The sequence below is a fragment of the Ruditapes philippinarum genome, unplaced genomic scaffold, assembly GCF_026571515.1.
Source record: "Ruditapes philippinarum isolate M1 unplaced genomic scaffold, ASM2657151v2 ctg419_1_1_1_1, whole genome shotgun sequence".
NCBI lineage: Eukaryota > Metazoa > Mollusca > Bivalvia > Venerida > Veneridae > Ruditapes > Ruditapes philippinarum.
In genome coordinates, this window is record NW_026865421.1 from 260 (window position 1) to 72348 (window position 72089).

Sequence of the window (72089 nt, forward strand, 5' to 3'; positions counted from 1 at the left end):
GTAGGGGCATATTTTGTTCTGAAACTTGTTATTCTAGTTCATATGCAATATTCATGTTTGTTAAATAACAGACATTTTATATATTAAAACTTCTATTTGAGAAATTATAATCAGCTTATGAATCAATGTAATTGTATCAACTTTAAATTTTTAATGAAGTTTTCATTTGATATAGCTGTTTTGACTCTTTGAATATCTTAAATATTTGTATATTACAGCTATTATATGATATCATTAAAAACAAATAAAGTTTAAATTTTATATAGAATCTTTATATATTAAGTAAAATATACCTTACCTTTTATGAATCTGTAAATCTTCTTTGACATCAAAATAAGTTGTTGTTTTTGGGCATGATTAACATAAATACCGATTAAAATAAGAAATAAATAAATGTATTTATTTATTTACTCATCTTCATACATTGTGACTGTAAAACATAAAGTTTTATAAAATTGATGACATCACTCATGATGTAATCACATGTAAAGTAGTGAGTACACTTACACTAAATTTATATTTAAACCTCTTTGAAAACTTGAATTGTGAATATGAAAACAGTGTAAGTGACATATGCTTTATAACCTTCATATTTTTTCAATAAAATGTTGTCTATCTTGCTTACAATCACTAATATTGTGTCATATTCTTTTTAATATTAAATAATTTAAAACATTTTTGCATACTTTCATCACTTAAACCTTTTGCTTATAAATGGATAGGGGGAAAATTTGAATGTGAAACTGATGTAAGTGCCCGTGTCACTTAGTCTAGTTTCACATTTAAAAAAAATGGAGCATTTTCACTTACATCATTTGTCATAATATGTATTATGAGATAATCTTATTTAATGTTGGAAATTATAGAAAATACTTATACATGGGACAGATATGTTATTTCTAAACATGATTATAGAAAAAAGTGATTTTTGTTAAAAATGTCACTTACACTAGTTTCGCGTTAAGCCCTCGATTTAGTTTCTTATGGTAGGTTACATTCATTCTGTGTATTCTTACTCAAGTTTATAAATTACTTATTTACAACGTTTGCCACGACAAACATTTTCTTTAATTAAAATAACTGTTGAAAACTATTTTTTCTCCTATTCAAATCTACTAGCCAATCACATTAAACATTATATATATACGAAACAAAACCATACGTAATGTTAAAAATTGTACAATCCTTACTTTATTATTCCGGACTTCTGTACTGGTCCTAAAGTGGTCCGTTTAGTGATTGTATTTTACTACCTTTTGTGAAAACTATGAATAATACTTAAAAGGAAAAGAAGGTAAAGTAGCAATTAAAAAGGCGTATTAACTACGTTCTTTCAATTCTTTCATTACATTATTTGGGCATCAAGTTTCAAGAGGTAATTATATTCTTTTGATTCTCTCAGTTTATTTATTTACACATGGTAAGATGAAAAAAAAAATTCTCAATAGATATGGCTTTATACCATTAAAGTAAAAAAAAAATAACACAATATTTAAACAATACAAATAAAATAAAAGCAGTTTTCTTTGAATGCATTTAACAAAAGACTTAAGATGAACAAAAACGTTGCATGATTAATTTGTATTTGTATTTGTGATAATTCGAATTGAAAGATGCCTTAAAAACAAGCTGGTACAAAACACGTAGTGCCTCTGTCTTTCTTAGAGCATTTGGTTTTAGTTCATAGGATATGTTTTTTTTCCAAAGCATCTATGTCTTGTTATTCCTACTGATAAAGTACTATTTCTTAACTTCCCATCACTGTTCATATCCGTTGCGCATAAATAGCATTTCCTGTATCGGCAATTACATGTAGTCTTTTTCGGTTGCGCAAGACGTTCGTGCACCGTTTTGGGTTGTACAGTTTTCATTTCTTTATCAACTATATCATTCTTTATCTCACAGGCATCTTTGGAACTTGTCTGAAACTCATCAACAGTTACAATGACATTCAAAGGTTTGCTTCGCGGAGGACCAATACGTTGCTTCATGCGCTCTAAAATTTTTATTTCTCTGTCTATGAAATTAACATCGTCTTCAATTCTTCTGAAAGCACTTAATTGCTTATTCTTAATTTCTGAACTTGAGAAATTGTCAAAATTTACAACAATAATGTTCTTAGAAGCGTTCGAATAGAACTGTTTCCATAATATTTCAAATTCTTGAACAGAGCTTTCATCGCAAAGATATTTGCTACAGAGAAATACCACATAGTTTCTGCTCTTATTTATGCCCTCAGTAAGATGGTCCTCTTTTTTACTGCCAAACGAGATATCGTAAAACGGAACAAAAACCGAGTACCCTTCTCTGCGAAGTGCAGGCATGATCCCACGTTCAATCCAGCGGAAAACCTCCATATTGTCTTCAGAAAATGAGAACATTGCATCGTATTCAAAGTCGTCAGGTTTTGCTTTTTTATCGAAAAGTTTTCGTTTCAAGAGCAGAATCTCATATCTAAAATAATACGATAACACAATAAATGTAAACAATAAAAGAAATACCAAACCAAGAAGAACCGGAACAAAATAAGGAACTGTCACCGTTGCAAGACAATCTAGAAAGTCTGAGGAAATATCTTCAGCTGGAACCAAACCTTTACTTGTGGAACATTTCAGATTTCCATGTGCACGGTTATTTCTGACCCAATCTCCTATCCATACATTGTCGCAGTTACATTCCACTGGATTTGTACCAAATATTATTCTATTTGGATTCAATTTACGGAAAGAGTCAGGTAAATACTTCAATAATTGACCACTTATATCAATGTGAACACCTTCACCAATATTTTCTGCAGCACTATTATCAATTGTCCGTATATCATTTCCATTCAAGTTCATGCTAACTAGTCTGCTCATGTACTCCTTGTTAGGAAAATGGGATATTTCATTACTAGGATCACTGCAATCTAAGTTAACTCTATCATTATTCCAATATCCCACTGGTGTAAAATCCGGCATACTTGTTAAACCCTTGCACACAACTTTGATTTCGTCATCTATTGGTGTATCGGTACAAGTACAACCTTTCGGACAGTTCGGAAGGTCACATGTCAAGTCCCCAAATGATTGTGTTTTATAAATGCTGTTCAGATTTCTACCTTTCATGTGTTCTGGAGTTCTGCATGTTATATTATCAATATCTAATCTTGGCCAATATCTAGCTGCATCTTTACCCAAATCAGCTAAAACCGGATATATTTTGCAATCACAGGCAATGTCACTGTCGTCGAAATCAAATTGACCTTTGAAATAAAATCCAAGCTTTGAAAAGTCATGCACACCAAGGGAACTAAAGTTAAGAAACGAGTCAGTTGATGTGTTGCGTAAAATGATATTTCCTGGACCGTGAATATTGTTTTCGTGCATAACGTAATTTAGTACGTTTGTCTCTGTTGCAATTTCGCATCCCTCATAGTTAATCTCGCAAAATGGACCCGGTCTTACAATATTTGTGATATCTATAGATTCTAAGATATTGAAGGAAAAGTTTGCCACTAAAATGTTCCCATTCTTCTTTTGAATAGTATTAGGATCAAGTGTTTCAATATAATTTCTGGACATTGACACAATCCTCAGATACTTCATGTCCGAGAATGTTTCATTGCTGAGTTCCGTTATTTTATTGGAGTCAAGTCTGAGAGTATCCAACTTTTTCAAACATGTAATGGAACTTATGTCCTTGATTCTGTTAAAGCTAAGATCCAATGTTACAAGACTGTCAGCAAAGTCACATAGATTATCAGGAAATTTTGTTAGTCTACCATTTCTGTGAACAGCTTCGTATAAGGTATGATTTCCTGAAGGAATGAACAATGCTGATCCATAAATATCCTTATATTCAACATACAGCTGTCCAATTGTTACATTGCATGCAGTCGGATCAAGTTGCCAGCACGTGACAGCTTCACAACAACAACAGCGTTCGTCTTCATCAGGATTGTTGTAACAGTGATCAGGGCAATACATGTCATCCCTTGAGTTGTTTACAGGTGCCCATTTCCTGTATCCATTAAATGTTGCATTTGTAGAAATGATCGCGAACACTGAACAATATTCTATGGAAAACAAAAATACAAAACTCAAATATACTGTTTTGAATTGCATTATTTACCACTGAATATCGCTTACGCTATATAATTAAAAGAATCAGTCCTCTTTCGCCTTGAGGTAAAGTTTAACGAACGTAAACTAGAGGTGATTTAGAATGAATTGACAAAGCCCGTCTCGAATTTCGAAAAATCAATTTGATGTTTAACACGTTTAAGAAACCATTATATTTCCAGTCACTGATAATGTAAATGAATAATACCGTATATTTTAGCGCTTCTTTAAATAAGGCTTAATTGGTGAAATTATAAGTTGTCCAATGAAAAATCGTTTCATTTTTCAAGTTTTTTTTATAAATTCTATCCAAGTATTCAGCACCAACTTGTCGTTACTTATTTAGGGGTCGATCAGTTAAAAATAAAACATGTAAACGTCAGCATTATTGTTATCCAATTAAATCAGCTGTATAAAGCTACAAAACATAATTACAACCACTAAATAGTTGTTTCACAGATTTCATTTAACAATCACTTACGTATATATAGATACTCGATAGGATAATGTTACATGTATTACGACGTTCCTTTGTTTGGTTTTGCTTTACGGCATCGCATTAATATGTAAATTAGTTAATTTAAAATAACTTTACAAAATAACATCACTGGGTAGTGCATTAATTATATATTAATGTAATTTAGTTTATTAATTTATTTTCAAAAGAATATAAATATTCAACTGTAATAGAGAACGATTTTCAATGCTGATTGACTGTTCACATCATTTGGCGGCGTCTTTGGTGTGCAGCATCAACATTTGAGCCGTGTCACGACAAAACCAACATAATGGGTTTGCGACCAGCATGGATCCAGACCAGCCTGCGCATCCGCGCAGTCTGATCAGGATCCATGCTGTTCGCTATCAGTTTCTCTACATGTAATAGGGTTTGTAAGCGAACAGCATGGATCCTGATCAGACTGCGCGGATGCGCAGGCTGGTCTGGATCCATGCTGGTCGCAAACCCATTATGTTGGTTTTGTTGTGACACGGCTCATTTAACATGTACAGTTCTGTCGTATATCATCGATGTATCCCATGCAGTTAGAAATGATTCATGATTTTGAGGGTTTACGGTAGTGTTAGTCTAGTAGTAAGACATAATACCGTTAGGGAAGCAGTTTATAAAAGTCAAATTATGACTTAGAAATGACTATTAGATTATTTATCATAATTTAAAAGTAGCAAAATTTGTACAAAGTACTATTTTGACTTCCATACATTATACTTAATCTCTATAGATGTACTATTACCACAAAAAAAGAAACTCAAGGCAAAGATGGTTCAACAATTAAAAAAAAACTTTTGAAAAAGTAGAGTTTATGAGGTCAAATAGGACTTTAGCAAACAAAATCTAAAATTAATACGAGGTGTGTTCAAATATGAATGCAACTGGGTCAACTTTTTTAACAGTGCTGAAATAATTATCTCAATTCTTCAAAATACTCACAACCATGTCATATACAAAGATTTAGTCTTTTAATCCAATTTTTAAATGCGTGTTCATAATCTTTTCTAGGTATACTCTTCAGAGACAGTCCATGGGGGTCATCTTCTGGTCATGAACAATCATCATACCAAGGTTGAAGTGCCTAGGCTTAAACGTAGTTAAGTTATTGTTCGGAAATCGTTTTTACTGTCAAGGTCAATGAGACCTTAACCTTTGACCCCTTGACCCAAAATCAACAGAGATCATCTACTGGTCATGATCAATGATCAAACCAAGTTTGAAGTTCCTTGGCCCAAGCATTCTTTAATTATTGATTAGAAATATTTTTTTCCTACAAGGCCAATGTGACCTTGACCTTTAACCCCTTGACCCAAAATCAAAAGGGGTCATCAACTGGTCACGAACAATCATCCTATCAAGTTTGAAGTTCCTAGGCCTAAAGCACTTTGTAGTTATTGATCGAAAACAATTTTTACCTACAAAGTCAATTTGACCCATAGACCCCAAAATGTATAGGGGACATCTATTGTTCATAAACTATCATCATACCAAGTTTGAAGTTCCTAGGCCTAAGCATTTTTTATTTATTGATCGGAAACCATTTGACCTACAAGATCAATGTGACCTTGACCATAGACCCATTGACTCCAAAAGGGGTCATCTACTGGTCATGAATGATATTCATATTAAGTTTAAAGTTTCTAAGCCTAAGCGTTCTTTGGTTATTGGTCGGAAACCATTTGCCTACGGACCGACAGACCGACCGACAGACAAATGCAAAGCAATATACCCCCCCCCCCCCACTTCTTCAAAGGGGGCATAATAATCCCTTTCAGACACCAACGCGGAAGTTTTGAATTTTACCCTTATCCATATTATTTTTATGTAATTACAACTAGGACATACCGCTTTCGTGATCAATTCCTATGCATCAAAACTGAAAACCGTAGTTAGATAGCCGATAAACACCACTGAGACCGATATTATATCTTGTTAATTATTTTTTTTATTCATAACAAAACAAAAATACTTAAATACGTCAATATATATCAATAAGCTTAAATGCGAACAGAATAACCCCTGATCCATTTCAAAATTTCATTGGAAAAGGCTGTTTTAGTTTTATATATAGCTGCTGTGCCCAAGCTCAAATCGTACAGAATCCATACTTAACGTGTTGCTATTGCCCAGCTTTGAAACTTGAATAGTCTGTTCAAATTTTGTGGATTTCAATATCAAAATGCAAACTTTAAGCTATCAAAAATATAGAGCCTGGCCAGACAGCACTGATGTGAAGACAGGACTAACTCTATGATTGTGACGAGTTTAATGTTTAATATAATAAACATGTCCAAATAAAGCATGGGAGAAATGTAGTTGTTGCTTAACAATGTTTGTATTTTCTGACATCATCAGATTCGTTCCGCATTGCAGTTTCAATATAAATATTTTGTCATTGCTTAATAACTATCCAAATTAATTCTCAAGAACAATGAACATAATTTACGTCAAAAAGTATTTCTGCTACATAACTTGATTATTCTACCTATAACACTGTGCAAAACTGTAATAGAAAATGCAAGTTTTGGAGAAAAATAAATATAAAGGACGGACAAAGGATGAAGGTTAACTCAGATCGATATTTTCCCATGTTTCCCCTTTATCACTGTATATCAATAACGGCAAAAGTACTTCTTATACGCATTGAACTGTGGAATGACCTTTTGCTTCACAACTGCTTTATACACTTTATACACAATTGGTCAATCATTATAACGAGTACGCGATTCTTATTGTACGTAAGGTTTGTTGAAAATTAAATGTCGCGTTTTATTTACATATCTTCACTGTGTTCACAAACACTGCACTAGAAAATATAGTGCATATAAATAGTCACGCGCGTAGTTCATAATATAGAAGACGCACATAATAACTGATATCGGAATTAGCGTCTTTAATTGCAACATAATAATGTTAAAAACAAGTTACTTGTTTTTCGTTGTCTTTTTTGTAATTTTGAAATACTATTCAGTGTTCGCGATCATTTCTACAAATGCAACATTTAATGGATACAGGAAATGGGCACCTGTTAACAACTCAAGGGATGACATGTATTGTCCAGATCACTGTTACAACAATCCTGATGAAGACGAACGCTGTTGTTGTTGTGAAGCTGTCACGTGCTGGCAACTTGATCCGACTGCATGCAATGTAACAATTGGACAGCTGTATGTTGAATATAAGGATATTTATGGATCAGCATTGTTCATTCCTTCAGGAAATCATACCTTATACGAAGCTGTTCACAGAAATGGTAGACTTACAAAATTTCCTGATAATCTATGTGACTTTGCTGACAGTCTTGTAACATTGGATCTTAGCTTTAACAGAATCAAGGACATAAGTTCCATTACATGTTTGAAAAAGTTGGATACTCTCAGACTTGACTCCAATAAAATAACGGAACTCAGCAATGTAACTTTCTGGGACATGAATTATTTGAGGATTGTGTCAATGTCCAGAAATTATATTGAAACACTTGATCCTAATACTATTCAAAAGAAGAATGGGAACATTTTAGTGGCAAACTTTTCCTTCAATATCGTAGAATCTATAGATATCACAAATATTGTAAGACCAGGTCCATTTTGCGAGATTAACTATGAGGGATGCGAAATTGCAACAGAGACTAACGTACTAAATTACGTTATGCACGAAAACAATATTCACGGACCAGGAAATATCATTTTACGCAACACATCAACTGACTCGTTTCTTAACTTTAGTACCCTTGGTGTGGATGACTTTTCAATGCTTGGATTTTATTTCAAAGGTCAATTTGACCTTGACGACAGTGACATTGCCTGTGATTGCAAAATATATCCGGTTTTAGCTGATTTGGGTAAAGATGCAGCTAGATATTGGCCAAGATTAGATATTGATAATACAACATGCAGAACTCCAGAACACATGAAAGGCAGAAATCTGAACAGCATTTATAAAACACAATCATTTGAGGACTTGACATGTGACCTTCCGAACTGCCCGAAAGGTTGTACTTGTACCGATACACCAATAGATGACGAAATCAAAGTTGTGTGCAAGGGTTTAACAAGTATGCCGGATTTTACACCAGTGGGATATTGGAATAATGATAGAGTTAACTTAGATTGCAGTGATCCTAGCAATGAAATATCCCATTTTACTAACAAAGAGTACATGAGCAGACTAGTTAGCATGAACTTGAATGGAAATGATATACGAACAATTGATAATAGTGCTGTAGAAAATATTGGTGAAGGTGTTCGTATTGATATAAGTGGTCAATTATTGAAGTATTTACCTGACTCTTTCCGTAAATTGAATCCAAACAGAATAATATTTGGTACAAATCCAGTGGAATGTAACTGCGACAATGTATGGATAGGAGATTGGGTCAGAAATAACCGTGCACATGAAAATCTGAATTGTTCCACAAGTAAAGGTTTGGTTCCAGCTGAAGATATTTCCTCAGACTTTCTAGATTGTCTTGCAACGGTGACAGTTCCTGATTTTATTCCGGTACTTTTAGTCTTAATACTAGTTTTATTGTTAACATTTTGTGTGTTATCGTATTACTTTAGATACGAGATTCTGCTCTTGAAACGAAAACTTTTTAATAAAAAAGCAAAAGTTGACGACTTTGAATACGATGCAATGTTCACATTTGCTGAAAATAATATGGACGTTTTCCGCTGGATTGAACGTAAAGTTGTTCCTGTATTGAAAGAAGACGGATATTCACTTTTTATCCCCTTTTACGACGTAGGGTTTGGCTCGCACAGAGCTGATGCAATAGCAGAGGGTATTAGTAAAAGCAGGACATACGTTGTGTTTCTCTGCAATATGTATCTCTGTGATGATAACTCTGTGCAAGAATTTGATTTAGTTTGGAAGCACTTCACGATGGACACGAAGAAGAATATAGTTGTTGTAAATTACGACAATTCTGAAACGTCCGAAGTACGTAGTCGACGTTTAAAAGCCTTCATTAGAATAAGGGATGACATTAACTTTACAAACAGGGAATCTAGATTGATTGATCGTCTTAAAAAACGCCTTTGTCCGCCGAAGAAAAAAGTTGATCATGATTTCAAATCCTATAAAAACAGCTGTTTGAAAGAGGAATTAGATAACGAAGATGACTTAGAAAAGAATAAAGTGATCTTTTCTTCAGACGAAAATTATATATTGAACGCGCTAACCTTTGAGGGAAAACGTGAAAACGATCGTGAACACGATAATGTTATTCCCGAACATGAACATGAAAACTTAAACAATGGTTGCAAAAAACGAAAGAATGGAACTCGACAAAGAAGAAAAAGATGGTACAATCGATTATCAGTCAGAAATAAGTCTTGCAACTGTAAATACAGAAAATGTTATTTGGAACCGGACTCGATTGATGCAAGACCGTGCACAAAACATTCAAAACGTTACAAGGTATTAGCCAAAATAAGAAACTCTGACAAGAATTAAAAAGAAAACAATAATAAGGTTAAATCGGATGCGAAGCAGGCGAGTCATATATGAATTTGAGTCACTGAATAGTTTACTTCGGAATGCCACGGTTTTATTTTGCGAGTCGGCGGTAAAAATACCAGTACATAAAAAACATTCACATACATCAGCTTTACACTTCGGAACCCATTCGAAATTTCTTGCTTTGTTTGAAAAATATTTTTATTTACATTTTCTTCAAATGTATTTGCAGGACAATGTTTTCTTATCTCCGTATACAAATATTGGACTGTACAACTGTCTAGGGTAGTTTACAAAGACTTATAATATCGTGGAACCCGGCTAAAATTTAATCATGCTTAAACACGTTGCTTCCATTTAATGAGGAAACAAAACGCATAAGTTTAAGATCTGTTGCTTTGCATTGTTATAAAACATCTGAATTTTCATTCTATCTAGAAATAGAAAACAGGTTCGTTTTGAAGAAATCTAAATATATATTATTTGTTTTAAGACAGAATGACATGCATTGAAACTTATCTGTTAGAATTTTAGTTATTTTTTTGGTTTTATTATTCACATACATGCGTACATGCATTCTTATTCAAGATATTTTATAGTGCATGTACTTTATAAATAGTTCAACTCATCATTTCGCCAGGTTATCTGAGGTTTTGGAACTTACTTTCTTATTCAAGTTTTTTTTAATTTTTTTTATCTTTTTTCTTTTTCTTTGGCTTTCTTTATTCGACACTTCCTTTATTTTCATGACTTGCATTTTCGGGACTTTCATTCTTGGTATTCGTGACTTCCTTTTATCGCAGTATTCGTATATTCATTTATCCCTGCTATTGATGACATTCTTAAACTTTGCTATTGGTGATTCTCTCTTAAGTAATTGGTGAATTTCTTATTCACGATATTCTTAACATTTTAAAGGTATCACTGAGTTCCTTTAGTCGTGTTTTTCTGTATTTATGTGGTTCATGACTTTTTAAAAATATATGACTTACTTACTCGTGCCATTCGTCACTTCCTTTATTCATGACATTTGTTATTTATCGTAACTCTATATTCTATATAGACTGAAAACCACCTGTAACGCACAACTTCTCAGATCCGTTTCTCATAGAATGGTTCAAGAGATCATTATCAAGTTTCATCAGAATTGTTTTGGTTACTATCTGCAAATGATATTGATAAACTCGTTCATCCGTGACGGATGACCAGATATGCATGAATTCAACTGTCTGCACGGGGAAAGTGTTGTGATTTTAAACATTTATCTTAAATTATAATTAATTTTAACAATAACCTAATGTTTCCCATCCTGAGAAAGATGTTTGATGTGTAAAATGATTCGCATATGATGCGGGAAGTCCGTGTGCCATTTGCCTGTGTCAGACGAGCCATTCAAAATCAGAAACGTTATTCCCGCCAACTTTCTTAAACAATAGTAATGAAGTTTTGATAATGCTTTAAAAGATTATAATTCAATCGGGAAGCATATACTTTATTGAAATAAAACATTAATTGAGCCGCGTCACGACAAAACAAACATTATGGGTTTGCGATCAGTATCCGCGCAGTCTGATCAGGATCTATGCTGTTCGCTTTCAGTTTCTCTACTTGTTATAGGGTTTGTAAGCGAACAGCATGGATCCTGATCAGACTGCGCGGATGTGCAGGCTGGTCTGGATTCATGCTGGTCGCAAACCCATTATGTTGGTTTTGTCGTGACGCGGCTCAATTGATTATTAAATTGGTATGTGCGCGATGTCAGGAGTTATCGTCATGGTATCGAAATGAATGAAAATTTATCACAGATATTTTCACAACTATGTGGCGCCTATAACACAGAGATGTATGAAATTATAAGTCGCTACATTTAAGAATGTATTCGGTTATAATCGCTGTAATAAAATAATTGTAAGAAGTCGTTAATTATACGTTTTGTATTGATTATTTTTACAATTTTACCTATAAATAGACATGTTAAATTTATTTAAGATTTTGTACTGATTTATAACCTTAAATGAAATAAACAAGCAACAAGTATGGGGTGTCGATCAATTTATATTGTATATTTCAATGCACGAACATTACGTTAAAAGAATCTTTCAGTGTATGCGTCACTCTTTCTTCTTTCTTTGCTGGAGGTATTTAACGTGACAGATTTACAAAGATAAACAGACTCTGTTAATGCTTTATTGTACATATTGTGCCCATTTATTGGTTGTTTGTATTTATAATCGTTATTTGCATTTTAGCATAATATCTGAGCATATAAATCACATTTTAAAGGAACTCCACTGAGGTCTATGTAATTTGAATTTCTGACAAAGATCAGCTTGGGCACTGAAATAGAAAGATGGGCAAAAGATAATTAAGAAATATACTCAGATCGTATTTTTGTTTTTATTCTTAGCTCGATTTTAATGAAAAGCGTTGCATCGTTTTTCAGTTTCACAATAAGAATAATATTATTATTATGGAAAAACGGAGTGAGCGAGTGATCTGAAATTTGCCCACAAGTTATTGGTCCAGACAAACATCAAATCGAAACAATATTTGAGCCGCGTCACGACAAAACCAACGTAATGCGTTTGCGACCAGCATGGATCCAGACCAGCCTGCGCATCCGTTCAGTCTGATCAGGATCCATGCTGTTCGCTTACAAACTCTATAACAAGAAGAGAAACTGATAGCGAACAGCATGGATCCTGATCAGACTGCGCGACTGCGCAGGCTGGTCTGGATCAATGCTGGTCGCAAACCCACTATGTTGGTTTTGTCGTGACGCGGCTCATATTATTACGGAAAAATGGAGTGAGCGAGTGATCTGAAATTTTACACACATGTTATTGGTCTAGACAAACCTCGAATGGAACATTTATTTTGAAAAAATATTTCCATCCCGCTATGTCAAAAAAGTTAGTGGAGTCCCTTTAAATCATTTTATTATTATTGTAGTAGTTTAAGTTATATAACAGCTGAAAGCTAATGAAATTATTTCTATACATTATTCTATTTGTAAATACATGTGTAATTTAATATCGCATATCTATTTTAACATGAATAACCTTATCCATGATTGAATGATTTCTTTTGTATACGAATATTAATGGTTTAACTTCGGGTAAATGGAGATCGATTTTAATTTTCTTTTATCCTGGCTTCCTGGTAAAATATCCAATGAAAATTGAATTTATAGGGATTTCCCACAATAGTTTTACATTGTTCAATTTTTCAATGACTGGGTCAAATATCGGATAGAAAAGCGGTAATTCCCCTCCACAGACCCGAAACGTCACAGAGAGGGATAATCTTAATATGCTATTGTGTTGAATTACAAATATACTTGGTATTTATTGGCAACAAAGGGAGTCTCTTTTGAATAGAAAATATGCTATTGTGTTTGAATTAAATATATACGTGGTATTTATTGGTAACAAAGGGAGTCTCTCCTCAATCAATCAATTTTTTAAAATTGTATTTGATCTTTCTGAATAATAGGTAGACGCTATTAAAACTTGCATTACCATTGGCTAGTGTAACTTCCCGCTTAATTCCACGTATTATTTAATATGAAATGCAAAAACGTGACAACGCTGAAGATCCGCATCCACTATGAAATATTTTAAAGTGCAGTATCTACTATTATACGGTCGAAAGTTCAATGTAACCAAATTAGCTACAGTATATTGTTTATGACAGTTGGCACGCACACTAAAGACTAGAAAAACAGAGATAAATATTACTCTCAAACCCCTTTAAAAATTAATACTACGGGCCATATTTTTCTTTTGCATTAAGTACAGTTTACAGTGATTTAGTATTATGTTTAAGGCACGTGATTTCATTTGCTACTTCGGTGACAAATAATTTCACATACGGCGCTACTTTCTCATGTTTCTATCAACAGTATAAAACACATTTGCTTTAATGATACAAAAATATATTATTATAAAAGAACTGTCGGAGGACAGCAACGCTCGACAATTCGAAACAGTTGTCACAAGGGTGTTTCATTGAGTATTACATGTATAATGCTAACCTATATGAATACATAAAATTGTCCCGAAAAGGTACTTATATAGGCTTGTTATGAAGATATTTTATCAAGTAAATCACTACTTGATTATTATTAATGCATAAAATTGTCACAAAAAGGCACAAACTCTTCAATAGTTACGGAGATACCAGCTTACACGCAAAAACTTAACCAATAATTTCTAAGTCGAAAAATGGGCATAAATATGAAAAAAAAAGGCAAAACAAAGTTCTGGGACTTGTGCCAATTATGTTAGATAATCACAGAGAACAAGCGTTTGAAGTTTCAATCCATTCCCTTCAGTAGGTATGGAGATACCAGCTTACACGTAGGGACGCCGAGCCCGACAAATGAGTAACTTATTAGTATTGTGGGAATAGTCGAGCTAAAAACTAAATGAAGGTGAATTGACTACGCCTATTTTTCCCTTTAAAAATACTCTGGTAATGTATAGAAAAACTACAAACATAAAGGAGTAATGTATAAAATCTGGCAATCGGCAACATAATTATGGAAAACTGTGCAGAATTTACCAGCTACAATCTGAGACATTTTGTGTTTTATTTGAATTGAATAAAGTCCCTGGGCTATTTTAACGTGGCTAGTATATCGTAAATAACTAAATATGCTAATGAACTTCGCGCTTTTGTTGTTGTTGGTTTTTTCTGACAACTTAGTCTATTTGGAGCGATTCAGGACAAAACGAACTCGGCAGTATGCGATGCTGATCGCCATTTGACAAGTCTTAAGGTTAGACGTGATGCCTATCTAATATCCCTCATATCAGTAGCAAATCACAAACCGAATCGTCAACTTCAAACTACAAGCCCCTCACTTCTGTGGGTTCGAATCCCGCTAGGGACTTCGGAATCTTTCATGTGAGTAAACTATCTAGCTAGCTTACGGAACGTCAGTGGTTCTACTCAAGTGCCTGAAATAAGACACAGAGAGGTACTGTAGGTCTCCTGAGATCTCCATCCATCAGTTAAACTTCAAAGTCGCCATACCTTTACAGCGTTGGTGCGACGTAAAAACAAACCAAAAAAGTATCATAAATTAGACATGTTCCTGTCATAATAATTATGGTATCTGCTGAGGACCAGATAGTATAGAACAAATGAGCCGTGTCACGACAAAACCAACATAATGAGTTTGCGACCAGCATGGATCCAGACCAGCCTGCGCATCCGCGCAGTCTGATCAGGATCCATGCTGTTCGCTAACAAACCCTATTACAAGTAGAGAAATTGATAGCGAATAGCATGGATACTGATCAGACTGCACATCCGCGCAGGCTGGTCTGGATCCATGCTGGTCGCAAACGCACTATGTTGGTTTTGTCGTGACGCGGCTCAAATGTCTTGTCTTAACATGGTTAAAATTTTAGATCCAAGTATACCTTTTCAGCCATTATTAGATAACACTCAAGTCTTCTGAGTACAATTATCTGATTGAGAAAATAATACATTCACAAATAACACATGAAAAAAAGCTCTTACGATACGCAACTTCTTATACATATATTGCCGATGCTAGTATACATATAAATATATAGCTAAATGACTGTTTAAAACAACTGCAATGATAAATTTTAAGGCTCTAATGCTTGAGGCAAGTAAAAACTTGCCTGTATTAGCAACAGTATGCAACCAGGCCAGTTTGTCTTGCTGGGTTCTACCACTGCTGGCTGCTATAGACCACTGTAATACCAAGATTAACCTGCTGAATTTATGTTATAATTTTGCCCTGCTTTGAATGTAGACCAGTCCATTAAAATAAAGGTATTCCTTACAAGCCTAGTCAGATATGTTCACTGATGTGCAGGCTGGCCTGGCTATATATATATTGGTGGCAAAGCCTAATTATTTCCAGCAAGTAGAGTTACACATAAAGTGAATTATCCCAAAACTAAAATCCATGGCGATTCTCGATACCAAGTTTAAGACAACAGATTGATGCCAAGTTAAAGATAAAAGATTGATGCCAAGTTAAAGATGAGAGATTGATGCCAAGTTAATAATAATATATTGATGCCAAGGTCAAGATAATAGATTGATGCCAAGTTAAAGATAATATATTGATGTCAAGGTCAAGATAATAGATTGATGCCAAGTTAAAGATAATATATTGATGTCAAGTTAAAGATAATATATTGATGCCAAGGTCAAGATAATTTATTGATGCCAAGTTCAAGATATATGCATTGATGCCAAGTTCAAGATGATAAATTGATGCCAAGTCAAAGATAATAGATTTATGCCAAGTTAAAGATAATAGATCAATGCCAAGTTAAAGATAATAGATTGATGCCAAGTTGAAGATAATAGGTTGATGTCAAGTAAAAGATGATAGATTGGTGTCAAGTTTAAAATAATAGATTGATACCAAGTTAACGACAACAATGCCAAGCTAAAGATAATAGACTAATGCCATACTGAATACAAAAGATTGATGCCAAGTTAAAGATAATTGCTTGATGCCAAGTATAAGTTAATCAATTTAACCTATTGTTACATTGCTGTTATGATGCTTTTTTTTCAAGTATCTACCATAGTACTTTTTTAAACATCTATTAGAATGGATCATTTTATGACTGTCACAAAAAGCATTCCTATGATAAATAGAAAAACAATACGATTATCAAAGCAATTTATTCTAGTAGTTCAAAGCATGAATACAGTTGAACTTCTGTAATAACAAATTTTAACAAAAACTCTTCACATACAGTAACAATCTTATAACACAAAGGGTCAAAGTATGGTGTCTTAATGTGGTTAACAATCAAGGAAAATGCATTTTGTATATAGCAATAATGATGAAATACAGGAACAAGACTTAATGAATGTATGATGTCCTTTTAAGGACAACAACGCAACTTTCTGACAATACAAAACCTTAAAAATAAGGGAGCATTTTGAGGTCAATAATCAGAATATTTGATCTTATCCTGAAGTAAGATATGTGTCTTTTTTTTATAAATATTGCATAATTATAAGTTGTTTGATAAAATATCTTAATTTTCTCTTTGCCATAACTAAAGAAATATGTGGTAATCAAAAATAACTCTGAGAATAATATACAAATTATATGTCAAAATCAAATTGCAAGACATCGAGCCATATCAAACTATCAAGATATACTCGTATGTTGCAATCTAATTATCTAAATATAAAATTCTAAAGCATATTATGATAAAAAATACCTTTTAAACATTAATGAGAGAAAATTGCAAAGTTTGTTTTTATCAATTAACCTCTAATTTGCTCAATTTCTTACATGGGCTTGCCTGACATTAAACTTGGAACTACAAGGGGTCAATATACAAAATCATTGAGCTACCAACATACCGGTATAAGGGCTTAGTCAGACTCAACTCTGGCTGACTTAACCTTTGCATGTACCAGTGAACAAAGATAATGAGTTGCCAGTGTCAACAGTAAAGAGCCAGGTCAGTGTACAAATCCTAGTGGTCTAACAAGTAAAGAGCCAGACCAGTCTACACATCCTAGTGGTCTGACCAGTAAAGAGTCAAGCCTGTCTACACATCCTAGTGGTCTGACCAGTAAAAAGCCAAGCCTGTCTACACATCCTAGTGGTCTAACCAGTAAATAGCCAAGCCTGTCTACACATTCTAGTGGTCTAACCAGTAAATAGTCAAGCCTGTCTACACATCCTAGTGGTCTAACCAGTAAATAGCCAAGCATGTCTGCACATCCTCGTGGTCTGACCAGTAAATAGCCAAGCCTGTCTACACATCCTAGTGGTCTAACCAGTAAATAGCCAAGCCTGTCTACACATCCTAGTGGTCTGTCCAGTAAATAGCCAAGCCTGTCTACACATCCTAGTGGTCTAACCAGTAAATAGCCAGACCAGTCTAAACATCCTAGTGATCTAACCAGAAAAGAGTCAGGTCAGTCTACACATCCTAGTGGTCTGACCAGTAAAGAGCCAGACAAGTCTACACATCCTAGTGTTCTGACCAGTAAAAAGCCAGACCAGACTACACATCCTAGTGTTCTGACCAGTAAAGAGCCAGACCAGTCTACACATCCTAGTGGTCTGACCAGTAAAGAGCCAGACAAGTCTACACATCCTAGTGTTCTGACCAGTAAAGAGCCAGGTCAGACTACACTCCCTAGTGGTCTAACTAGTAAAATGCCAGGCCAGACTACACATCCTAGTGGTCTAACTAGTAAAAAGCCAGACAAGTCTACACATCCTAGTGTTCTGACCAGTAAAGAGCCAGACAAGTCTACACATCCTAGTGTTCTGACCAGTAAAGAGCCAGACAAGTCTACACATTCTAGTTTCCTGACCAGTAAAGAGCCAGGTCAGACTACACTCCTTAGTGGTCTAACTAGTAAAATGCCTGGTCAGTCTACACATCCTAGTGGTGTAACTAGTAAAAAGCCTGGTCAGTCTACACATCCTATTGGTCTAACTAGTAAAAAGCCTGGTCAGTCTACACACCCTAGTGGTCTAACTAGGTCAGTCTACACATCCTAGTGGTCTAACTAGTAAAAAGCCTGGTCAGTCTCCACACTCTAGTGGTCTAACCAGTAAAGAGCCAGGTCAGTCTATATATCCTAATGGTCTAACCAGTAAAGAGCCAGTCCAGTCTACACATCCTAGTGGTCAGACCAAACTTTAGTGTCTAGGCTAAATTATTGCTCCTATTTCAAAGCAGGACATGTTTATTACATAACTAGTATAGTGTAGCCTTTGTTATCAATATAGAGCCAGCCCAGACTGTAAATTCATGCAAATTGTCTAAAAAAGGCTTTTTACTATCAAATAATCTTGAAATTTTCATTCTGAAGACTCCAAATTGATAATGTGCAGTTCCAAACATACATGCTGAAACTCACCATTGTCACTTTTGAGCACATGAAGATGAGAATTATAACTCAGTATCGAGCCTGGTAAAACTGTAAAAAGTACAGACTGGCATAGCTTTATACTGGTGTCAAGGACTAATCTTTTTCAGTTTTACCTGGCCTAGCTCTATACTGGTGGAAATGGCTAATCACTTTCAGTTTTACCTGGCCTAGCTCTATACTGGTGGAAATGGCTAATCAATTTCAGTTTTACCTGGCCTAGGTCTATACTGGTGGAAATGGCTAATGACTTTCAGTTTGACCAGAGTCAAAGGACTGATTAACAATATTTGACACAAATGATGGGTGCACAAGTAACATATCTGAGATTTCTAATCAATACAGTTGTAATTCCTCAATTAATAACAAACATTTCAAATATCACAGAAAATAACAAAAACACCCTTATACACAGAAAAATCTCATTTTCATCTCAAAGAAACAGTCACTATCTTATATCTTACAAACATACTTGGCGTTTATTGAAAGGATCTGTTGTTTACCAAAAAGTATTTTAAAAGAAGTGTAAAGACTGTCATAAGTGACTTTCCAAGGGACCCTACAAACAATAATGTACTTCATGCCCCCTTTATTTATCAAAATATTTCAATATCAGAAATACATTTGTAGTACATAATTATGTGATTTTTTTTTTTTTCTATAAAATTCTAATCACATGATTGTGTCTCCTTTATACATGTATAAAGATGTAAAAAAAACACCTGTCAAATAGAAATCATCCTACCTTAATAAAAATTTGAAAAAATAATTCAAAAAACATATATTTTAAGAACAAAATCTGTCTCTTTTTAAACCTTAGGTTTGAAGTTAAACTAAAAACAAAAGCTAAATACAAAAAATTTTGAATTCTTACTTAGATCAACTTGGACACTTGAAATGGATAAAATATAGAAATACACTAAGAATGAAATTGAAAATCTATTTTTAGTGTGATTCTCAGCCCTATTTTAGTTAAAATCATATAGCTCACCTGTATATACGCCCCGGGGGGGGGGGGAGCCAATTGAACAAATTATTGATTCAGATATACATGTTCATCAAATAAGACACATATCTCTAGAAAAATGTTTCCAATCCTGTCATTTTAAAAAAAACTCAATGGAGTCCATTTAAACGGTAATAAATGAGTACATGTAGTTGTTTTACACATTCACTAATGTTGATAATAGGAGAAGCTTTTGTTGTCAAAACATATTACGGTATTAAACTGTTTTTAAACAATTTAAGAATGTAAATGACTATTTCCCTGTACAGTGCTTGTAACAGGTTGATTTACTGAGGATTAATACCTAAATTTGATAATAGAAACACCATGGGTACACCACAATAACACATGTCTATTTATTGTATGGTATTTCTAATATTGGTACTTGGTTTAAACATATTTATTAAGCTCGATTGCGAAACAAGTTCTTTCAACTTAAATTTATCACTTTCGAGCCCACTTAATGGAACCAACCAGTACTGGTGTCATATGAAGAAACATGGTTTTGACCCTATTAGACTATATAACATCGTAACAACAGTTTCATACACCTCTCTAGAGCAACCACTCTCAGCTGCAACCATTGTTTCTGTATCCCGAAAGGGTGGTCATTATACAAAGGTTTTACTGTACACCTTTTGTACTACCATAAAATTATCACACACTATATTTTTTTCATATGAAATGTACAATAAAATGGGTTAATCTTATTAAAGTGTATGTTACTTGTATAACAAAGGAGTACAATTTTGAAAATTAACACAAAAGTTAATACTGCCTGCAAACACTGACTGTGCTGTCATCACTTGTGTTTACATAATATATATGCATGATTTATGTGTATACACAACTTCACTATGCTAATCAGTGCACTTAAGCACTGCATTTATCCGGCATATGATTTCTGTGTACAAATATCAACCACATATTCTATTAATTAATTTGTTACACAGAGCATATATACTTGTAAATATATGACATATTCTGTATCTAGATATACATAGACTCCATATTAAGTATACGAAAGTTAATTTTCCATCTTTTAAAGATGTCGACACAAAATAAAATATCACCAATATATAACACAGTTGTTTTCTGTTCAACACAAACTAGGTAATTCATTACCCATCCTGTCCACACCTCAACCAATTATTGACCTATACATTAACATGCCGGCTTCAACTGGTCGGACACGTAACCTGAGCTTCGCTACCACGCCTGTCACTGTCCCCGTCACTATCATCAACGCTACTAAGTCTATACCCCATGTTCATTAACATCACCTCAAGAGGGTCGGCGTTCATTCGTTTTTGATTGGCAAGAGCTGCATCGTCCGAATTATCTATTTCACGATCATTTTTCTTCCCATCCTGATGTTTTAACAAAAAAAAAATTATGCAAAAGGTAATGACCTGGCTAAGACTAAGAGTGTTTAAGAAAACAAGGGAGATAATGTTAAAATAAAATTTCAGAAACACTAGAGTAATCTCCCTTTATAAACATTTTGAAAGTACAGGAATGTTACTTAAATACATATTATCTAAGTGAGCAAAAAAACAACATGACTTTTAAGATTTTTTACATTTTCTCATTTCCCTAAATATTCAAACTGTCCGTATGAGATTCATTGAATTTCTTATATTTTGACCTTAATAATGGCTGCCAGTATTCCTAGGGCAGATCAATATTGAAAAAACACAAGAGATGCCAGTAGGACAATGAGCTCTACTACTCTTAGCACAAAAAGAGTAAAACAAGAACCTAAATAATGTAGAATTTCTGGAATTTTCTAAGTTCAAAAAGGGCCATAATTCTGTCAAAATCCACATTAGTGTTATGTGTCTTGGAAAGTGACCTCCTATTATGCTCTCAAATTGATGTGTAAAGCTTCAACATATTCTCTCCAGTAACTTTGAAAACACCAACTTCCATGAAAAAACTTTTGACGGTGACATTGATGCCATAGCTTTGGCCAATACAAAAGCTCACCCTATTCTTTAAAAAGTCGAGCTAAAATGGGTATATGCCTATAAAGTTGTTACCCTTACCTCTGGCTGTGGACTCCATAACCTGACTACTGGATCTATACCACTGGTTGCTAGGAGACAATGAGAGGGGTGTGGCTGTAAACAATTCACTATCGACTCGTCACCGCGTAAAACACGAACTATGTTTGTCGTACATTTCTCCCAGATGAAAAAAGAACCATCGTCAGATCCTGCTACTATATATTGTCCATGACTGAAAAAAAGGTACAATTATCACACCGAATTATTCCAACTTCACAACTGCTTGTATTTGGGGAGGGGGTTATTTGATTTCTAGTTATTTCAAACATTTTGTACCAAACTGATTCAAAAATACATTTTGATCTTCTATGTGATACAAGTGGTTTCATAAATGAATGTGACTAAAGCTCAACTTGTGAACATGCTTTGAAGTATAATAATTATGCTAAGTTTAACCCTTACCACACTAAATATCTTAAATGGACTTGTCCATAATTAAATATGGTCATAACCATTCATAATTCTTAGGGGAAATTTCAAAATATGTACTAACTGAATAGTGAACAGTTCAGACTATGATCAGACGATACTGATGTGCACTGGTTACATAGATAGCACCTGTTGCAGGTAGCAGGCTTAGAGTTAAAAATTCTAACTTAAGCTAAACATAACATGATGATATATATCACTGATATATGAACATTCACAGCGACACTGTAGGCATGAATATTAGAAACTATAAGCCAAGCCTAAAACAAGAGCTTTAAATAAAAAAAATTCTTTTTTTTTCTTTTTTGTAGGGCCCAAGGTCACACCACCGATGTAAAGGTCATATGATGACAATCTTCCAGCTTTGGTTAATGGTAAAGAATATAAATCAAGGGCCCTTTAATGCATTATTTCAAAAACCAACCACCTGAGTAGGAAAGTGAGATCACAATGAAAAATATCAATTATATCTCACTGATAAAAGTAGTATTTCATAGTGACACAATAAAATTAACAACTAATATCAACCTTCCAAAAAAGTTGGCTTCTTTAATGTCCGTAGTTGTGTTGCAATGTCCACAGAATCTAGCCTCATAATCATTGGCCTCAGCCCTCCATATCTGCTCCAGTTCCGATGGTTGTGATTTACTTTGGAAAAAATCTGTCCCACACACACCTTTCTTGTTCTTGCTGCTTTCATCTGTAATCAATATATAAATATCAATTAAGACTTCCTTTACAGACCTAAAATGGCATTTAAAATTAATAACAATGTAATTGTCAGGGGAGGAAGCTTGACAAAGACCTGTCTTCCATTTTTATGAATGTAGCAATAATCGGAAAATTGGTAAAATCTGTTTTGATACTACAAGTGCCTGTGAACATTTTAATATATCTATGACCCCTTTACCTGTTGTATTTCCTACAATGAACTTGCCTAATTTCAAATTTTTAAAACTATCAATTATCGATTTTAGGGATGTCAGGATGAAAATAACCAGTAATAGGTCAAGCAACCATATCAAGAATAGAGCCTGGTCAGACTGTACAGAAATGCAGATGGGTTGAGCTCTAATTTAGCAGCAAAAGCTAATCACTTTTGGTTCCAGGTTCGATGGCAATTTAGTCAAAAAAGTGTTAACAAGGTTTGTCCATATTTGGGCGGTGTGACCTAGTTTTTGACCCCAGACGACCCATATTTGACCTTGACTTAGAAATCATCAAAACAAACTTTCAGACCAATTTCCAGTGTGAACACGATTTTTCTATTTTTAGCTCCTGTGACCTAGTTTTTTTATCTGAGATGACCAATGTTCAAACTCATCCGAGCAATTACCTAGACAAGCATCCTGACAAAGTTTGATGATGATTGTGGCAAAAATGTGACTGCTAGAGTGTTAATGAACAAATACAGATGGATGAAGGACTTCAACGATCCTAAAAGCTCACCCTGAGCAAGCTCAGGATAGCTAAAAAACAGAAATAACTTTTATCTTTTACACTGATGATCAAATAAATGATTATTTTGGATGTACCACTATCATAACGCATCTTAAGCACATTTCAGTTCACTTTTCCATTTATAATAGAAGTCAAAAAAGGCAACTCTATACTCACCACTCTCTGTTTTTGAGAAAATAGCTGCCCTTATATCTTTGTCCAGCTGTTCACATGCCCGTGATGTTGCATAATCTGGAAACTTACTTTTAAAATGATTAAGACACTCAAATGCCTCTTTACTCCATGACAGTTCATTAAGACACTTAGCAAGTCTGAAATGAGCTTTAAGATGATTGAGGTCAAGACGAAGGGCATTGTGACAATCTCGTAACGCAGCGTACATGTCCCCATCCCTGAAACAAACAAAGTCTTGTATACTACAAACCAGGCCTTTTCATAGCCATTTTTGGAAAGAGTACCTAGCCCAGTTTGGGAAATTTTGCAGCGTATAATTGCTTAATTGGGAAAATATTTTGTACCTTTTGAAACTTCCTCATGCTCTTTACACAAAGTATTTTGAATTGGGCAAAATCATTTATTCAAACCAATGAAAATATCATTCAAAGCATAAAAAATATATAAACATTTGTCAATAAAATGTGTTGTAACATCTGTCTGACAGTCACACCAAGCTGGAATGAACTGCAGCAAATTGGTCAGTTTTTGATAACAACAGGTTATTTTAGTTCCATTGGGATTTGCATTTTATGTTGTTTTCTTTCAGCTAAAAACAAGGTCAATGTGACTTCTATATCTTTGCTTTATAGAAATGAAAGTTTATCTGTTCTGAATATAAATCTGTAAACTGAGAATTATTGATACAAGTTGACTAAACAAGGATGATAAACAGTTACCAGAGCATGTGCACTCCCATCTGTGATGGTAGCCTGTGTGAGACTGTTTTCCTTGTATATTAAATACAGTAAACTCCGCTTATAATGAACTCATTGGTACTCCATATATCCGGAGTTCCTTGTAAGCATATAGCAAATTAGTTCCTTATATCAGGGGTTTTTATAGTGAACAGATTCACATAAAATTAACTGATTGTTTACCATCGTCCTCCATTTTGAAGAGCATTTGTTTAAGAAAAATTGGTCATCTTTAGACACAATACCCGAGAGCGTCCTTTTTTGGAATTTAAAAATCATTTGCTATTTCAGTTTTAGTTTTACCCCCTTACTTAATTTCTCATTAAATATCATATTTTGTTTCTAAACTCAGTGCTTTTCGTTTTCTTTCCATTATGAAGAATGAACACGATTTTTCCTTCTATTATATTTTAAGGGTGACTTTTAATTATGAAAGATATAGATTTCATTTCATTTCAATCAAGCGTACTTTGTAGCTTTCAATGGATTAGCAAGGAATAGCATGATTATGTTGAAAACCGTTTATAAATGATCATAATTATCTAACTCGAGCGAAACTATTAAAGAAAAGAAATAATACAATAAAAGGAATAATCGTTTTATCTTGGTGACAAGAACTCATGCTAAAAATATCCTAAATAGAAAACTATTATGTACTGCTTTACAAATTCATTTTCACAGCTCTATTGAAGTTCATACAACAATAAACGGAACATTCTACCGAGTTTTAATCCAAGCCAATGAAAACGAAAGTTGAAAATCCGGGATCTATTTACGAAAAGCCCATATTTTGAAGTTCTTAATAAAAGTGTAATTTTCAGTGCTTTTAACTCAATTGGGACTAAGAAATGAGTTCCTTATAAGCAATAATTCCTTATAACCATAAGTTTTTATATCAAAGAAGGGCAAAATTCAGACCAAAAAATATTGTTCCGTTTAACCAATAGTTCGCTATAACAGTGTTCACTATAAGTGAAGTTTACTGTATTTACTATTATAGTTTTCCTGTATATTAAGAATCTAGCATTAATTTTAAAGTTTCATTCTATATTACATATTGGTGAATAACTTAAGTTTCCCTGTATACTAATATTACATATTTACTACTAATCATAGTTTCAATAAAAATAGCAAAATGCTAGTAATATTATATCAGTAAAACATTGTCATCCTAAGCAGGCAACTCATTCATAAAGATGGTATGGGAAGGACAGCATTTAAAGCATGCATCACTTATTGTAACTTAGGGAGATAGTAAGATGACATCTTTATGTGTAGCAGCCAATTCTAGAAAAATCTAGTGTGATATTTAAACGCATATTATGCTTTAGAAACGAACGAATTTTTTCCTTCTTTAGAAAGGGCAAACAGGATTTTTGTAGCATTTAAATAATGGTTTAATACATGTTGGACGTTTATCACCAAAATAAAGGGACACTGAATGTGAAATTATTTGTCATTACAGTAGCAAAATGTTAAAAAAGTAGTATTTTTTACTTCCATACATAATACTAAATCACTATAACTGCACCACTTGCCAAAAAGCAACAGAAGCGGAAAAAAATAGTTCAGGTGATTGACTAATGAGAAACTTCTTGAAAATAATAACAAGGCTAAAAAATAAAATACCTTTTTAAGAAATAAAAATAAAAGCATTTCTGGGTCATTATGGGCATAAAAGAAATAACCAACCATTTCCTCTTCATGAAAGCTGCAGCTCTGTTGCCATACAGCATGGAGGCATGTGGGGCACATGCAATCGCCTGGTTGTACAGAATAATAGCTTTTGTGTATTGTTCTTTCTCGAAATATGTATTTGCTTTCTTTTTCAAACTCTCCACTAGTGGTGGCAATGGCTTCTTTTCTGTTTTATGTCTAAAAAATTTACGTAAACAACATTAAATTGATTAAAACTTTTAAAACAATGTGTAATACTGCAAAATCATTATTATTTGTGGGGTACTTATTTTCATGATTCTTCATGGATAAGTCAATCCACAAATTCAAAATCTAACAAAATTAAGTCTGGTATAAGATTATTTTACATAACATTATAACATTATTTACATTTTATCTTTTTGGAAAAAAACAACAAAAAACAAAAACAAACAAACAAAAACACACACAAAAACAAATCCATGAATTTAAGAACCCACACTTGCATATTGTTAAATAAGCTAGAAAAATATATATAAATTATTTCCTCTTGCCACCCAATCATCGAAGAATAATATTGACATAAAGAAAGGTTTTAATGTAATAAATTGGGGAAAAAGAGGAACTACTTTTTCACAGGTTTCTCGTGGTCTCCTTGTGCATTAGGATGTGGAGCCTGGACGGAATCATGTAAATGCTTGCTCACACCATTAGTCACAACTCCATTTGTCGTAGATCCATTACGATATGTACTATATCCGTTCACACTAGCATGACATGACTCTGAAATATACAATGTTGTAACACATTCTGAAATATTTCTGATAAAAACATACTGTAAACAAAAACTAGTGTTTTGATGCTTTGTTCCTCCCTCCATTTTTTCTAGTTATACTTTATTATATTTAAACAAACCTGGTGTAGTTAAGTTTCTTTACTCTTATTTTGCTCAGTTATATAGATATGAACTCAATACATTTGCCATAGATCTCCATAAAGTTGTCATTATGATTATATAAATGTGTTATTGCACTGCAGATGATGCTGTATCAACTGATAATGAACACAAACTGATATACAATTGTATCTTACCATGCTAAATATCTTAAAGGGACTCCACTGAGATTTAGTGACATGATGGGACTTGAAATTATTTATTGAGATTACTATCCCATTTGATGTAGGTTTAGAAAAAAGATCCTAAATTTGAAAAGCGTTGCAGTGCTTTTAACTGAAATTTGGCTAAGAATAGCACGAAAATACTATTTTCAATTCATTTCTGATTATATTTCTCAATTATGTTTTGCATATCTTTCTGTTTCATTTGCTTCAGCTGATTATGTAAGAAATTCAAATTTTTGTTTTTGGGCTTATGGACCACCGTGGAGTCCCTTTAAAAGAACATGGCTGTTTCAATCAGGACAAAACCATTCATTATATTAGCTAAAAATTTTAAAAAATCTGTAAACAGTGCAGACCCTGATCAGACAACATGGATGTGCCAGATGGTCTTGGGTTTGCACTGGGTGCATGGGTTTATTTAGTTGCTGCCATAAGACTGCCCAAATTGAACACTTAATATTTCAGTGGTAAACAAAAAAGTCATAACACATATCCAAAAGTGTATAACCTTACCTTTGACAATGCCATTGGAATTTAAAACCATGGATATATCAAATTTTTGTATGCTACGCTTTTTATTCACATCAAACAAGTAGATTTGTTCCCCGCCAAGGTTCGTTAGTAATTCAGTTCCATCAGGACTAAATGTCACATACGTAGCTGCGAGAGCGCGTAATTTCTTCCTATAATCATCTTTCTTCTGTGGTATATGACCTGAAATTATTTATGAGATAACAATTCTTACTCGGGACACTGTATTCTTCTTTTGAAAGATCTCATATCTGCCAAATATTGTTGCTCATATCTTATATTCAACTGTAAAATTACAAATGGGTTGTTAGAAATTTTATACAAAAAAGATTAATACACAACTCTGTTATTTCATTCATATTTATTTGTTTGAATGTTATTCAATTTGTCGAAAAATGCATAATTATCTGATTATCTTAATTAATATCATATTTTCCATAAACATTAATGATGTTTTAGGTTTAAATAACATAGTTGCCCTGCATGATTTTATTTACTATCCATTAGTTATATTAAGTCACACAGATTCTAGATTCAAGCAGCATAAAGTACTGTGAATTCACTTAATTTCATGGATATAAAATTTTGTGGTTTTGTCAAAAAATGTCATTTTCATGGGTTCTTTAATTCGTGGATTGTCTGTTTTTGAAAAGAAAAGTACGCCTCGGGTAACAGTACTTTTCCTTGGGATGATATTTTTACTGTTACCCACAAACCCATGTGTTATTTATATATTGCTGACCCCTCACAGATGTGGGTTAGAATCCCATGACCAAATTTGAATTCTTTCATGTGAGAAAGATACTCAGCTTGCTTACAGGAGGCTGGCGGGTTCCATTTCACATTAAAGGATACTAGTTGGTCCTGAAATAATTAACAGTGGGGCACCTGTGACCTCCCTCCACCTAAAAAGCACCTGTACACTTTGTATATCCCATAACACTGTAAATTGAATATAATACATTTCTGCATTGCTGATATAATTAGGGATGCGGAGATATTGACGAATTTTGCGAATTGATAAAAATGCTATTATTTCCTTTAGTGTGAATATCAACAAACCTGTCATTGCATTCTACAATTGCAAGTTTCCCCCCTCCCCCAACCCCCCCCACCCAAAAAAAACCCCACAACAATAACCAAATGGTTACATGTAGTTAAATTCTGGCCTATTTACCTGGTACATAATATTCTACACAACCTCGTGGGAGAGGAAATTCTTCTGTAGAAGAAAATCTGCAATACAAACAATATAACAAAGGTTGACAAGATAGCTGTTATTTACTCCATGTTTTTAAATCTAGAAACTATAGTTTTCTTCTTAAACCACATTATCAAATATGGTTTGCTCTGATTTTTGTACCATGTACTTTTGGCTAGAAAGTAATATAGTTTTTAACAAATTTAATACTGGTCTTCATGACCTAAACTGTTTGCTATTCAGTCAGTATTTACTTTGATATTTTCCCAAAAAATAATGAATGATTATGTCCAGGTTGAAAGATGGACATATCCACTTACATGTGTGTTAAGTTTAAAATGTCAGAAAACCTAAAAACCATCATTTTAATTGGCTTTATTTAAAAAAAGAAGTATAAAAGATGACCTACAGGAAAATGCCTATAAACTTGTAATCATGCATTTAGATATAAACATAGTAAGGGTTATTGCTTATTATATACTTGTATATATTGAGAATACTGATGAAAAAATAGCTTATTTTGTTTTTCCATATTTCACTGTAAAAAATTATTTTTCACTGCTGTGAAACATCTTTTCTGTATTTTCACTGGTGTCTTGCCAGACTACTTTCCTAAATTCATTCTAAATTCAGCCAATACACAAAATATAAGAGGAAGTCTTTGAAATTGTTGTCACAAAAGAGAAAAATGCATATAATATACAAAAGACTTAAGTTTTTTCTATATATACAGGTTTTATTTTCATCGAGTGGTATGAAAATAAACAATTCATGAGTGGCAGAAGCCACAAGTGAAATATGATAATTTTCATACCAAAAAAATGAAAATTAAACATATATTTATAGGAAAATAACTTGAAATCCTGTATTTATATAATAATAGAGACTTACAGTTCAGTCGGCTAACATTTTTAAGTTAACTTTGGTTGTACAATAATGGTGGCTTATTTTCCAGTCAGGCTTTCGATGAGGGTATAAGATTTTAGGGTATTTTATTCACATACCTTTGATGTCCATCATCTGACATTTTTAAACTTTGACATGTTAACATTCTCCTGTCATACATGCGGACGTACGGATCATTTGCTCCAACAGCCATCAGCTCCGGTCTTGCTGGATTGATGGCAATACATTTAAACTCTGCCTGACCACCGACATGTGAATCTAGATTGATCAAAACATTCTTACTGTTTGAATGGCACAATTCAGGGCATCTCAAATCAAATTGCCTGAAAAGAAAATAAAAACTTTACTTTATAACATTAGATAGTTTAAGTTTTATAACACGCACAAATATTACACGTCAGATAAATATTTGTATTTTTGTGAGTTTTTTAATGATGTTATGACATTATGTTACGACTGAAGATATAGTCTAAACACGACGTGGTATTTAACATAATGGTCAGCATTAGAGTTATTTGAGCTGTTTTTTACCCTATGTTTACTAGAAAAGATTCCTTACATGACACATCCATCTTCTGCTGCACTCCAGAACATAAATGGAACTTTTGGTGCCGTGGCTATACGTTTTACCCTGCTCGCATGACATGCAAACACATGTGTTGTTTCTTTCCCCTCAATGTCATGTACTCTAATCTTGCTATCTGCAGCACCACTAACCACTATGTTGTCATTAGAATTGGGTAAAAACTGTTGAAAGAAAGAATCCATAAAGAATATGATACCATCTGTAATTCTGATGAAAAATCTAGCATGAATTCATTTATTTCACCTTTCTCAAGTATAGAAGTTTCATAAAATAAAATTGCAAGATAAATGACTTGTTCTTTCAAATTTTTACATGTTTATTTTTCTTCAGTTACACTATCACTATCATGGTAATATGAAAACATTTAAAGATCCTGTATGTTGTGATTAAAGTGGTTAACCACACTTCAGGGAAAGTATATATATATATATATATATATATATATATATATATATATATATATATATATATATTATATATATATATTATATATATATATATATATATATATATATATATATATATATATAATTATGCTAATAAAACAATTTTCAAACATCAAAAAATATGTAAAATATGTACTGCAAATATTTGTGCATATTATATGTAATCATTAAAATATATGCATTCATTTCTTATTGGAAAATTAGACTTAAACTTAATAAAAAATAAATTTCTAATTACCTCTCTTTATTTACATGAAATGTTAAATTCGTTAATATCATTATAAATCATGCTTTTTGGAACCTACAATATTGATAAATTTTAATTTGAGCATCATATTTATGATTTAAAACCATAAAAAAATTGTGTTACAGCAAGATCAAGTGTCAGAAAAAAAACATGCTTCTCTGTACACTATTTCATCCAGATGTGGGGCTTTTAATATTAAGAGGATATTTTTTCGTTTGCGTGAAATATGGAATATATTTTCACGAAACATGATAAAATGCCACATATTTTCACGAGCCGGTACGGCGAGTGAAAATATGTGGCATTTTATCATGTTGAGTGAAAATATACACCATATTTCACGCAAAAAGAAAAAATAACCTTTTTATTTAATTTCATCATAAAAAAAAATGGTAACGAAACCCCTTGCTTGCTACCAACTGCAATTGTACAGCGCGCAGTAATTTATGCGTAAGCACGCGCTGTTTGGCGCTACATTGTGACGTCATGTAAACAACTCTTTTAACGTCTGTACAGCGTTAACTACTGAATTAAAGATATTGGCGTTCGGATTAATTTTCTTAGTTAGACCATTTTCTATCATTCTAGATAGTTTTACAAACAAAATTCAAGAAAAAGTTGTTTTGTATTTATCAGTTTTTTCAAACAAAACGGCAAAAGAAGTTCCGTAAAATAAATATGAGTTTTGACTCCGCCCACTTTCATATTTATATTTCATATTTATTTTTAAAAAATATGAAATATATTTGACTGATATAGCACCATATTTCATGGGTAAAATTAAATAAAACAAATTATAAACTTTCTATCTTGAGATACTGATTACACGTATGATAAACAAAGATATAACACTTGAGTATCTTACCTTTAGTTTATACAAATTTATTTTAGTTAATAACTGTTTGATGGTGTTGGAAGCTTTAAACTTATTGAAACACTCTCAAATCTGTTCCACTTAGCCATGAATGTCAAGTTTCTTGTTCAAGGAAACAACAGCTTGCCCCTGACAGGGTTTGAACCCACATGATCAGCAATCGTTACTTTTACTTATCTTACCTTTACTGAGAATATGTTTCCATGGTGACCAGTCTGTATACTGGTCAGTTTCTTCTTCCTAAAAGGGTCCCACACAATAACTTGTGTATCGTCCGAACCACTGGCCAACATACTGTTATATAAGACATATATGAACAGTTGTGAATATCTTTTAAATGTGAACACTGCTTTAAATTATTAAAGAAATCAGATATTAACTCAACTCTCCTTAAACTACATGTATATATTCTAAATCAAAAATTCGTCTTGGTTACATGTATACATTTAGATACATTTTCATTATTGCCCTATCACAATGTTAAGCAATTATTTAGTGGATGTGCTAATTTCTCTTATGGAAATACACAAACATGTTTCTTTGGAGGATCTTTTTCAAAATTCAGACAATAATTTTGTAAACTACTGGCAATCAAGTAATTATAGCTTTAATTTTTATATGCACTTTAAAGTGACATTATGCCTATCCAAGGGTATATTGTGAGTATAGGTGAAAGTCAAAAATATTTTACATTTAGCCAGAATTCCTTTCAATTTTATAATCTATTTTGCATGAACGATAAATAACTTAAGTGGCCAAAGGAAATTTCTTTAGATATTCACCAGAATCTATCTGTAACATTCAATTTATAAAAAAATGTGTGAGTGTGTGTGGTTGGGGTGAACTGTCTTTATATTCTAGGGAGATTTATATTTTATCCTGAACATTTTCAAACATCATTTGTTGGTCAGTCACCATTATATCAGTCAATCATTTGAAATAAAAGGTAAAGGTCTTGTTTATTATAGTGTCACACCTACTGAAAGGGCCATCCATTTCTTAACCCTTTCGCTGCCAGAGGGTTATTGTTTTATTGTTCACCTATTTGCCAGAGGATTTTCTAAGAAATTACTATATTATTAATTAATATAATTACTATTATTTGTTATTAGTATTATAATAATTATAAATGTTTCCAAATCTGTTAGTATAATAATAATTATTGTCGATGGTATAATTTTCTTTATATTTATTATTATTCTTATTCTTATTATTATTAATTTATTATTATTACTATTATTATTATAGAAACGGCAACTAAAGCCGTCCATACGGCAAATACGCCGAAAATAACAGGGACGGCTTAAGCCGTCCCTATGGCAGTGAAAGGGTTAAGAGACACCTTTTGCTTTCATACCATGTACATGTACCTCCCAACTTCTACCACTATGCCAGACGCCAGGCAGATAGAAATCTGTAAACCATTCAATTTAACTACTTCATGGCTCACGAAGTGGCCATTTCAGAATGAGTCCCAAGAGAAACATTCATCCTCCAAAAAATGCTCCCTGTGGGGCTCGAACCTTTGACCTCCCGATCAGAAGGCGGATGCCTTAACCACTAGGCCAACATATAGTCAATTCAGCTCAACTTGAAAATGACAAAATAAACGTAGTGACATGAACATTTTATTATTAAACATTATCACTCTTACCTTCCTTTCTCATTCCATTCCAGACAATTAACACAGCCGATGTGACCTTCGAGTTCATCCTCGAGACCAAGACGTTTAATAAGAGTACTTGTCACTTGCTGTTCTCTAACAAACCTTGCACCAATATTCTCCTAGAAAATATTACCATTAAACTGTCATTACAATAAATATGATTAAATAATTATTTACATCATATAACTTGGAACCATAAACTTAAATCAATCAAATACCATTTCGGGATATGTGATTCTGATGATTATAAAAATATTATAAAAATTTCACACATACACAATAGACTGTCAAGTAAAACAACTAGTGTAAGGATTCTGTAAACATTATATGTTATTTTGGTTTTGGAGTGATATATGTGGATATATTACCTGCTAAGATTTTATATCACCCGAGCCGTTAGGTAATTTTATTACCCTTCCCCTGCCGAGTTTAGACGATTTTTAAAAAAAATCATTGCTGTTTCAAATGAAACGTCGAAATAAGATTCCCTTTAGGGTACCTCTTCGTCACAACATGACGTCACATAAATACATGACGTATTTTTCCCGTACCTGACGAATGTAAACAAGAGAAAAGGAGTAGTCTATTGAACGCACTTTTTTGTAATTATTTTTCAAGCTTTCACAAGGTCATATTTGTTTTCAATACTGATGGTAATATGTATCATTTCTCTACTTTGGTAAATATTTATCATTTGACAGTTAAAAAGTGCTTGTAAATCGGAATTTACACCGCGTAAAATCGAACCGTACGCTCATCACCTCAGCGCATGTTGTTTACAACGTTGGGTACCCAACGGGGAAATTTAGTGTGTATATTACCCGTCTGGCTCGGTTATATCAATTTCTTTTGGGTGATCAATATCCAATCAAAAAGGCGGAAAAAATCTGGAAGGGTAATAAAGTTAAATATTCAGCTGGTAGATAGTTTGCCATATATTTATACTGGGATTTGTACTTTAGTTTTGATCCTGTATGCCTATAGCTTCTCAATCTAAATTATGAAATGTTGCTAGTACTAGTAGACCTTTGTTGATATTTGTAAGATTGAATAAGCTCTGCATATTACCTTCAAGTCATAATTACGCTCTATATGTTTTATTGATGTTTTAAGAGTATTGTGTGCCTTTTGTATGGTTTGCAAAAGATTTGATACATATTCACCATACTCTTTCGGGAGCTTCTGCCTTTGCATTGGGCGAGTGTATTTACTTCCATCTTAAACACTAAAATGTTTGGTGTGAAACCCGTAATAAGGTTACTGAAGATTTTTTGCCATACATGTAGCTAATTGTTGAATATTCTGTTCCCAATGATCATGAGATTTGCCATAAAACATTTAACAGCATTCAGCAATGTTTTGTTAAACCGTTTTACTTGGCCCATACTAGATGGCCTGTATGCATAATGTTACAATGGGGAGGGGTATGACAGTCAGTTACCCTAAGTCAGCCCTTCTCTGAATATGACCTGCTGCATCATCCACCTCTACAAGTTGGAATGAAACAAAAGACAGAGGATACTTTACTCAAAGTCAGGAAAGCAACAATAAAAGAAGATCTACAGGGAAGAGACCAAATAGACTTGAAAATATATGCAAAATGCTGGGAACCAGCACAGTACATGAAAGTGAACGCTTTCATGCTTCATATCCCTGGTATCTTTCATAAGAGGCTCCAACCTGATGATGAGATAGTATTTCATGGAAGAAGAAGTACTCTTAACCAAGTTACCAGATGGCATTTATTAAGATCCAGAAACTATTAATTTCTACAGACAAGACAGTGGTGTCGTCAATTCAGTCAGATGCTATGCAGGCTTTTTGTAAGTTCCTGGAGATAACTGCTCCTAAAGAGTTTGTATTTGAGCTAGTCAATTTAATCCATTTAAAGGTACTGCTTTTACTGAATTTACTTGCAGCAAGTCTTGAAGCTGAGGAAAGAGAGTAGTATTGGAAGACCAACTTTCCTATTACAGAAGGCATGGTGATTTATAAGCTAGAAGAGGAACCTGAAGAGAAGTTGCCAGAAGCTTTTGACAGTCATTTCCACCTTGACAGAACTTTGCAAGAACTACATCTTCTTTCATCAAGTAATTTAGAAGAAATCCTCGCAAAGGTTCTGGTTGACCAAGCCAAGAGAGTTAAATTGGTTGATGTCAGAAGTAGCTGTCTTTTGTGATCCAAGGACATATCTGAGCTGAGTCTCCTGGACCTGCCAGTGGATATGAAAGTTGCTAAACTACTGAGAGTGCCCCGATAGTTTGCTAGGAACAGTGATTTCAGCGATGCCCAGTTAAGGTAAGATCCCGACCTGTTTCCCTTCTTTAGGCTTTATTTTAGTGAAATACAACAAGTATAATAATTTTAAATAAAGCTTAAATGACATAACTTACATTTATCTCTCTGAGAAGTTTTCTTTTCAACAAATTAGTTTTAAACTCCATGCTAGTGTTTGGGCAGTCACGTCAGAATTCTCAAATGGTGAAAGTTGTTGGATAGTTGTTCAAAGGAAGTTTAAAAGTTCTTTGAATTTTAAAATTCTTTGCAGTTGTCTCACTTAAGATTTCTAAAAAGAGAACAACCTATTTCAAAAGCTGTCATTCTTGTTAAATATAACAACAACTGGTATTCCAAACTTAGTCCAATGTCAACAAATCTAGGACCTGGGATCCAGATTATAGATTTTTTACTTCTTGTCTACAGCAACATGATAATGTGCAGATTTAACTTCAAGCAATGTCAAAAAAAATTCGGAAATAAGTTGAAAATTGATGTTCTATCAACTGTTTCGTTAAAAGAAAAAAATGATAATATGCGACGAAAATTGACATATAACCGGAAGTGGACATTAATGACAGCCAGTGTAATAAGAATTTGTGATTAGACGAAATATATTTACGGGAAAACAACTCGGCCCAATCGCAACTACTCGGCCCTTTCCGTCAGTCTTCGGATAAGAACCTCGAACACAATAGTATGAATACACAGAACGGATGCGATATTTCGGTCTAACCTACGCTAAGAAACTATAATGTATTCTTTGCTTTTGTACCTATGAATTCACTTTTTTAGGTGGACTTTTACTACATATATTGGAGATAAACTTGTCAACAACTCCCAGCATTAAAGCACTATATTTGTTTACATGTTTAGTTTCTTAGCGTAGGTAAGACCGAAATACCGCATCCGTTCTGTGTATTCATACTATTGTGTTCGAGGTCCTTATCCGAAGACTGACGGAAAGGGCCGAGTAGTTGCGATTGACTCGGCCCTTTCCGACAAACCAATCGCAACTTTTTGGCCCTTCCCGTCTAAAAATGAAATATTAATTTTACACATCAATGCCATATCCCATGCTAATGAAAATTTTGCTTACATTGTCTTCAAAATATAGACAAGAAAGGAGAGTCATATCCGGTATTAGGACATACCGTAGGAGACCTTGATGTCGTTTTTTTAACAAAGACGGTCGTAACTGCGATCTTATCTTACGACCAGATACTTATAATTACGACCAAGCTAGGCACTAGTAACCACCACAAAGCTTACGACTTCCACGTGACCGTTTTATGAACACAGCCCCATTAAGTGTCTAATTATGATTATCAGAATAGAAAGGATGAACATTCAAAGGATGGTGATATGAATGGCGATGGTGCTGATGATGGAACTGATATTAATTAAAATAATCATAAAAGGAATGATCATGGTGTTTGAAAAAAAATGATGTAAAAGATCACAATGGAAATGTTGATACATGTAATTACAAATATTGGAATGGAAAAGGTAGTGTAATATAAATGATGATACAAAAGGTGATGACTGAAATGTTGATAATAGAAATGATGTAAATGATTTTTATTGAAATGATCATAAAATGGTGATGTTGGTGTTGAAAATGATGCTAAAATTGTAATAACAATAATAATGATATTAATAATCATAAGAATAAAACCTATGAAATAGTAATGATAAAATTTTAAAGAATGATTTTAAAACAATGATAATGCTAAAAATGATCAATGACAATAAGAAAAATAACGTTAAAAATTGTGATCATGTGAATCATGATAGAAATGATGAAAATAAATGTGGTAATAATAGGTTTGGCGATGATGGTAATAAAAACAACGGTGTTTGAATATTTGATTTTATTTGTTAATGATTAGATTATCATTTTCAGAAAAGAAATGATAAAAATTGGTGATTAATTTTATGAATGAGATAATTATGAAAATGGGGATGGTAACGGAAAATTTGATAGTAAAAATGATGATAAAAAGGTAGTGGTGGAAAATAATAATGATGAAAATTATTACAAAATGATGACGATAGAAATGATAGTGATAGAAATGGTGAGGATGGAAATGATAATATTAAAAGTGATGATAATAAAAAATGAGATCAAGATGGTGATGGTCGGCACACATAAGTCAATACGATCGATCTTCCGTGACAATTGATCTCTGACGTTAAGTCTAAAATAATGTTTGTTTTAATACATAGTTTATCTAATTCGAGTGTGTAAGAAGCTATAAGCTTATGGACACATTCTCGAATTTGTTCCTGGAATCAACCAGTACTGAGCAATGTGTTAACGTGTCTTCCTAAAAAGATACACCGTCTTGCCTCTAGAGCTCTGGGTTTAAATCAATATGTCTTTCATCGATGATTCTGAAATTATGTGGAAATCCGAATGTGATTATTCCAAAATTATGTTGTCAGAGAAATTGGTAATTACTAGTTTGCCATCCAGAAAAGCTAGTTAGGTGGCTTGACAACCGTCATATCACGGTGATAGGGCGATTACCACAACTTTTCCGCACAACGTCAAAATATCTTACTTCTGTCCGAGATACCGTATATTTCTGTCATACAAAATGGACAGCAAGCCTGTAAACGAGACGAAAACAGCAGATAATTTGCTCAAAACAAGGTAAAATCATTTTTTTCCCTTTTCATCGAATGTGCCATTTAATTTGAAACTTATTTATCTTTACTACATGCAAAATGCTTCATTAATTAAGTCAGGACAGTGAAAACATTTACGGCATACTGAAAGAAATCTTGCTTTGATTACGAAATATAACGTATTTCTAGTCCGTTCAGTTCATATAACTGGTCAAAATACAATATAAATATGTACATTATTGTCGTATGAACAAGTTACAATACATAAATAACCCGTTTTTATTTGTTTGGGTCGTCAGACCAAACAAATAATGGTAGCGAAATTTCAGAGTCTAATGTTGTTAATTGCAAATGCCGAAAGTAGTCCACTTTTTTGAAACGGTTACTTCCCTTTTGTATGTACACTAAAGCCGAAAAATTCAGGGGAGATCACTGCGTAAAGATGGTCAAAGACAGGCGCATCAATTTTCAAGCAAAGTAATTCCTGAATGGTCGAAGATTTCTAATATTGTTTTATTGTATTTTATGATCGAAAATAGCCTGGGTTCCAGTCTGTCGATTTTTTATGTGCTTCTGTTTGGCAAATCGACGATACTATCAAAACCAGAGATGTTGTGTTATCTATGACGATCGAGTATGATGCGCGTATGTTATGAATAAGCAAAATATATCAACGCCTGAATCCCAGGCTAGATCGAAAATAACTAAATACAAAGCGGACATTCAATTTCTGACACAGAAGTTTACGACGAACCTAATAACAAGTAGTTCTCAAAACAGCTTAAAACTAGCGATTTAAAAGAAAGAAATATTTTATTTTGTTACAAGTATCCAACAAATTACAACGCATTTAAAGTTAAACAATAGCGTTGGCTTATAGAATTGTCAATAAAGGCACAATCACAAATTACGCGGATGAATATGATTTTATCAATGAAAATACTATTTATTACCGAATACTACACAAACCGAGTAGTGGAATATATAGATTCTACATGTCGGACTGTTTGGGCGAGAGGATTTTTGCTTAAATATTTACTTCAATTTTAAACAACAGGTTTACCCTGAACAAAATACCTCGAAATTAATAAGGATTACAAACCCGAAATGCAATGGAAGTTCTAAATTTAGAATGACTTGATATTATTCAAACTTTCTGTGTATAACTTCTCCGTGGTACATTGGTAACGCGCTCGCATAGTGAGTAAGAGGTCTCGAGTTCGAATCCCAGTCGAGGAAACTTTTTTTTTTTTTGTTAAATTCTTTTTTAAGTGTTTTTGTTAAGGAAGTAGCCATGATATGCAAGGATAAAGTGTGACTGTCGAAAAAAATGAACATAAATGATTTTTTGATGCAACTCTAGTTATGCAGAATTCCGTATGTATCAAACTCTGGTGCCTTGCAAAATGAATTATAATACATAAAAATAAATCTATACAGAAAAATGCATACAGATATACAGTACGATTTAGATTGCAAAGATCAGAAAATACCACAGAACTTGCAGCCCTTTGATTCTTTATAAATATAAATGCTTATAGAAAGCTCCAGGATTATTTACATCTGTGTTATAGTCTGATTTTATTGACCTGTCAATTATGAATACATTATAGCCCTCATTTAAATATTCGATCCTACTTCGGTTTTGTCCGTTTATTTTACGAGAATTAATATGGAGTATATAGCTAACGTTTGGAAAACTTCCACTAGCTTAATGTAGCTTCACGCAACATCCGCAATAGCAAAGTCGGTTAAGTGATTACCTAATGTATGAGAGGTCCTAGGTTCGATCCCTTCTTTTGACATTTTTTAAACGTCACTTATTTTAAGACTTATTTTTTCTTTATTTTTATGTATATTATAATGTAAATGGTCAAGCGCTTTCAGAATTTTCTACACAGATATGAAACAACTAAGAAACACTAAATTGTCACGTTTTGTATTGTATTTTACGGCACTAAAATGACACTAATTGATCTTAATCCGAATGAATTTTGAATATTAATTCTTTAACAATGTTATATACAAAAGTATAGTATTAACAAAAAAGTGCAAAACCTATTAAAACAGAAAGAACAACCTTAACTTCAAAAATGTTGAAACTAGTTATGAATAAGAAAAAATGCCTGGACATACGCTGTCTCGGTCTTACAACACGTAGGACATTTAGAAATTATATACCAATAGTTTACCCAATTGCGCTATAACGGTCAGTGTAACTAATGCATAGAAACCAGATGAATTTAATCATATCTTACTGCTTAAATCTCACGGAATTTACCGAACATTTATCGAATATTAATATATTCTGTGCATTGACCGTATAATCAGTATGGATTTGACAGGTTAATAAAATCAAACAATAATAAACAACAGTTAAAGTCGTTACAAGCCCTAATTTAGAATAATATGGTTTTCTTCAGCCCGTTCACATATAAATTCACCGTGGCTGAAGGGTTTTCGGGCTCGCTTAGGAAGCGAGAGGTCTGGAGTTCAAATCCCAGTAAAGGTAACTCATTTTTTTTCAAATTGTTAAAGTCAAATAAACATTGGATTGAATATCAGTGTTGCAATTAGTCTTATAGCCAATTTTAACGCTGGAAAGCATTGGTGGCACTATACATATAATCTCACAACCTGCACCTTTCTTACATTCTGAGACCCAAACAAATTCAGCGCCTTCTGTGCTTTGATTGTATATTTGGTATGATTTTTATGTTTCCACGTGTGTATTTTAAGGCACCGCATAACTTTGTCAATCATAAGATTAGGGCACCGCAATATTCCTCCTTAAAATCACCGCATTTTTCTGTTTTTTTAGCACCGTTTATTTTTGATATTAATGTTTGCTTTCAGAAAAAGAAGACGTTCAAACCTATGTCTAAACAAGCCAAAAGCAACGTGCGAAATTGGCAAAGCTGCAGATACTGCAGCAACTGGAGAGCGCCAAACTTAGTCTTCTGATATCAGCAGTACGCCAATGGATCAGCGCCTCCCTGTATTTCAGGACGATATGCTTAACGCACCACATAAGAAAAAGAATACGAAGTCAAACTTTCGCAAAAGATTGTTTAAAAAAAGCACATTGGAGACCATGACTGAAGAGATTATGGAAATATTGCCCGGGTTCCTGCAAAAACTACACCATGAAAATTTGTGTTATGACTTTTGCAACTTTATCAAATTAGTATGCAATAAGAAATTCCCATTAACAAATATTTCATTCCTTTTGTTTCTCGATGTTGTTAGATGGTATAGTTATATAGCCAATAACTTCAATCTTTCCATGTGGGGTTTATCAGTTTGAATAAGTTCGAAAAGGAAAAGACATCCTTATCTATATATAGATACCATTGCACTTATCTAACTGGTAGTATTAACACAGATCAGACCTTCAGAAATTGTCCATAACATAACGTATGATAACAGCAACATAACATAACAACAAGTAAACAATCTTTCATCAAATAAAACATATTTGTAAGAAGATTGTATAATACAAAAGAAGACGGTGCCAGTATTTATCGGTCTAACGGAAAAAGAATGCGGTGTTTGAATTCAGTGTTGTACGGTGCTCCAATATTCGGGCCAGTAGGCCTTTTTTCAACATATATTCCCTGAAATTTACGATAGAAACACACAATTGTGTATGGAACTTGAACTTAGGGTTAACCATAATAAATATACGAGCTCGTTAGGTCATAGAACAAAAACATCGTCGTTATAACACATGTTTTTGTGACAAGTACGAGTCATGTTGAGGTACACACGATCTTTTGTAAACACTATTTCTTCGAAGTATGTGTTTTTTTGTGAATTGTATTGTGCTAGATTAACGATAAATTGTCTCAAAAATTCGATGGAATACTTAAACAATTGGAATAATCTTGCAATGTCCAGCAGTAAGATATTTTGTAAGCTATTACCTGGAATTTGTTTATCCCGCCATTAATATTTTGTCCAGAAATATACGGTGTCTCGGTCAGAAGGATGATATTTTGACGTTGCGCGGAAAAGTTGTGGTAATCGCCCTATCACCGTGCATATGGCCAAAAATGTATTCAAACTAATGTGAAAACCAGACAAACAAACATACAAATGAAAATGGTGATAACAGAAATGGTGATGTGAATAGAAATGATAGTAATAAAAATGGTGAAGTTAATTAATGTGAAAGAAGATAATAGAAATGGTAATTATAGAAAGGGTGATAGTTTAAGTGTTTAATGTACATTAATGCTGAACTAAGTTTTATCTCAGATCTTGAAAAATTGTCTTCAAATATCCTTGCCTATCATACCTAAAAAATAAAGAAACAATATTTCAATATATTTTTTAATTAACTACTACAGCAATATTAGTATTTATTCTTTATACAAATGAATTATCTGAAAACTGTTCATTCAGGATTCATTGATTATGAAAATCAGAAAACTGCATTGTCAATTTAATAAAAAAAAAGGTTAAAATATGATAAACAACATCGACTGAACTTTGAGATAGCTATGCCACTCTTAAACGCAACAAATTCCTTTCTTACTGGGACTCTATGACAAGTTACCCCCTCCCCGGATGAATTTTACCAGAGAATTTTATTAAATATAGCTCTGTGACTTTACTTCCTTCTGTGTGTTCTAACCATAAATGTAATTATGAAATAATTATTCCTTGTTAATAACAAATTAAAGAATTAAAAATAATGAAAACATATTTATAAGTCGCTTCCATTCCCTTTCATAACATCTATTAAAACACGAAACAATACAAGTTTGTCTTATCCACCCATCCATCCATCTTCCATTAATGTCAAACCCCTCGCGGGGACGTAGACATGACTAAACTTCAGAGACAGCTACCGTTTGAGATACAAGGGAGTCCGGGTTCTTTTACATGCTCAATGTATACCACTAATAATGCGAGAATTACCTGGATTTCTTACCAGTGCACCTCTTATTCTTGCACACATTTTAAAAAAAAAACATGCGCAAAAAAATCCAAATTTAATTTCGTTTAAGATTATTTTGTGAATCGAATCTTCAATTTGAAAACAACAAAAGTTCTTTATTTTGAAAATGGCGTCGACCGGAACGTCCGAAGCTGCTTCGACGTCGAAATCAAGTGAAGATGCAGAAAATAAGAAAGACGATAGCGCATTTAATGAGTTTTACACTGAGGTAATCGCCTCATGTTTTTGATCAGCTAACAAAAAGTTCATGTAAACGATGAATTAATTTGATCGTTACGACATCTGTTTTCGTGATGTCTCTGAATTATTTGTTAATTTTGCTGGATTTCATGCAGCATTTCTTGCTAAAGTTTATGGTGTCATGCTTTCTGTGTGATTTCACCATTTGTTCTTATTGCTTAGAAATTAGAATCATATTCTTTGCTATGGTTTTGCAATTAATGTGATAGAGCTTCCTGTTGATTAATATGATCAAGGCAAAGCCCCAAATGTGACCAAAAGGCAAAGTAATATACATGACAGTGTAGTCTATAGCCGAGAAAGCTACCATATTTCATGCTACATATATAGGATACCCCTTGAAGCTTATTTAAAAGTGTATATATCTGATGCAAAAATACAGCGATAAACACTTTCAGAACTAGCAGACGACAGGCTATTCATATCAGTAGAATTTCGAGTAAAGATAACGGATTGCGTATCTCACTGTATAAATCGTATGTAAAATGGTCTGACATATGGTAGGTTTAACAGTTAATTAAAATACTTTGAAGTCCAAAGATGTGTTGAATTTTATACTGTGACGAAGCTAAGATCCAAAGCTTTCTATTGGTGTAATACATTTTAAAATCGGACATTTAATCACAACAAACTAGCGGTTTAAAAACAGCTGATTTTGTATTGTTTTAGCATAAGCGATATCGATTTTACTCGAAGATAAGGGAAGCAACTCGTATTTTTTCACTCGATATACCTCGGTTATTTAGGTAGATCATATTGAAAGTGTTTATGGGTGTATTGTTTGAATTTTGAAAAAAGAAAACTTCCAAAATGCTTGTATAGAAGAAATATGTTAGTATATTGCCTCAAAATGGATTGGCATATGCACATAATCATTGCTAAACTGGTAAAATTCTACTTAAAACTGCAGCGTAGTATTTGTTCTGTGTATGTATTTTAAATGGGGAACAGAGAGTCATGGTTTGATATTACAGGACTGTTTGTTTAACTTACCAAAAGAAATGATAATAAAAGCAAATGTAACTTTTATGAATTGTATTAGATGTTATAGACATCAAAAGTTCATAATTTACATACATATAAAATAAATTAGGTGAGGGAAAAAAAAAGGAAATAATAAAACTTCAGAGAAATATAACAACGGCTTTCTGCAATGGTGGTCAGAGCACTTCTGGTCTATTATGATGTCCAACCTTCACAACTAAGTGTTCGTTCATGTTTGACATTATAAACTGAACGTGTCCTTTATTCTAACACAACCTGCATTTTTCCCTATTGAACATAGAAGAATGGAAAGGGTGTGTTATTATGCTATAAAATCACTGTTTGACGTACTATATTTAGACATGTGACGTAATCATTATACAAGCGACATAACCACTAAAAATGTGACGCGCTGACAATAAGTACGGAAACAAATCGGGCACAATTTAGCTTAATATCAGGTACGGCAGCATTTATTTGTTGATGTCATGTTAGAATCAAAATAATATACCCAAATTGGTGATTTTATTGCTTGATAAAATCATATGCCCGAGTGATATAATAATGCACATCTGAACGACAAACAGTGATTTTATTGAGCAATAAAATCACAGTTTGAAATATACTATTTCTTTAGGTAGACCATGGGTAATGGGCACTATAAGGAACTGTAAAATTGACAACATAGGACATTTATATGTCTTCAAGGTCACCTGTATGCAAAATTTAAAAAAAATTATTATGTGGTTTACGAGTTATGGATATATTTTTGAACTAAGACTTTGCCATTAGAAGGGCTCATTTTCAGAAATGAGAAAACTCTCAATTATCTATAATATCATAATTATGAAAAATGTTTTTCTATTGCTCATTGTTAAGAAACAAATAATGTAACATTCAGGTAACAAATTACATGAGCAAAATGTTTGTTTCTAAACAAAATGTTTTCATATATATATAAAAATGTTACCCTACCCCACCCACTTTAAACACTAATTTGACCATTTCCCTATATAAAAAGCCTTCTTCAAAATATCCCTAAAATTTACCACAATGAGGGGCTGTTTTAAAAGTTTGCCAATTCTTTTTTTAAAGGTATATTGGTTGATCATGCAAAATATAAAATACTTAAATTACCATGTAGTTTTTATTTTATTGAACTTTGAAAATATCTGGTATCATATTTGCTATAAATTTTAGCATTATTTAGCAAATAAATACCTACAGTAATTATATAATTTAATTCAAACACTTCTTTCTTCCATAAGGGATCAGAGAGATACATAAATAATGTTAAAAAGAAAAAAAGAAAGAAAAAAAAGTTGCCCCATCTGGGGTTTAAACCCACGCCCCTCAATTTCAATGTAGTTGACAAGTGATTCTAGCTTAGTTGAATACTCTTCACAGTGAAGGTAATGCACTACCCATCGTCTACCTTAAACAAAACACTTGCGAATAGCAATTAACATACAGAATGAGATAAATTTATGTTGGCAAAAGTACCAAATATATCCAAATACTTATGTGTTAAGCAGAGGAAAATTATTGCTTAGCTTTAAACAGGAAAAGTGATTGTACTATAGTATTTCAAAGTGATCATATAGCATTAGTACATGTATTACCAAAATGGAAATTAAGATATCAGAAATGAATAATATAGAAGTGCAGTACTTATATACAGTAAATTTGGTCATTTACTACAGTATAATATTCATATGTGTTAAAAAACAGAGAGAATGTGTATTATAACTTTTAATGAAATGGACCATAATATTATTGAAACAACATAATTTTACTGAACATTTATAAATTTTATGATTTATGTATCATTTTAGTTATTTTTGCTTATTTTTATTTTCAGGTGAAGGCAATAGAGAAACATGACTCAGTATTGACATCAAAGCAACAGATTGACCGATTGAATAGACCTGGATGTACATATTTCAACCTGAATCCCTTTGATGTAAGTTCTGTTGAATTTATAGATTGGATTTGCCCTGTGCCCTGTTCAATTTAAGGACAGTCCGGCTGAATAAGGTATTTCAAATCAAATACAAAAAATGAGCTGCCACCAATATAGAGCTAGGTCAGACTGCATAGATTTGCAGGCTTGCCTTGCTCAATATTTGTGGCAAAGGTGTAACAATTTTTGTTCTAAATGAATTGGTGGAAATCTTTCTTATTTTCAGAAGTTACAGCATGTAAAGGTGGTTACATAATTATTAAAAGGAGACATTGTTGGATTTCTTTAAAAAAAAATTTCTTGTATTTGGCTGTCATTACTTTTAAAAGACATAATCATCAATCAAGATTCTTTAACAAGGGCAATTTCTGGCCATTCAAACTTCATTTCAGTCAATCAAACGTTCAAGAGCAAGATAATTTAATATAATATTATTTAAAAATGTTTAAGCATAAAAAAATAGTTTTGAGCTTACATTATAGTTTAATACAATCTCAAATAAATATAATATTTTATACATGGTGATTATCTAAATTATAGGTCCTACAATGTGATCCTGAAACTCCACTTGCAGATCTAAAGAAAAAATACAGACAGGTAAGTGTTTTATTTAACAAAACACATGATTTACATTGTAAATGATGTCTGTTATTTGTACAATAATTATTAAATATTGCCATTCAGTTTATACAGCAAATATGTGATAATTGCTTAAGATAGCATAGCCTAGTATACAATAGGTGATATTGACAGTAGTGAAAGAAATAATCAGACCAACTGCTATTGTTTAGTTTTTGGAAATATTTTTACTAAAGATTTATATGAGAAAAGAAACATAATTTTTTTAAGCTGACCTGAGTGTGCTGTAATGGGCTATTGACCTCGGTCAGTAGATTTTGCTTCATTTTAAGTACCACTGTCGACAGTTAACACTCTGGAGGTGACAGTTTTGATTGGATCTTCAACTTAAACTTTGTTAGAATGATCATATTAGTAGTCCCATGGAACCTTTCGAATATAGGTCATCTTGTGTCAGATACTAGGTCATCAGGTCAAATCAAAGAAAAAAAACTTGTTTTACTTTCAGATGTCAATATTAGTGCATCCAGACAAAAACCAAGATGATAAAGATAGGGCACAAAGTGCATTTGAAGGTATTTGTCGTTCATGATTGTCTTTTACTTATTATAATAAAACTGTTTAAAGGGTGTGAGGAGAAAAAACACGTCAAACACTGGATCAGTTTAACTTATTTTATGAAGGATTCTACTGGTTTTAGTACTGTTGTACCTTATACAGGAATGTAATCAAATTAAACCTATTACAATACTTGAAAATTGACAAAAACATTAAAATAATAAGAAGACAGTATGGTTTTTGGTGATGTAACAATTTAAGAACAGTTTTATGTACCAGTGTTTACTTGGAGGAAAATTGGTTGCAACATTGTTAGGATTTCCTTGACATATGTTAAATACATTTTTCTGCTGTGTAAACATTGCTTGGAAAATTTGGGTTACATTAAAATTGCTCTATGGTAAAACCTATCTACGAAATTAGGTTTCTTGAAGATAATTTGCCATAAAATGCATAGAATACTGGACTTAAATAGTATGGTAGGTTTGCCCTCACTGTATACATTACTATATGGACAAGATTGTCTTGACTGCATACTGAACTTTATAGGTTGGGTTTACATGACTGAATACAGGAATTTATAGGTAGATTTGTCTCGACTGAATAGTGAACTTTATTCGTAGGTCTAACTTATGTGGATACTTGACATTATGTGAAAGTTTTACTTGTAGAAAATTATACAATGTGTATTATTTTTCAGCTGTAAACAAGTCATATAAGACACTGGAGAATGAGGAGGGCATGAAGAGATGTCGAGAAATTATAGAGGAGGCCCAAGATAGAGTTGAAGAAATGGTTAGTATACCTTTAGAAAATGTGTGTTTTTTTGTTTTGACTGCTGGCTGCAACTGTTTCTTCCCATGGATTCTGTTAACCAACATTTATGATTAAAGGGACTCCACTGAGGTTTTTTTGGTGTGACAGGACTGATAATTATTTTTCGAGATAAATGTTCCATTTGATGTAGGTCTTTACCAATAACATGTGTGCAAAATTTCAGATCACTCACTCACTTAGTTTTTTCCTAGAAAAGATTTTGCGCGTTTTAAGTTAGCGCTTTTCGCGGTAGGCATGATTCCGCGAATCTTTATAGCCGCGAGTATGTCACTTATTACAAATCCGCAAACATTTCTAGCTTCAACCAAATAAAAACATAAACGTGCAGAATATTTATTATAATCTAATTACACAAAAACAAATAAACACAGGTGCTATAGAAAAGTGTAAAGAATTATGTAAAGTTCATCTCCTTATTAAACCACCTCATGTTTTAGCTTGTAATCCATATTTACATTTCGGATGAAAAAAACACAGCAATATGGACACATCTATAAGTGACACAAGAACTCTATGACATCACTCAACTACATACAGTCACATAACTTGCGGATACGGGGGTTAATATGTAATGACAAAATTACAACATAACAAAAAAGAAACATGAAAAATGTCCATTATTAGTAATTATCATGCGTATTGACGTTATTCGCTAGTCACGGCGTATGCAAAAGCATTTACAGTTTGCGTGCATTGAATGACTTTGATTTTATTTGCTTGGAGTAGGTGTAATCCTTATTAAAAGTACAATAGGGATCAAGTGCTACATTGATAAACGGCTGTTATGTTGTTATAATGAAAGCTATGTACAGTCCGATACTGTTAAATTAGCACAACATAACCGTTATATAAATCCAGACGTCTGGACCAAAAAAGAAAACGTGACATTTCCTGCTACTTTTAAATAATACACTTGTTCTAGTTTATAAATTTTAAGGTAAATCATGAATTGCATGAATTGCTGAATCATTAATATGACATCCATAAATGGAAAATAGGCTATACTGCATGCGCATATACAGAGGTGGAGACCGGGAATAATTTTAATTTAATTTTTTTAGTTTCTGGACATCAAACACATGTGGGTTTATAGCGTAGCATTAAAAAACTGTAATTTAGACTGTAGCGACTAAATGTTCGCGGAATTCCCGGTTACTACAAATCCGTGAAAGTTTGTCTCCGCGAAAATGCCGATGTTTTGAAAAACGTGAAATATTGTATCCGAAAACAGTAATCATTTTAATTGTGATTAATGGCCAAAATTTTAAAACCGTTGCAATGCTTTTCAGTCAAATTGAGCTAAGAATAGGATATGATTTTTCATTTATTATATTATATAGTAAATTTCTTAATTATCTTTTGTATATCTTTCTGTTTTAGTGCCCCAGGTAATCTATGCCAGAAATTAATTTTTTATGTTTTATATTTTGGACCTCAGTGAAGTTTCTTTAAGGATTACAGGCTTACCAAAGTGTGCTTCATTTTAGGTGCCACAGAAAAACAATTTAGTTAAAGACTTCAAAATAAAGTGTATACAGCAGATATTTGAAGACCAAGATTAAAACAAATATAAAAAAGTCTTGAAAATCTATTGCAACAATCTGATATTTCTAGCTGTATTTTTGACTATTTTAGATGAAGGTACAAAGAAAAAAGTTAAAAAAGGAAGGAAAACCTCAGATAGTACCTGAAGATGATAGAGAAAAGGTAGGTGGTTGCTATGGTGATTATATAGTGTTTCTTCTTTCTTTTTTATAACAATTGGGGATGCATAATGGTAGTGTCCATTTCAGTTGCATAAACATGTCAAAGTTTGAACGGTTGCGACATCAACCAGGGTTTACAAAAATTCATCGTAAAATTGTTAGTACCCCGTTTGTTTGATGCAGTTACCAGTTGTGAAAGAAATGTTTTGCAGTACTGTTGTTTTTTTTTTTTTTGTTTTTTTTGTCATTGTAAAAATATGCTATAGATTTTACTTTATTCTGTTGAATTTGATATGGAGTGTCTGAAAATAATCAGGTTAATTTAGCAATTCTAAACCTTAAACTGCTGGAACCAAAAGTGATTAGCCTTTGCCACCAGTACAGAGCCAAGCCAGTCTGCAGGCCCTTGCAGTCTGATCAAGCTTTGTACTGCTGGCTCACTATTTCAAATGTTCATCTTGATATCCTAAAAATTGATAATGGACAGGTCCAAAACTTGAAGCTGGAACAAGACCATTTATGAAATTCAGGAGGTTAAAGGTTATGATATACATGTATGTGGATATGATTGTTGTGTTGTATTATATTTCAGTATAAACATGCAGTATATGTACAGACATGTAAATTATTTGCTGATCTTGAGAGATTGAGGGTAGAAAAAGAGGCCAAAGATATGCATGAAAGGTTAGTTTTTTCATTTATCTTGGTTGTAAAAAAATTATGTAAATATTTTGAATGTCAGTTAATTGTTTAATTTAGTTTAAAGTACATTATGTTGTTAATGTCGTCAACTATCCAACATTACTTGTGAAGTAACCTCCATTTGGAGATTGTTTCAGTCATGGGATGGCACATGCTAGGCAAAATTATGTACAGATTAGTGTTTATTAGTAAGCGTTTACAAAGTTGAATTGGTAAAAAACAGCTCACCCTTTCGACCAATTAAATTTGGTAAATGCTAAATAATGAACACTAGCCAGTTTAGTGTTTGAAATTATTTTTGTAAACAGTTGATTTACTAGGCCTTTGAATTATTCTTATTGTACAAAAAATAATTTCAAACACTAATAACATATTACATGTATCTTGTTCACACTGAAGAAATCAATGTCTTGCTTAGTATTTGAAAAACCACTGTATTGGTATATTCAAAGTATATGCTGTCTGCCAATAATTTGTCCGTTACTGTTGTTGATTCACATCCTGCCAGTGACTATGTACATTTATTTCATTTGATATGGAACCTCTCCTCCTAAGTAACAGGCTAAGTAACATCTACTCAGGTGCTAGTTTGTGCCTGAAATAATGCTTGGAAGGGCACCTGAGGTTTTCCTCCACCAGTAAAGCTATAAAGTGGCCGTACGACTTATACTGTGTTGTTGCGACATAAAATCCAAATAAAAAAAAAATAAGAAAAAAATAAGAAAAAAATAAGTAGCAGAAGATAAGTGGTTTTACAGCTATGCCAATTTTGTCTAAATTAATGCTCAGAGAGGTACACAGGTGCACAGACACCCCCAGTCCCCATCCACGTCCAATAAAGCTGGAAAGTTGCCAAATGACCCTCATAATGAAATTACATATGGCAGGAGCAGTGGTAAGCTATTATATAATATCAGCTCTAGAAATACACCTGTATAAAGTACATTTATTTTATACAGAAAAAGAAAAGCAGAAGATGAGGCGGATCAGAAAGAGAAAGAAGAAATAGAAAAAGAATGGAACAAAAATTTTGAGGTACTGAGACAGAAATTTTAACATTTCATACCTACTAAATAGCATTGTCTCAATCAGTTATATGAATTGGGAGAAGGCTAGGTTCTACAAACGTTTAAGGGTTTAGATTCTAGATTTTAAACATGTTCTCATAGATAATGTTTAGCATGACTGTTTACCCCTAGTCTGCTAATGGTAACTGATTCTACCCATGCAACCAGTCCAGAGTGTAATCTTTGATAATGTAAAACAATTGTATATATGTGAGATCCAAAGGAAAAGAAAATCTGTTTCGGTACAGTTATGATTTAAAATATGTCTGACAACCATTTGTAATTAAGAAATGCCTACTTACATACAATTATACCTCCAAATTCGACTAAGTGTCAACAGATTGGTATTTTGTACCTTAGGTTCCTACAACCATAATAATAAATATATGAAAAAATGTAATGTTTACTGTTACTTAATTAAGTGGATTTTTATGTTGAAATAAACTTAGTCAACTACTCCCAGCATTAAATTACTATTTGTTTAAAGGTTTAGTTTCTTAGCATAGGTTAGACTTAAATACCATATCTGTTTTGTGTAGACTTGCTATTGTTTTTGATGTTCTTATCCGAAGTTTGACAGAAAGGGTCGAGAAGATGTGATTGATTCTATTGTAAAACTAACATAAACATTTTTACCTCCACACAGGAGAGTACTCTTGTAAAACATGACATAAACATTTTTACCTCCATACAGGAGAGTACTTTTGTAAAATCTAACAATAAACATTTTTATCTCCACACAGAAGAGTATTCATAAATATTTAACCTCCACACAAGTACTCTTGTAAAACCTTACATGAACATTTTTACCTCCACACAGGAGAGTACTCTTGTTAAACCTAACATAAACATTTTTACCTCCAAAAAGGAGAGAACTATTGTAAAACCTAAAATAAACATTTTTACCTCCACACAGGAGAGTACTCTTCAAAAACCAAACATAAATTTATACCTCCACATAGGGGAGTACTCATGTAAAACCTAACATAAATATTTTTACCTCCACACAGGATAGCAGAACAGGGAGAGTGGACAGCTGGAGACAGTTTGCGTCGAAGAACAAGTCACATAAGAAAATGAAAGGAACGTTTCGTCCACCTAAACCAAAGCTCGAAAAGAGATAATGAAATTTAAACTAAGGTGCAATCATGTATAAAAGATCATGTGGTGACATTGTGTATATGTTTATGTTTGTACAGCATATTTTTGAATGATTCATTATGCTATATGATGTCTGTTTTGATTACTTGAATAGCATGTAAGCATTCTGAGTTAAGAATATGTTTTAAAATATCTAAAACAAGTGTAACCTTGGTATTTTGTCATGGCATCTGATATCAAATTTTTATCAGTATATTGAACCCTTAACCTGCTAGAACCAAAAGTGATAAACCCTTGCCTCTAGTATAGGCTCAGGCTAACAAGGCTCTTTACTGTTGAAGGCTTTATTTTTGTATTTTGATATTAAAGTGTCTTAAACTTTAAATGGATACCTCGAAAAATTCAAAGCCGGGCAAATCCTGTACACAAATTCAGCATTTAAAGGGATAGATAATACAGTCTTGGTAATGAAGAGCTATGTTTGTTATTTTTACTGTCATATATGAATGTAGTTTATCAGATATACCTGAGCTGATCTTTTTTTAATGCTGATATAAAGTGGTGATATTATTGGATATCATGAGGTATACCAAGGTTATTATTGAATGATACAGCGCAGAAAACTGACATTGTAACTACAGTCAAATCTTTGTGTATTATGCATAATCTTTGAATAGTATGTAAGCATTCTACGTTTAATCTTTAAGGGGTATGGTGGCCAAGTGGTGTCTGTCTCATCCCAGGGATCATGGGTTCAAGCCCTGCTTGGATCATGACCATGTTTCTTCATGTGACACCAGTACTGGTTGGTTTCAGGCAGCGGACTCAAAAGTGATTAATATAAGTTGCAAGAACTTTTTTCACAGTCAAGCTTAAATAAATATGTTTAAACTAATAATCTTTGCATAAAAGATGGCCACTTAATAACCTTGAATATTGTCTCATTTCCTCATTAAACTGCCAGTGTTTTTTTGTTTGCACTTTGATTAGATAATGGAGTATTAATTTCCGTGTTTGTGATAGACTGTATCTTAACAATAATTAACTTCAAGTGACTTGTACATACAGGTTTGACTGTAGCTAGAATTTCATGTTGTTGTTTTTTTCTGTAGTTATAAATGATCTCTATCGTTGTTTTGAAGAATTGGATCTGTGCTGGTAGTAATTTCTTTACTTATAGTATTATCCTTTTAACTTACAAATTTTTACTTTTTTAATGAAAAGAAAATTTCATAATGTTCATGTTCTGTAAAAGTTTAGGGTTTTTTTGTATGTGTTTTTCTTTAATTGAGCCGCGTCATGACAAAACCAACGTAATGCGTTTGTGACCAGCATGGATCCAGACCAGCCTGCACATCCGCGCAGTCTGATCAGGATCCATGATGTTCGCTTTAAAACCCTATTACAAGTAGAGAAACTGATAGCAAACAGCAATGATCCTGATCAGACTGCGCGGAGGCACAGGCTGGTCTGGATCAAACCCACTATGTTGGTTTTGTCATGACACGGCTCAATTAGGATTTAAGTATTTGTTTGTTGTTTGGTTTTCTTACTAAGTTAGATCTAATACATTGGTTATGTAAGAAACATTTTCTTTTTTAAGTTGAACAATTCAAAAATGTAAGTTGTTCTATTATTCTTTGTATAGAAGTACAAATATATATCAAGTCATCCATTTATTTTCTGCAGATTTTGTGTAACACATTTGTCTTGCATTGGAACAAGAACTGTTCCTTGTTAATGTAACAGTCATTACTTAGATTCCTATTTAGATCCAAAATCATTTCAGCTTTAAGTTTGCTGTATTTCATTCTTGTGTAAGCTTAATTTTATAGTTGGATTTTTACCCTTAATCTGCTAAATTTGTGTAATTGATTTGCCCTGCTCCGAATTTGGAACAGTCCAAATACAAATTTTGAGCCTGACAAATTGCCTGGCTCTATAAGAGCTGTCTAGTTAGCTCAGAAGGTAGAGTGTTTGACTGTGAATCTGATGACACAGGTTTGATACCCAAACAGTGCAGGTCACTTTGATTGTGATTGATCATGAGATTATTTCTACGGCCATTCACTCTCTACCCCTCTGCCCTTGCATGTACAGAGGTTAGCAGTTCCTTACGAAAGTGAAGGCATCTAGTTCTGGTAAACTGCTCGACAGCTTGCCCAGGAACGATGCAGTGGATCAACTGTGCTCTGGTTAATTTAAATTGGCTTACTGCTGTGATCTGGAGGGTAAACTACCAACACCACCACCAATGCCTGGCTCTATACAGGTGGTTAACACAATACATTACTGGTTCAGCAGATTCAGGGCTGGCTCTATACAGGTGGTTAACACTATACATTACTGGTTCAGCAGATTCAGGGCTGGCTCTATACAGGTGGTTAACACTATACATTACTGGTTCAGCAGATTCAGGGCTGGCTCTGTACAGGTGGTTAACACTATACATTACTGGTTCAGCAGATTCAGGGCTGGCTCTATACAGGTGGTTAACACAATACATTACTGGTTCAGCAGATTCAGGGCTGGCTCTATACAGGTGTTAACACTATACATTACTGGTTCAGCAGATTCAGGCTGGCTCTATACAGGTGGTTAACACTATACATTACTGGTTCAGCAGATTCAGGGCTGGCTCTATACAGGTGGTTAACACTATACATTACTGGTTCAGCAGATTCAGGGCTGGCTCTATACAGGTGGTTAACACTATACATTACTGGTTCAGCAGATTCAGGGCTGGCTCTATACAGGTGGTTAACACTATACATTACTGGTTCAGCAGATTCAGGGCTGGCTCTATACAGGTGGTTAACACTATACATTACTGGTTCAGCAGATTCAGGGCTGGCTCTATACAGGTGGTAAACACTATACATTACTGGTTCAGCAGATTCAGGGCTGGCTCTATACAGGTGGTTAACACTATACATTACTGGTTCAGCAGATTCAGGGCTGGCTCTATACAGGTGGTAAACACTATACATTACTGGTTCAGCAGATTCAGGGCTGGCTCTATACAGGTGGTTAACACTATACATTACTGGTTCAGCAGATTCAGGGCTGGCTCTATACAGGTGGTTAACACTATACATTACTGGTTCAGCAGATTCAGGGCTGGCTCTATACAGGTGGTTAACACTATACATTACTGGTTCAGCAGATTCAGGGCTGGCTCTATACAGGTGGTAAACACTATACATTACTGGTTCAGCAGATTCAGGGTTAAAATTCTCCGATCTTTTACAGTGGACAGTTCTTGATTGAAAACATGACAAATCTGTTGCGCAAATTTATCTGGTTAAGATAAAAAAATGATTTTTGGTGCTCTAGCATTTTTGTTATGTAATATCTACATGTATATATATATGAATTTTCATCCATTCAAATCATGAATACAATGTAACATATCAGTTCATTTCACATTATAACGGCTTGTAGTTTTTAGCCATATATGTCAAGACTTTTTACAGTCTCATTGTCTGGGTTCAAATTCTCTCAGCAACTTCTTTCATGGGAAACTACCTTACAGAATGTCAGTTGTTATCAAAAATATTTTATAAACAAGAGCAAAAATGATGTCTTGATTTTAAGTCAGATGATCATGTTCATGGAAAAATTAAAACATTAACGGATTCTTAAAAAGGCCAACTTTTTTAATACATCACTCTACAAACATAACTGTTAATAAAGCAGAGACATAGATATTTATCTATGTCTCTGAATAAAGTAAAATAACAAATCAGTGTTCATTATAAAATTAAATATGAACATGAGCCCTCCATGGTCGAGCTATGAAGGTCACTGATTGAACAATTGGCTCCTCATTGCTGTGGGTGTGAATTTTACAAGGTATTTCGAATTCTTGAATTTGGGGAAGCTATTCAGCAGACTTACTGAAGGTCATGATTCACTCTGGTGCTTATTTATGCCTGAAATAATGCACGGATTGGCATCTTGGGTCTTCATATACACTTAAGACCCAACAGAAAAGAACACCTATTGAAGAAATCTTAATCTTATTTTGATTCGGAAGACAGAGGCCTTTATTTATTTTATCCTGTAAAATGTTTTGCCCAATTTTTATTTTATTTTTCAATTACAATTATTGTTGTACAGAATGCTTATATATTTTTGATTATTGTTCATCATTTTTGCTATTGAAATAGGTACATCAACAATGTAATATTTGAGCTTATTTCAGAATTTTTGAATTGATTTCTTTCCTTTATATTGTTTGTTTAACTTTTTTTCATTTCATTAATTAAATCTAAGCAATATTTCTTGTCATAATTTTCACCCATATTGATAAATTTATGGCATATTGTTTTTATTGTGTTTGGTTTAATAAATGTTGATCTGTCTTTAGAGTCTCGACAGCATTAAACTTACCAATTACATCGTCATCCATATAAGCAATCATTATAAGTAACTCTTTATAAAAGCTTTATTGTAATTTATGGAGGATATTGAAAGAGTTTAATATGTTTATATTACGTGAGCCTTATTTATTCTACAAGTTTGGGGCGTCCGTGATTAGAGTTGTTTAGGTTGTTGACTTGTCACTCACCCCTGTGGGTTCGAATCCCGCAAATTCAAACAACACATCCAGTTCTTTCATGTGAGGTTGTACTTCAGCTAGCTTAGGGAATGTCAGTGGTTCTACTCAGGTGCCCGTTTGAGCATGAAATAATGGACGTAGGGGTACCATGGCACAGCACCATGGACAAAATATATTCAGAATCATTTTAGTAAATTGAAATAGTTCCATTAAATTGCTTTCTACCCTGATGAATTTGTGTAATGGATTTGCCCTGTTTTAATTATGAACAGTTTTAACTGTTTATCCAAAGTTTTAAGGAATTTTAATGTCAATAATACAAAAATTGAGCTACCAAAAAACAACAGTAAAAAGTCTGGACACACTGCGTGGATATGCAGGCTGGCCCACACTTGGGTCTGTCAGTTTTAGTGTTAAGATAGGTCGAATACAATGAAAAGACAGGGTTGAATGTTGTGTGACGATAAAATTTGTTTTTAAAATATTGTATGTTTTTCAAGTTAATATAACTAAAGTAAATACTCAAACATTACCAGGTGTTCATTTGTTAGCTTGAAAATGTTCAAATATAAATGTTTATAGTACTGCACAGTAACATCGTTTGTAACTAGATAATCATGATGTTTATGTAGTTTTATATACATTGTTGGTTTCAATAGGTGAAAAAAATCTCAGTTTTTTCTGTAAAAAGGGATTTGCTGTATTTTAAATAAGATATAAAGATTTCAGACAGGTTTTATGGCCATATATAAATGGTTGTTTGCATTTAACCTGAGCCACTATGCAAACAACCAATATATACGACCATATAATCTGCTAATAATATACATTTACATGTTTACTATATCAGATATATCATAGCCCATTCAGTGTGTACATGTACAATGTACGTAATGTTTAAATAATGTAGACTAGGTTATTTATTAGATAATAATCAATTTAAACATGTTATGGAAAAATATAAGGTCTGAGTGTCCCATACATGTACTTGTGTATCTTAGTTAACATTGTATATTTACAATATTTCTTCATTTATAATACTATTATTAATTTCTAAGTTATCATTCTTCATGTTTATTTATTTCATTTTACTTTAGTTAGGTTTAAAGTGTATTATTTCTGCTTTACTGGTACCAAATAATGTTATAATAGTATTTCTATGTTACTTGTACCAAAATAAAGTATCAATTAGAGCTTGAACCAAAAGTAATAAATCTTCACCAACGTATGGAACATAGCTGTATTTCAAAATATCGCACTTGTTTTGGTACATGCATCTGCATAGAGTAAGTTATTAAACATTGGTAAAGGAGTAGCCTTTATCATCAGTATTAAGCCAATCTAGCATGCACATCGGATTCCACGCTATCTGACCAGGCTTTATATATTGTTAAAAATTCTAAATTTGTATTTTACAACTTTGATATTCAAATCCCTTTATTTTCGGATGGACTGTTCCAAATTCAAACAAGACATTCAGTACATATAAACAACAGGTTAAAGATTATAGAAAGACAAGTTGTCTTTTATTCAAATTTAGCATAGAAGTGGAAAAGTACTTAGACTTTATTTACATAGATTTTTTTTATTTTTATAGGTTATTTTTATGCAAGCAAAATGTTAACAAATAAGATTCCCATGATTTTTCCAGTTGATATGAAAGTAGGCAAATTCTTTGGAGCGGGGAAATCTAATAAACAAACTGGGCAGAATAAACGGATCTAGAGTCTCACATGGCTCGTTTACCTTTTCCTACTTGTACCTTACAATCTAAATTGTCACAAATAAAATAATTGATCTAGTCTAAGTCATCCAGACGTTTGCATTTTACTTCCCGAAACATCTGGATGATACAGACTACAAGCAAACCCTTTTGCCGACAAGTTGTACAAACACAAATGTTAAAATTAAAATTTTCCTGTTGTCACTGGAGGGTTTTTATTCTTTCTAGAAGTATTTATTTTTCAACTAGTGCTATATCTTGTTGTAAATACAAAAACGTCTTTCTTATTTCGTTTCTTTTTTCTTTCAAAACACTGCCAGGTTTTTGGAAGGTAGACCGAGTGTGTTTACTAATTCATTAGACACGAGGTAAAATTTTAACACTGGAATTACTTAGGTACTTATGTTCAGCAAGAATTGTTCATATTTTTATTATTGTGATTAGGTTACATAAAGGCTTGTAACCAGGCTAGAAATTGTCTTCTTTTAGGCAAGCCTGTAGGGAAATATAAGGGAAGCCTGTACGGAGATTTAAGGCAAGCCTGACGTAACTTTTAAGGCAAAACTCTAGTGAGATTTAAATTGAAATCTTTCCTCCATTTTTGTTTTTAAGTCACCCTGAAAAGCATGTTACTTTGTAAAGTCTGTAAATTACTATTAGTTCGGATGCATTTTATTTTTTGTGTACATGTATATGCTTTGATTATATTTTGTGTAGTTGTTGAGAAAAAGATAATTGTTATAAATATATATATTTTTGGTGAGACGTTCTCAATAATAATGATGTTGTATGTTAGAAAATGTTCTAATGAAGGACATTGTCTCAGGATAAATTTTGATGATTTAAAATACCATTGTGTTGTTTTTTGTTGTTTCCCCCTCATTGGTATATATATTCGCCTGCTTTGACCTTTAAATTTGACGGAGGAACCAGAGTATTGCATGTGACACATCATCGGCTAGTGGTGGTCATGTGAACCAATATGTTTTAAAATCCCATCATGCATGAAGTATAAATCAGTCACGAATTTTCTTTTTTTCGAACACTTGGGATATGCAACTAACTCACAGCACTCACCATTTAATGGAAGGGGTCATATAAATTACACTTGGTATTTATCTTAATATGCTACATGAGAAATATTTCTGCTCTGCGGTAAAGACCTAATAATTTACACCAGGGTAATGATTTATACCTGAACTTTTTTCTATGAAAAATTTTTAGAGGCATTGATTGTTCCCATTGCCTTCTGCAACCTTGTTCATAACTTTTAAAGTTCCAGGTGTATCATCCTCATACTTTGCCACAAAAACCTGTGAGAGAGACCTGCAAGTAGACCAGATTTAACTTGGGCCTTCATTCATAAGTGGCCTTGACCATCAAGGTCAAATGGCTATAACTTTGTTATTTTTGAATGGATTGTCTCTAAACTTGAACACAGCAATCTTTAAGGATAGACCTTCAAGTTGAGCAGAAGACCATGACCTTCACTCATAAATGACCTTGATAATATTGTTAATATTGTACTAATATATTTTAATTTCATCTTCGTAAATTATAAGGAAAACATTTCTGCATCAGAATTTTATTATTTCATATTTTTTTTTCATGATACAGGTAGATTATGTGGAAATCTATGATCAAGAGACAAAATAACACTCTTATAGTACATTTCTCTGTTTGATTCACACATAAAATACTTTCTATATACAGCATAGAAATAAATTACAACTTTATGTTAACAAGGTTTTTTTTTATTTTAAAAAAGTTTTAGAAGTGTGTTCATTATCCCTAACAACATTTCAATAATACCTTTTGCTACCAATGTCAATATTTACAGATAATCTTTGGTAACAAAAAGCAAAAAATAATAATAATTAAAGAAACAATGATTAAGAATTAACACATTTTGTAAAAACAAAAAATACATCTTATTTCTATATGAACATGTTTTATTTTAATTATGCAACAACCCTATTTAAAGGCTTTTTTAATATATTTCTATTCTTTTCTTGCACTTTACATACTATGTGGCAATGCTACATGGCTTTGGCTTAGAGTGAACTACATCTGATAAAGTATTGTGTAAAATTACATATATGTTAATGTATGACATTTCAAGTTCATGTTTTGTCCATACATTGGTAGAAGACGGTACGACTTTCATATCCTAGAATATATGACATGTACCTTTCATGAACGGGTATATAACAACATTTTGAAATAATTTACCATTCATATAACTATTACAACAGAACACTTCAAATACTGGGAATTAAAAAATTCTGACTTGTGACCTTAAACTTACCGATACATGATTCCGACAGAATACACATTGCATTAACTGGTTTATGGCATTTAGACATAATGTACTGTTCAGAAACGTGTATGACATTTAGACATAATGCACTCTTCATTAACAGGTACATGACATTCAGACATAATGCACATGTCAGAAACAGGTACATGACATTCAGACATAATGCACTTATCATAAACAGGTACATACAACATTTAGACAAAATGTACCATTCATGAACAGGTACATGACATTCAGACATAATGTTCTGTTTGCATACTTGTATACAACATTAAGACATCATGTACCGTTCATTAACTGGTATATGCCATTATGTCAGCAAACATCTCATATACCAGATAATGACATTCTCACAATGTTTCATATGACATTTAAAATAACATCTTTCATATATTAGTGTACAACATCTGACATAATGCAGCTTTCATATACTAAAATACCGGTTTCAGAACACATGCAACATTCAAACATTTGGTTATGACCCTGACAGAAAGCATGTATATACCTAGTACCAATGTTTAGAGGATGGACCTAACAAGTATCTTGTTCATGAAATTCTGACACTTGGGTGTACAGCATTCTGACATTTGAAGATTTATCTTCCTAACACTTCTGATAGATAATATAATTTACTCATAAATGAAATGTGCACATTTAATTTTCTTAGAATTTAATAAATTGTACTTGCATTTTTGATTAATCCATTGTTTTGTTTTATTTTTTAAAAAAAAGATAAAATAACATTATGGCAAAATATTTTAAATATAAATAAACACTATATAAATTAAAACATTTTTTGTTGATTATTGTTAATAGCTTAAAGATTTGTTTATTAAGAAAATCAGTTTTAATATGAGTATAACAACAGTTAAGTAAATAAAATGCTATGACCAAATAAAACAGATGGCTTGTGCTGTCCAAAGCTCAATAATGTTTAACATAGATTTCACCACATAAACTACTAAGATTGGGTTTAAAGCAGAATGACTTACTTATTGATTTCCTTTTGGCACAAATAACATTTTCAAATGAACAAAATATTACAGACACTGGAATCTAATCGAATTATGTCAAAACAAGCATATAATTCTGCAGTTACATACAATTTACAAATAATCTCTTGTCATTGGATTTTTTTATGGCCACTTTCTAGCTTAACTGGAAGGAAAACCCCTAAGAGCAATATTTCAGCCATCAAGTAGGGTCACGTAAAACAACCTTCATATAGCAAGCTGTGAAGCTTCCTCACATAAAATTGTCAAGTCCCTATCAGGTTTTAAACCAACTGTTGCAAGTGGTTCAAAATTGGAAACCTTAACCGCCCTGCCATGGACATCTTTTTCACTCATTAATCTGATTCATAAAACAATTTTTTAACATCAACAATTTATTAATATTTAGTTAAGTATTAGATAGGACTTCAAAAACAAAGCATATTTTTCATTTGCGTCAAATAAAATTTAAAAAAAGGAAAAAAAGCACAGCACAAGACAAAGGACTTCCATCAAATTGTGTTCAGTTAACTAAAAGTGAAAATAAAATCTGAGACAGGACATTTAATGATATGAATAACTACATGATAAAACTAAAATGTTAGAGCAAGTGATTTTAACAAAAATTATAAATAAATGCACAATTTTTTTAAACAAATATATAATTTGTATATAATATTACTAATACAAAACTCTTGATAATCTATTCTACTCTAACAATTGACAGCTCCTTTATACAGTCAGCTTCCATTAAACTTTAAAATAAATTTATAACCTGAAATTTTAAAGGAAAAATTAAAACAAAAAGAAAATGTGAAGATGGCTCCACAAAAAAAAAACAAGTTTAGAGTATCAAGTTTGTGGATGTACATATTGATGGCTGGGCCTTGTTTCAAAGAAAGTCCTAAATGTATCCCAAGTCCTAGGACTTTATAATCAAATCCATATTCCTAAGAAAGTAAAGAAATAGAATGGCATGGGCTTTAATTTGCAATGTGTGAATGTTTAATCAGAAATTTTTGAGTCGTAAGTTTTCTATTGTCTTAGTTGTGTTATTAAGACTGACTTAAGACTTTCTATGAAACACATCCCTGGTGCCTGTATCATGTATATTTGGCACATTTGCACAATGCCTGCAATGAGGAAGTGGATGGACTCGTTTTCATTAAGATAATAATGGATTGAACAGTCAACAAATAGGGGTTGTAGATTTTTTTTACTGTGAACTTAAATGACAGATCTTTGTTCAATCTACAAGACATGACTTCAGCTGTTTAAAGTTGCACATGGGATAAAAAAACTCAAATATACATGCTTTTAAAAAAAAAACAATTTCCATATACATTTAAGCCAGTTTATCAGTGCCTCTTCAAAATACTGACCATCCTTTGTAGAATAAATTTTAAACAAGATCTTTGCAAAAAAAGTTTAAATGAAACTATTCCTCAACCAGTATATCATATAAAAGACATTCAAACGTTTACATTCATACCATAATTCGTAACCTACCAACATAAATTAGTATAAAAGTTGACCTGTTTTCCTGTTTTTCAATGATTTATGTATCAGTATAAACAATTTGCATACGAAATGAGATCAATCAGAACTTTCAACCAATCACAGTGTCAGATACACAATCTCAAATTAAACAGTCTGTCATTGGTCAAATTTCTTTTAATTGCGCAACCATCTATTGGATTATGAAGTACTTTTGATAGCTTATATTGGGACACAAGTTTACTTTTACCTATACTATGTCAAAACATTATACTATCAAACCAGGGGGATAATAAATTAAATTATGTGCTGAAATCTTTTGTTACAGTTCCACAGAAACAAAATTGACAGTCATATAGAAATGTATCAGGATTTCGTAAAAGTTCACTTTTTGAGTATTAACACAAGAAATCTAATAAAAACTATTAAAAAAAATGTGAACAGGTAAAATTATCACACTTTAATTATTTGTTTCCTTATGAAAAATACTTTCCATAAATCACAGACTATGACATGCCTATTTATTGTACATACATAGGCCAATGAGAAAATTTCTCTTACTTCTCAACAATAAATGAATTGAACAAAGCACCATTTTTCAAGATGAAATCTCTAGTAGACGGACACTACATATAAGTTTGGACTTTATGATTTGTACAGGACCATTCACACTTTAATTTTCATTACTGTTGTTTTTTAATATGAAATGATTTCAACCTGTTGTATGGTTTTATGACTCAAAGCATGACTTTATATACATGTAGAACACCAAGTTTAATGTATTTATTGAATAAACGCCCAATAGATTTTATTTTCAGTACAGGATGAACCACGACACAGAACCAATAACCAGAGGCAGCTGAATACGCATGTTTGTTTGCGATGTCACAGTTGATTTTAACAGTGCCCAGCAGATTTTGTTAAATACTTTCAGTATTATTTTTGGTCTTATCTACCAGGACACAAAACAACAGACATGACTCACAAATTAACACATATGGTCTTAGTTTCTATCCTGACTAAAAATATTTAAATATGTTAAATTACACAACCTCATATATATATATATAAATGTACAGTAATTTAACAGGTTTTGCAGGGACCAGAGAATAACCTTAAATGTTTCATTTCTGGTGAGCCTAGTTATCGAGTACGGAAGCTACCGATGATATCAACAACTGTTAAATGATTAATATAACAATCTGAGCTCTCTATTCAGACTAGGGTTGAGCTCATTTTAAGCTCGTCAATTCTTCAATATTCTATACACATGTTTAAAACAAACAAACTAGCTAAAACCCATTATGAACTTTTTTTTAAACAAAATTACAAACTAAAATAAAACCGGATTCGCATCCTTGGCTATAGTTACATGCATTATTGTGCAATTAGATAATCCACTATGCGTGTGCTTTCCTTATTCTTGCTACAGTCATCAGCTTTTCTAATTCTAGCCAACTCCACTACAAGCCTTCGTTATCATCTATGTAACACAATTCTCCAAACAAATCCAGAAAAATGTCCAATCATGATCACAGCATTAATTTATGTCTATATATAGTAACATTGACCTTTCAAGGTCGATACTGTTCACATTATTTCATCATTACTATATATAGTAACACTGACCTTCAAGTTTTAATGTCAAGGTCAGACTCTGTTCACCAGGTTGAACAACATTGTTAGGTTTACACATGTACGTGTTAACACACGACGAGTGTTAAAACAGACAGACTTATATACACAGCTGCCGTGTAATCACAGTATTATAACATGAATTAGGTTTACTTTTTACACCAGTCTGTGTGTAGTGGGGAAATATCAAACCGGACCATTCTGAACATTGGCACCAGATTGAGTTGCTGTATCAAATGATTCTAAAGCATCTTTTGCCTGAGCCCTGAAAACAAAATACAGCTTAATAATTTAACTTAACTTGTACAAATGTTAATATTTTTGCACCACATTATTTTATTGATCTTTTTTTATCTTGGAGTTAACTGAGGTGCTACACTGACTTTAGTTTGTACCAAACCTTTTTGTTGCATAGAAACATTTTCTTTTGATAAGTTAAAATCTAAATTTCACATATTGTACTAACTAAGTTTGTATACATTATGTCTCAAGGTAGAATAGAAAGTTTGCTATGGTTAGTTCCATTCAGTGTAAGTTAAACTTTGTTCCTATTGGCACCAGTACAGGCTAATCATTTGTTTCTCTACAAGCAACTGCCAACATCTCCACATAGGATAATTGAAATAGGAATGGAAGACTAAATGATAGCAAACTAAATTATTTTTTGGGTGCCTTGCCTAGGTCTTGACCTCACAAATCCAAAGTCCGTATACTTAACCCCCTCTCTTCCGTGCTATAATGACGATATTCAGATATATACCTTGTTGTAGTTAGAGAAAACAAGTGTTCCTGGGCTCTCATCTAGAAATAACTTTCCTTCAACCCCATCTTAATATTGGCATATAAGCACTAAAGGTAAACCGTTTTGACCAACCATTATATGTAGAAGATTTAAGTAATAAACTCAAAGTCTACCTTAATTCTTCTAGTTTATCCGATGATATATCGGGGGTATCTTTCGTTGGTCCATTTCCCTGAATATCTGCTTGACCAGGAGTCACACAATTAGGAGCACCCGCTGGTTTCATAAGTCCCACTTTGGTCAGGAAACTGGAAAATACAATATCCCATTATTAACTATGTCACAAGTCTTTGTAAATGAGAGTTATAACTTATATTGATACTTCGACATAATACATGCTTTCCTAGAAATACTGGTTAAAGTATTTAATATCATTTTCCTTTTTTACTGTATTATTATTAGGTATATAAAATAATAACTACATGATTTTGCTTAGAATTCTATACACAAATTATGATTTACAACTTTGCACATGCTTGTTAAAGAGTCAATGTATTGTTAGTTAATAATACTATCAAATTTATGATAACTATTCAAAGCTTGTTTTTCTCCCCTATATTTTTTTGTTATATATTAAATTGTAATTGAAAGATGCAAGATGCCTATTGGTAAATCTTGGTAGAACTACTGACCTGTAAGTTAGCAGAACAGCCTCTTTTTATTAAATATCCTATTCCTTTATTTATTAATAAAGCAGTTAACTCAATTATATGTGCATGTACATACATAATTATATCATATGTGCATTGAATATATTCTTTAAGACTTCACTCATAAAATATACATTCAATAAAAGAACTTTCACCAGTTACAATGTTTTTCTTCAATTAACAAAGAGAGGTAAATTGCTTACACACAATAGTGTTTTTCTTGAATTAGTATTTCAAGATGATCAGGGTTATGGAAATACATAACAACTTTCAAGGTAAAAATGTTATAACATCAAAATTCAACATCATAAAACAGTGTGTCCTTTGGTTTTAAAATCTAGTGGGGTAGCAAATAAAAGCCCAGGACTATTCAATTCTACAATCTATAGCATACATTATGATAATACTTTCTTCTACAATATAAATATTCTATCAAAACTACCAGTACTGTATCATTCAAAAAGACAACCAGTTCCCCATTAAAACAAAATTGTGCTCGAAATATGAACTGTTTTTTGTTTTGTTTTTTTTTGTTAGGATTTAAATATCATAAACTCAAGACATCCGGCCATAAAATGACTCAAGTCATACAGGCAAAGACCTTGTGTGAGCTACAAGCATAAGCAAGCACTGGGTAGAATTGCTGACCTTTTATAAGCTAGCTTAATTGTAGCATACTTTAACTGAAGTATGGTGTGCATTTCATCATAAGCATTACAATAAATAAATATCAGCATCTAGGCACAATTCATCTTTACTCAAATGACAAGAACTCAAGTAATTTTCATCCAATTTATAGAGGGGAGATGGGAACATTTACAAATGAAATTCATTCTATCCTTCTAAATTTGTTTTCCATGCTAGCTTATTATATTTTACACACAAAAAAAAACTTGATGGAAAATTGAGAGCAATTTCAGAGATGCAAAGAAAGGTAAGAAATACTATTCCATACTGTTTTGTTAGAATTGAGAGTAGATAAATGGAAAAACTTTCATAACATAACAATCTCTTGAAACCAATGACATTTTCATATCATCAATCAATGGTGACACAAGCTAGTTACAAGCAGTTAGGACAAAAACACTTTACACCAGTTTACTGTAATTTCATTAAAATGTTCCGTATCTATTTTGACCCAATAGATTAACAGTACCAATCAATACTTTACACCTTGGTTCAAAAACTAATTCAAATCAAACATCAGTTAAATAAAGAGAGTGCAATTTGCAATATTATTCTTTTATTTTATTTTAAACTGGCATAGAAACTGTTTAAAAATATATTTAAAGATTTGTTAAGAATTTTGAATACTTGCATCTACAACAACTTGACCATGCCACAGGTATAAAGTCAGACTACAATGGTGTGCAGGCTGGGCTGGCTTTATACAGGTGGCAAAATTAAGTTTTTTTAAGATTTTGTCTGTACCGTAAATAATGAAATTACAGCAAACGTTAACTCTGATTAATAACATAATAAGCCAATCACAATAGCTATAAATAGTAACAAGGTAATACAATACAGAACAGCTTAGAGATGACAACATGGTTAGTGCTAACCAGACTCACTTAAAGTTAGAATTAAGATCATCATCAGGCGACTCTTGTTGCTCATTTGTGTTACACCTTAAAACATAGCATACACTGAATACATTTGAGCTGCGTCACGACAAAACCAACGTAATGCGTTTGCGACCAGCATGGATCCAGACCAGCCTGCGCATCTGCGCAGTCTGATCAGGATCCATGCTGTTCGCTTATATACTCTATAACAAGTAGAGAAACTGATAGCGAACAGCATGGATCCTGATCAGACTGCGCGAATGCGCAGGCTGGTCTGGATCCATGCTGGTCGCAAACCCATTATGTTGGTTTTGTCATGACGCGGCTCATTTAAATATATGAAAAAATAAACAACATGACAGACATGTGAGCCCTGTATTAATAATTACTCATCCAAAATAAAAGAGTTTAAACCAAAAGCAACAAATATCTCAACAAACCCATACATATATATGTAGAAATAACTAAGTTCTTGTGTAATGTATATATTACTTATGTGAATATCTATATTCTATGATGCATAAAATAGTGCTCTAAAAAAGATGAAAAAATTAAAATGGGTGCCTAAAACCTAAATTAAAGGTCATGCAAAGAAATAATACAAAAACTGTTTTGTCTACACTATATATCTTATACATAAAAAGTGAATTTCAACGTAATTAAATGAATATTTGATATGTAAATTAGTCAAAGCGACTGATGACTTGACACTGCAACTATAAACTGTAGGAAGTTATGTACAATACATACCCATCGCCTTGTGCATTTGTATCTGGGTTTAGCTTATCGGAATCACAGTCTGTACTAGGGGTTGGGGGAGATCTAGGGGACTCGGGCACTGGCTCCGCCCCTTCATCCTCTGGCAAGGGACTAGATGGTGGTGTGGGGGGCTTCTCAGACGGACTAATAGTAGTAAATAAGTTTCTTGTTTTAATACACATACAACTACACATAAATAAAGGTAAAAAAGAGTATATGAATTCACTATATACAAGAGCTGTCATGCATAATGAAATGGCCAGCAAATTAGGTAACACTTACACCGTCAGCCTTCCTTCATACAGTCTCAACAGAGCAAGAAGCTCATTAACTTCACATGCTGTCATAATAAATTACCAATGAATTTACCGTCCAGAGCAATAAAGTAGAAAATAACTGAACATGGCAATGCAAGCTAAACGAACAAAAGATTTTTTTTCTGGCAAAGGAGTAAAGCCGCTATAATATAAAATTAAAGCATGCGAAAAAAAAGAAGAAATATACCTTTCAGCCTTTTCTGGAATTTTTGACTGTGTCTGTGTTGTGTCTGGTGAAGACTGGTTCTCTGATTTATTTCCATCAGGAGACTGAGAACCAGCCGGTGTACTAGACGTTGACCCAGTCTGTTTATTAGATTGTGACCCAGTCTGTGAACTAGATTGTGAGCCAGCCTCCGTCTTGACATTTTCACTATTATCACTAGAAGTGTCAGTATTTGATTGTTCCTGTTTTGAACTAGAGTCTGATTCACTATTAGCCTCTACAAGTTTATCAACATCAGTTCCTAAATCTTCTTCCGTCGTGTCCACACTTTCTAACTTTAAATCTATTTCTTTGTTACTGGCCACTGAAACATTACAAAACACTGATAACTGATGTACAGAAATATACCTAATACATGTCACGATGTGTTTGACATCACATTACAATTCCAAAATGGAAAGTCTGAAATGATCTATTATTCAAATTAAGTTTGAATTGAATGTTCCAAATTCAAAGCTAGTAAAATCTATTACATTTTGTACTTAAATTATGCATGTTAAAAGTTTGGTCAGACATCATAAATATGAAGACAGGCTGCCCTAACTTCTACACTTGAGGTATCAGAAAGCTAGTGTTTAAAATGTTCAACTTACAGTAAGCATTTGTTCTTGAGCTAGGTTCTGTGGTATCCATGGCGACTGGTGAACTACTTCTTGGCTCATTTCCATCACTGTAATCAAATAAGATATTTCGACCACTATATACATTTACTAATTTATTGTTAAAGAAATAGTCTGCAAATTGCATCAACACGCCTTTGCAGCTTTCACTAACAATGAAATCCATAAAAATAAATCCCACCCCTAGACATCTAGGTGTTAATACAGGAATATGAAGCATACTGGTTGGGGAGATAACTTCGGCTGGTTGATAAACTCGGCTTTTTATAATTAAATCGACTTATCGGCTTTTTTAATGTAATCAAGCTCACCATCTTGTACAAACGCTGGAATTAGACAATATCTGGAAATTTTGTCAAGTTTGGTAAGATATTTAAAAAATAGCACAGACATTTACCCGTTTGTTTAAAAAACATGCCTATATATATTATGGGAAATCTGATTGCTGTACGCATGCGCAGTAGATGCTCATTTTGAGGCCCGTAAGGGGTTACTTTTATATATTGACCGACTACCGGTAAAACAGACAATGTTCACGGATACATTTTGTAGATGAATTTAGACTCAATTTTGTCTTGCAAACTCAGAAAAAGTCTGATTGCACAAATAATCACAAATGTAATCTTTTAGTGCAATGGATTGACAAACTGATGTTAAATGCTCCTTTATATATGTTATTGTGTAGGCTGAATACCACTAAATTAATTTCT

General features: G+C 32.9%; 5 protein-coding genes and 1 long non-coding RNA gene across 9 annotated transcripts in view; 3 read left to right on the forward strand and 3 right to left on the reverse strand.

The window, feature by feature from the left end:
• Window positions 1-1450: 1450 nt before the first annotated feature.
• On the reverse strand, window positions 1451-4529 carry LOC132728951 (uncharacterized). The gene has a single exon (XM_060714679.1). The coding sequence runs from the start codon at window positions 4104-4106 to the stop codon at window positions 1677-1679; it is 2430 nt and encodes an 809-aa protein (XP_060570662.1). The 5' UTR covers window positions 4107-4529; the 3' UTR covers window positions 1451-1676.
• Window positions 4530-7313: 2784 nt separating this feature from the next.
• On the forward strand, window positions 7314-10193 carry LOC132728947 (uncharacterized). Its single transcript, XM_060714676.1, has one exon. It carries the CDS (start codon window positions 7525-7527, stop codon window positions 10069-10071), a length of 2547 nt encoding a protein of 848 aa, XP_060570659.1. The 5' UTR covers window positions 7314-7524; the 3' UTR covers window positions 10072-10193.
• Window positions 10194-19988: 9795 nt separating this feature from the next.
• On the reverse strand, window positions 19989-36957 carry LOC132728952 (WD and tetratricopeptide repeats protein 1-like). Its single transcript, XM_060714681.1, has 13 exons — window positions 36489-36957; window positions 34084-34214; window positions 32612-32723; window positions 30836-31023; window positions 30375-30599; window positions 29347-29405; window positions 28152-28352; window positions 27146-27299; window positions 26553-26735; window positions 24106-24341; window positions 23017-23188; window positions 22039-22231; window positions 19989-21360 (listed from the first exon to the last, which is right to left on the reverse strand). Exons 1-13 carry the CDS (start codon window positions 36537-36539, stop codon window positions 21169-21171), a joined length of 2097 nt encoding a protein of 698 aa, XP_060570664.1. The 5' UTR covers window positions 36540-36957; the 3' UTR covers window positions 19989-21168.
• A 7071-nt stretch (window positions 36958-44028) lies between these two features.
• On the forward strand, window positions 44029-54073 carry LOC132728953 (dnaJ homolog subfamily C member 8-like). Its single transcript, XM_060714682.1, has 9 exons — window positions 44029-44180; window positions 47058-47159; window positions 47700-47756; window positions 48247-48313; window positions 48997-49091; window positions 50769-50840; window positions 51432-51523; window positions 52501-52576; window positions 53619-54073. The coding sequence occupies exons 1-9, from the start codon at window positions 44079-44081 to the stop codon at window positions 53730-53732; spliced, it is 777 nt and encodes a 258-aa protein (XP_060570665.1). The 5' UTR covers window positions 44029-44078; the 3' UTR covers window positions 53733-54073.
• A 66-nt stretch (window positions 54074-54139) lies between these two features.
• On the forward strand, window positions 54140-60846 carry LOC132728954 (uncharacterized). The gene is made up of 2 exons (XR_009625552.1): window positions 54140-55981; window positions 56898-60846. It is a non-coding gene; the product is annotated as an uncharacterized LOC132728954 (long non-coding RNA).
• Window positions 60847-61565: 719 nt separating this feature from the next.
• LOC132728944 (serine/threonine-protein phosphatase 6 regulatory subunit 3-like) overlaps window positions 61566-72089 on the reverse strand; it is a 41661-nt gene continuing 31137 nt past the window's right edge. For 2 of the 4 annotated variants that reach the window (XM_060714669.1, XM_060714668.1), the window contains exons 22-27: window positions 71353-71429; window positions 70721-71063; window positions 70208-70360; window positions 69464-69520; window positions 67356-67490; window positions 61566-66705 (exon numbers count right to left, since the gene is read on the reverse strand). In XM_060714669.1, coding sequence (XP_060570652.1) covers window positions 66627-66705; window positions 67356-67490; window positions 69464-69520; window positions 70208-70360; window positions 70721-71063; window positions 71353-71429 — 844 coding nt within the window. In that variant the 3' untranslated portion in view covers window positions 61566-66626. The remainder of the gene's footprint in view (window positions 66706-67355; window positions 67491-69463; window positions 69521-70207; window positions 70361-70720; window positions 71064-71352; window positions 71430-72089) is intronic. The other 2 variants (XM_060714670.1, XM_060714671.1) reach the window with 2 other exon arrangements.

What these genes read in the sequence shown, in the direction of transcription:
- LOC132728951 (XM_060714679.1), bottom strand. Translation starts at nt 4,106, where the DNA reads ATGCAATTCAAAACAGTATATTTGAGTTTTGTATTTTTGTTTTCCATA.
- LOC132728947 (XM_060714676.1), top strand. Translation starts at nt 7,525, where the DNA reads ATGTTAAAAACAAGTTACTTGTTTTTCGTTGTCTTTTTTGTAATTTTG.
- LOC132728953 (XM_060714682.1), top strand. Translation starts at nt 44,079, where the DNA reads ATGGCGTCGACCGGAACGTCCGAAGCTGCTTCGACGTCGAAATCAAGT. An exon ending in TCAACCTGAATCCCTTTGAT is followed by an intron (nt 47,160 to 47,699) that starts GTAAGTTCTGTT and finishes TCTAAATTATAG; the next exon opens with GTCCTACAATGTGATCCTGA. An exon ending in AAGATAGAGTTGAAGAAATG is followed by an intron (nt 49,092 to 50,768) that starts GTTAGTATACCT and finishes TGACTATTTTAG; the next exon opens with ATGAAGGTACAAAGAAAAAA.
- LOC132728952 (XM_060714681.1), bottom strand. Translation starts at nt 36,539, where the DNA reads ATGGAGTTTAAAACTAATTTGTTGAAAAGAAAACTTCTCAGAGAGATA. An exon ending in CACGAGAAACCTGTGAAAAA is followed by an intron (nt 26,736 to 27,145) that starts GTAGTTCCTCTT and finishes TAAATTTTTTAG; the next exon opens with ACATAAAACAGAAAAGAAGC. An exon ending in GCTTTCATGAAGAGGAAATG is followed by an intron (nt 24,342 to 26,552) that starts GTTGGTTATTTC and finishes TGTTTGTTTCAG; the next exon opens with GGATGGGGACATGTACGCTG.